Source organism: Quercus suber, unplaced genomic scaffold (assembly GCF_002906115.3).
Source record: "Quercus suber isolate HL8 unplaced genomic scaffold, Cork oak 2.0 scaffold_8, whole genome shotgun sequence".
NCBI lineage: Eukaryota > Viridiplantae > Streptophyta > Magnoliopsida > Fagales > Fagaceae > Quercus > Quercus suber.
In genome coordinates, this window is record NW_027069474.1 from 548603 (window position 1) to 620691 (window position 72089).

The window sequence follows — 72089 nt, forward strand, 5'->3', positions numbered from 1 at the left end:
GGATAATTTTAAATTGCAAAAACTCGAAATTTAAACATTTGATTAATGATATAAAAGAAAAAAAAATGCAATTTAATGGTGTGGGGCCCGTGGGCTTGATAACCACAGCCCATCGCATAGTAGGCCCAAGGCCAACGCCGAGGAGGACTGACCAGCCAAGGCTAAGTCAGACAAAGCCTCTTTTGTAACCCACGCTGAGAACCTGTTCGTCCTCGGCATTCTGAGGATAACTTTTGGGAGGGGACAAGCCCAGAGCAAGCTGTCACATTCGTACTTAATGCATTCACCTAACCCCTCTGGCCGCATTAATGGGGATATAACCCCTTGGCAGGGCAACGTTGATTAGAGTGAACCACTTGAGTACTGATAAGGCCTCTGATGGGACGGACGGCCAGAAGAAAGGCAAATGGATGATCAACAGATGGAATAAGGAGATAGGCAGATGAAAACTATATAAGAAAAGCAAGTAAAGTAAAAGAGGGAGGGGGAAAAAAGAAAGAAGAAAAGGGTCTCCTCGGCCACGGGCCGAGGAGCATCCCCCCATTTGTAAAGAAACTCTTAGTATTTTTTATAAAAGAAAGTTCATGCATGGTGATCGACGGCCAGCGCCTAAACCTTTAACCCACTCTCTATAAATTTATTGTTTGGGCTTGTTGGGCTGAAAACCCATCCAAACTCAGGGTCAATCCAAACTGAGTCCCTACAATTGGCGCCGTCTGTAGGAAGGATTAGGGTGCTGGCCGGCGCACCAGGCGAGTGTTCTAAGTATTCGTTTTACAGTAGGTTGAAAAAAAAAATATAGAAGATTTGACAGTAGAAAAAAAAAAAAAAAAAAGATCTTGATATTATTATTTCATGAATAGAAAAAGTACAAGTTACAATCAAAGGCTTAGGCAGGTGTGCTTTACATACAAATTTACAAGCTAATACTACCAGCTATTTCTACAATCAGAGGCCTAGGTAGAGCCGCCCTAAGAAAAAACTAGCCGGTGGGAAGTGTCAAGCCGTCCCTTTATTGGTATAAAGAGAATGGGAGAGCTTGACAAAAGGCGGAGAAGGGGAAGGGCAATCATGTTTCCAGGCCACCAATAACTCCCTTCTCGGCCAGGCGGAGCTAGAACAAAGAGAGGAGCAGATGCAGGGGCTCCGGGATACCTTCCCCCATGATGTTCCCTCGATTCTCTCCGATCCTCATGAGTGTTGGCCATTGGAGACGGCAACACTCGAGCACCGCCCATGAGGTGAATTCGCACATCTTCCTCGTCGGGGGTGTGCTCCGAGGAAAGACGTTAGGTTCTCTAACAACGCCCCTCTGGGACACCTCGAAGGGCGCCATCGGGGTTACGCTTAGACTCTGCCACACTGAAAGCCCAGTGGGGGCTGCGACTATACCGGTTTTTATCAATCCCGGTAACAGTTCCGGCGGGGTTGTTAAAAGGGTTTGGGAAGTTGGAAGAATGTGTTTTGTTCTGTTTGTGTTTAGAGGTCCATGGGTTGTGGAGAAACTATCTCGCCACCTTTTATAGGGGGTGGGGGTTGGTGAGAATTAATTCATGCAGAGTTCGAAAAGAGAATTATCAGCTTGGCTAATAATGAAGCTACCAATTTCCAAGGAGGCCATAGACCGTTGGACTCGTGTTAATTTACGAGGACATTAATGAAGGCGCGTTTCGCGCACCGAAGCGTCAAGCGCGGAACACGAACGGACAAAGGGCGCTTCATAAATGAAAAAGATGGGGCCTTGAGCTGGAGGCGAGATCAACGCCACGTGTAAAGATCATAATCTGACCCAAGGAGGAATCATCTCCANTAAATAGCAATGAGTGATGACAATGTCCTCACTGGTTGCGGCAGGCACTTTTCTCAGTTAAATATTTTGCACTAGTTTGTGAGACTAATGCATGGTTTTTTTTTTTTTTTGGAGCCTTTGGTTATATATTTGCTGAAATATTAAAATAACTACATTGATATGAGTGCTTAAAGGTCTATTTCATGATAATTGGTGTCTAAAATATCAATCTAATTGTTTCTTCTAAAAAAAAATAAATTAATTGGTTTTTGCTATAAACAAGAGTATTAATTTTAGTGAGTTTTAGTTGGTTCAATTGATAAAGTTTCTGATTGTTGAATAAAAAATTTAAGATTCAATTACCGTCTAACAAAAAATTAATCAGTATTTTGATCCGATAATAAAGGGATATCATAAAAAAAATGGAAACATAAATTGAAGCTCTTAAAAAAAAAAAAAAAAAAAATTACTACCCTTGCATCTTTTGTTTTGTTTTGTTTTTTTTGGGGTTCGGATGGATTTGATCCACATCTTTTATTTGAGTACGAACAACTGAGTAAAGGAGTTAGACCGGATTGTACACTTTTTAGCAGTTGAGCTCACCAGATCCAAAAACTGTAACGATTAACGTTATATTTATATCTCTCCATTTCCCTTCCCTGCTCCCGCATCTTCGCTCTTACCGAATTTCACTCACTTCTCACACTCTCTCTCTCACACACACACACACACACACACACACACAATGGACTACCATTCAAACCACCGCGCTACTCGCTCTCCCTCCTCCTCCGCCTCCTCCACCTCCTCTTACACTCCAAACCCTCCCACCACAACCACCACCACTACCACAACTACCACTACCACTGCCACGGCCGCCTCTGACCCGATGCACTCCTGGTGGGAATCCGTATCCAAAGCCCGTTCTCGAATCCACGCTCTCTCTTCTCTCCTCTCCAATTCCTCCCCTTCCTCCTCTTCCTTCTCCTTCTCTTCCCTCGCCGACTCCGACCGCCCTGCCCTCTCCCTCCTCTCCTCCCCCACCGCCTACTCCCTCATCTCCTCCGCCCTCTCCTCCCCTCTCTCCGGATCCGGATCCGACCCGCTCTGCCAATGGCTCTACGACACCTACCTCTCCTCCGACCCTCACTTGCAACTCGTCGTCCTTTCCTTCCTCCCTCTCATCTCCGCCCTCTACCTCTCTCGCATCCACTCCGACGACTCTCTTTCCCTCCCTTCCCTCGCCGGATTCGAAGCCGTACTCCTCGCTCTCTACGCTTCCGAAACCAAATCCCGCAACGGAAAGCCGATTCTCATCCAAATCCCTGACCTCTCTCAGCCCTCGCTCTACCACACTCCTCGCCGCACCACCCCCGCCGCCGCTAACAATCGGCCTTCCGTTGGAATTTTGTCGCTGCCTTTAGAGCCGCAGATCGCCGTTAAATCTACGAAACGAGCTTGCATCGTCGGCGTCGCTCTCGATTGCTATTACAAGCAGATCTCGCAGATGCCGAGTTGGTCTAAGCTCGAATTTTGCCGATCCGTCGCTGCCTGGGCCGGCCAGGACTGTCCTTGTAAAAGAGAGTTCGACGACGAATTCGAAAACTGCACGTCGTTTTCGGATTCTAGAGCAGTCGAGAATGGATGTGAGATTGAGATTGAAGGTGTGGTTGAAGAGATGAACAAATTAGGGATCCAGAAATACAAGGCTGATGGTAACGATGATGAAAATTCTGAAAAACCTAAGGGGATTAGAATTCCGTTACCTTGGGAGCTATTGCAACCGGCATTGAGGATTTTAGGGCATTGCTTGTTGGCTCCGTTGAATCCACAAGAAGTAAAGGATGAAGCCGCGGTGGCCGTGAGGTGTTTATACGCCAGAGCTTCTCATGATCTGCTTCCGCAGGCGATCTTAGCCACGAGGAGCCTTATTCAGCTTGATAAGAGGGCGCGCGCGGCTGCTAAGGTGGAGGCAGAAGCAGCAGCAGCTGCAGCAAATGCATCTTCGAATTCCAACACTCCAAGCAAGGCTAAGAAACCGGAAATCCTATTGGTTTCCAAGTGATTGGGAAGGTCGCAGTTTTGCAGGTAACGGTTGTTGTTGTTGTTTTTGTTGTTGTACAGTTAAAAGTTGAAGCAGTCGAAAATTTAATTTATGTAGGTTATTGCTGTATGCCAATATATATTAGTGTTTGTAGTTCTCAGTGATTGTTTCTTTGTAAGTTTTAAAAAGTTTATTTATGGATTGACAGTTATAAAGGATTCAGGTCTTGTTGTGTACTTTTGTATTTTTTTATTTGAGGAATTTTGGAGAAATGGTTTGTAACACGGACGCTTGTATGGCGTGTGATTTCTCTTTTGAATTGGTTGTTGTATAGTTAAGAATGCTTGTTGTAATGTGAACGATGCATTATGTGTCTCTTCGTGATCTTCATTTGTTCGGTAGGTTACAGTTTATACAAAAAACTGCTAGTATAAATGCCTTTTCTTGTAATGATTAGCGAGATGAGATAAGAGTGCATTCATTCTTGAGCACTGTATATCTTATTTCTTCAGCTTCTAGTGGAATTTTATTTCATTTCTTGTTCAGTTAAATTATGCCTTGTATGTACTTTGGGTAGCTAAAGTTTAAGTTTGACAATGAATAACTTTATATTGTGAACCAAAACAATACCATTTGAAATAAATCTTTTTACAATCTGAACAGGACAGTTTTGTAAGAAATAGATTGATGATTGGTTTGGCAGCTTTTTCAAAGATAATGCATTTTCAATTGCATACACCCTAGTCTAATACTGACGTTGGTGATACTGGTATTTGCAACATAATATGTTCATCTTGAAGCGTCAGTTCACAATATTTTAGCTATATTGATTGATGGTAAGATTTTGTTGTGATTGAAATTTGCTTATGTCATGGAATTGTGGAAGAATAATATTCTTCACTCTAAAGAATCGGCCTTGTCTATTGACGAAAATCAACTTATGTAAAAGTCTTAACCCGTAGATGGTTCTGTGTTTTAACATTGTTCATTAGCCTCCAGCCCCTCCATTGATTGAATTGGGAACCTTAGAATTTTTGGTGTTAGAGTGCATGGAATCTTATGTGCCTACATGTACCTTAGGCTAACACTTTGTTACTTGAGGTTTCTAGGTTGTAGTGAGTTATAACTTTTAATTGCATGTTTATCACTTATATTTGGTTTACAAATTGATAATATGTTTCTTATCTAGATCTCTTTTGTTTGTTAGAACACTATGGTTTCAAAAGTTGTAATCACTGTGGTAGTTATGGTTCCCTAATTAGTAGTTTTTGTAGGGTAGGCTATTGGTACTTGACTAGTAGCTTTTCCCATCCACATTATGAGTGCATGGAAATAATGAATATGTGAATCGTGGATTATAAGAGGTTGATGTGCTAATAGGGCTATTCTTTTATATTGTAATTTTGAAATGGTTTCAAATGTCTAGATATGCATTATGAGTTCATGTAGGTGGGAGAAGCGGTAGAGCTATCTCTCAATCTCTCCCACTTATTTATCTGCATTCTGCTCTAACTTTACTGTTCAGTTAATTTTGAGAATTATATTCATGATTTTGAGAATTATAGAAAGAATTCCATCTTGAATAGAATTATCAACAGCTCATAGTAATAAGGCAATCAACCAAGCAAAAGCAAACATCTAATCCCAAAATCCTCAAACCTTAGAAATCAAATTGTCCACATGGTTTTTGAAGTCCTCAACCAACATTTTTCCATCAAGTCCTTACTACCTCATCCTAGTACACCAAATAATATACATTCAATTAGAAAAGAACATGTATACTGTAACCAACCACTTTAATAGCAGAAAGAATTACATAACTTCTAAAACTTCAAATGAAGATCACTAAGAGACATAATGCGTTATTCACATTATTTAAATGTTTTTTGATAAATCAATGGTTTGGAGTGGGGGGATTAGAACCATAGATATCTCCGTTGATAATTCAAATGTTTAGATATGCATTATGGGTTCCAATAGGTGGGAGAAGCGGCAGAGCTATCTCTCATTGTCTCCCCCCTATTTATCAGCACTAACTTTATTTTTCAGTTAATTTTGATTCAGGTATAACTTGAGCACCTAAGATCTAATTTTTCTTGCTGTTTGGTTCATTAATTTTTTTGGTTTTAATTGATGACAATATTAAATCCTTCTCCTATAAAACCTAGCATTTACTGCCAAACCCTTTTCCATTACACAGTTGATATTTAAAGTATAGTAGCTTTCTTTGGACTGAAAACATTTTTCAACTTCTCACAATATGATGACTACTGGAGCTGGGTATCTCAGGATAACATGGGGTATAATGATTGCGAGATTGTGGGTGATTAGAACCTGTTGTTTAGTGGATGTTGACAAGTAATTTTCTTAGTTATTGTGGGTTGTTTAGGTGTACATGGAAATGTAGGAAACTTCAACTTTAGCTTATAGGAGCTAAAAGTAGAAGCTGCCTCTTGTAGAGAAATATGGCAATGATGTCACTGTGTGGGTTAATAAGCAGAACCACAGTAGGGTGGTGGTGGAGGTTTACTCACATGATTCTAGCTCTATAGGTCGTTGGGGTGGATTCCCCTATCAGTTACTGAGTAGGCTGATTATTTGGCTATTATAGGTGCTCAATCAACTTCTCATTTTTATAAATTTTTAGGAATAAGGCTTGCCTAAGTTTTCCCCTCTTGTTGATATGTTCTAAGTTTTGATTTTGGTCATCTAGTTGTTTTTTTGTTTGTTTGTTCATTGTGTTTTTTCTTTTATGGGTTGTCTTTTATCTACCTTTTCTCTTTTGGAGATCTCTACCCGATCCCTTGTATCTTTCTCTCAATATTTATTTTTATTTTCCTTTGAAAAAGGAAAAAGTTCTATAGCCTTCCCTAGATATTGGAGCAATTGGACAAAAGTTACAAGAGTAGGGTACCCCCTTCAATTGATAAGAGTGGGCATACTAGGCATTGGGAGCTACCTATGGTTTGAAATGGTGGTTTTCTAGTAAGCTGTTGGGAGAGGAGAGGAAGAGCCTAGCTTTGTTTGGATATGGCCTTGTGGCACGAGTAGTTTTTGGGTAAGTAATATTTTTAAGATTAAAGGCAGATGCTTGTGGTGGCATGAGTGTTTTACTGCTTAGATGTGGCATGAAGTGGTGCTGGTGCTAGGTTAACCATAGTGGTATCAAAACAGTAGAAGTTAGGGGTTATTATGCCACAATTTGTTTTTTGGTTTGATGGCGGCCATCTTAAAATTTTGTCCAGAAGAACATGCTCCCTGTTAGAGTTTGTAACTTTTGAAATGTCCCCATAACTCCACTGGCTAGTCATAAGAGTTAGCCCAATTTCATACCTTTTTATGTAATCAGTTTTTTCACAACCTTTATATTGAGTTGTATTTTAAAGTAAGTTCGTTTTTGGCATCCTTTGTTTTCTCAATAACCATGTTTTCTACAGAAAGTTATATTAGTTGCAAACATTCAGCTTGAGGTGGTTTTGTTTGGTTGGCCAAATTTTAAACAATTCATTTTTAGAAACTTCTATTTATTATTCAATTACCCCATGTTGCTTTGTGTGAAAGGTGGCAAAATACAATTAAGAGGTGGAATATATCTGCATTATAGCTGTAGTATGGAACAACTGTCCCTGTGATGTTACCCTGAATATCGGCCTTTGGCATGCATTGGTTTGCAGTGATTCCGATGGTTGGCAAATTAAGATCATTTTATTTGGTCTTTGGGATTTCTCATCGGGGGATATGCAGAATACTATAGATATCTTGATGCTGGCCATCAAAGGTGGCTATAAAGACTTGGTGTTATTGCTCATAAGTTAGATCAAGTTTTATTTTTTATGAATTTTACTTATTGTCGAAATATAAAGTGGGAGGAGGAAAAAGAGAGCGGTACTTATTTCACACCTGTGCTTAAAAACACAGTATACTGTGTTTTTATAAACTGAAAACGTGACTTTAAACCACGTTTTCAGTTATAAAATTAAAAACTCAAGTGTGTGTAACACACTGTGTACAAGAGTGTTTTTCCAATTACGGAATATTTTTATACGTGTGCTTTGTTATAACTGATCAGTCAGTTGTAATCTCTTTTATGGTAGAAAGGCAGTGATGGTAAGGTTAAGTCAAAGTTTAAATCTGAGGCTAAATTACAACTTAAACTCTTACAGTCATTAAGTTTGGTTTGTTTTCATTTTCTTCTTTTAGTTTCAATTGTTTTCATTACAATCTTTTAACTTACATCTGTTTTCCACTTGGTGTTTCCATTTTCGTGGCTACCGTAACACTTTTCCATTTGATACTTCCATTCCATCCATTTTCAATTAAGTGGGCTACCCCAAAAAGCTCCTTCGGCAAAGGAAAAAACAAAACAATGTAAATTAGAGAATGAAAGATGAAACAAAATAAAAAGGTGGGAGGATTGGATTGAGCCATTGACACAATCACCTAGTATATGATCAATTTAGGATACGATGAATGTCAATTACTGCTATTTTAAACCTGATTCATTATATTATTACGAGAAATCTTGATTACAAGTGTTCAAATCTGGATCATAAGAATTGTATTGCAAGAGGATGACTTGATTATCATCTTTTTGTTTTTGTTTTTTTGGCATGCCCCTATCTTTTCTAGTGGCATACAAGATTCTTGAATAGTGATTTGTTTTGCGGAGGACGGAAATGACAAGCACTGTTATTAAATTTTGTTTTAGATTATGAAGCACTGTAATTAAATAGAAACAGAAGAGGAACACTACCTTCATCTTCCCTCATTAGAGCAGTGAAACAAAACTAGGAATAGAGATTGGAATCCTTCCCAGTTCCACAACATAAGAGGCCCAAGCCCAATTAAGAATTGAGTGAGCCGAAACGTTACTTCTCTCTCTCTCTCTTTCTTTTTTAGAGAGTTTTATCTTATAATATCTGCTTCTAATGGTTGTTTTTTATCATCATACCAAAACATTAATTGATTTTAGACCTCTCTAATCACATGAAAAGCTTGCTAGCAAGAATAAAAGGATATTATATGTTTAGTGTCTAAAATCATAAGGAACCCTTTTACTCGCATATATATAGTACTACCTAGATCATGAAATAAAAAACATTATATATATATATATATATAAAATTCAATAATTGAGGAATGAGAATTTAAGCATTGAATATCTTCATTAGAAAAACTAGAGCTACATAGCTCTTGGCTAAACCACAATATTTTAAGTCTCAGAGAGGACTAAAACTTGGGGACGTTCTTATGACATTACATCCAATTTCATCATTTGCTTGATAATGGGATGGTGGATTAGGAAGAACTGCAAAAAACAAGGGCTATAGTCGCATTTGTAAAACGTGGCTATAGACCTTAAAAACGCAGCTATAGGCTCGCTTGGTCTATAGTTGCATTTTCTATAGCTGCGCTTACACACGCGGCCCAAACCTCGCGACTATAGCTCCTGCAAGGGGCTATTGTGTCGTTTTTTTTAAATGCAACTAGGTTGAGACCTATAGTTGCATTTTCCTAATGGGGCTAAAGCCTCCTATACGGGTTTTATCTATAGCCGCGTTTTTATAAACACGGCTATAGAATTTTTTTTTCCTTGCTAAATCACAAAGATAGTGTAAAACCAGTGTTGGATGAGAGAGAGATACAGAGAGAGATTGTGAGATAAACCATGGTTTAATAGAACTTTCAACTTATTACAAGGAAGCAAGCCTACAAACTACAATGTTGGAGAAAATATTACAAGGAAGCAATCCAACAGGCTACAACAGTGAATGACGTATTACAATGCCTAAAAAGAGATTAGGCATACCCCCCTCACTCAATTTCCTCTTGTCAAGAAACATTGCGCCCCACTAGGAAAAGTAGAACATAGAGACTACTCTTCAAAGCACCAATGAACTTCACACATTAATAGCCTTCTACAATGCTCTCAGCTTCAGCAGCATAGCACAGAAAAGTGATACCTAAAATCTAATGCTAACCCAAATCTAATGTACAGGCCTTTGTTGCTGGCCCTAGCTCTCAGCTCATAATATGGCACACAATGTGCTCCTGGGAAAATCCTAATGAAAGCCAACAATTAATGTGGCACTTACCAAGTTGCCTGCTCCCTCCTTTCGTAGAAATGATCTATGTTTAGTGACAGTCACCTCCCATACCCTTACACCATGGACTTGAGCCTTAACTTGCCATAGAAGAGCCATACACAACAAACAGGACGTCATAAAGATATAATGATTTGCATTAAAAAGAAAAAGTTTCAAAAAACATGCCTTATCACTAGCTTTTTCATAAATTCTGACCTAGCTCTAACTTCAGAAGTTATAACACCCCGAGTGCCCAAATGGTCCTGCGCCACAATGCAATGCGAAAGTTTAAGTGGTGCAGGAGCATTGTGGACCCCATTTTTTTATTCATTAAAAAAAAAGTAAAATGCAAAGTTCTCAAGCCCCATAAGCTAAAGTTAAAGAAATATATGGAAAAAAAAAATGATAACAAATAATTAAAACAAAAGTTTAAGAAGAAGAAAGCATACCATAAGCATAAGAAAATCTCAAATTGTTTCTTATGACAAATGCATAGGAAAAAATTATAAGAACCACAACCTAAATTTATGAACACAAGGAGACATAAAATTAGAATGATCAGAAACCATATCTCAAAATCTTCAAATCTACTATTTCTATCCCACAAACATACAAAATCTACATAACCCATAAATGCCTAGTCTTACATCACAAAGAGGACCATATATACAGAAATTTTGTATCTGCTCTATTGTCACATGAACTGATGAACATACAAAATCCATAAGATTAATAAACTACTTACTAAATGCTAGAACAAACTGAATATAGAGACTACCTGAATGAATAAAACAAAAGAGACAAACTTATTGCCTAAATTTTCAGTAGATCACACATACTGTGAAGGGGAAAGCCTCTGAATCATACAGATCCTTTAAGTACACTTTATTATGCAACAAACATACAAATCATCAAAACATACTCCAAAAGCTCAAACTAAGAAAAACACAACAAATCACCCAAAACACAAACATCACAGTCTGTGTGCAAGCTCAAATAATGAACACATACGAAAATCCACAAGCACAAACCCAACAACCCATTAAAAAAACTCTGAAAATAAAAACTGAATATATAAAGAAGAATTAACACTATAACAAAGTTAATTTTTTTCAAGGGTCAAATTAAGTAGCATAGTTCAGTTCATAAATTATTACCTTGACCATAGGTGTCTAACACACAAGTACACACACTTACCCACTCTGCTTTGACCTTAATCAACTTGATTTACACCATAAAGCTTTCAGTTTTTTGATAAATGTGTGAAAGGTAAATCAGAGAAATGCAGAGAAACCAAAAGTTTTCTTAAGTTAGATTTTGATTCAATAAATCCTAGAAAAAAAAAAAATTCTAATTCAATAAGGGAGAAGGAGCATGGAGAATTGACACATACTATAGGAAAATTGGGCAATGCTGCCATGAGCAACACACTTGACATCTGCACTGAAATTAAAGGAAGACATAAATTTGAAAATGATGGACAAATTATCTATAATCGTGAGGTAGTGCTCTTTGCATCAGAGTTTATCTATAATTTGGTAGCAATTCCAACCACCACTCGGTGGTGAAGCCTTGGGTCTCATGATCAGTTCCCTATTTTTCCTGTTATTTCTATTTGCTACACTACCAGTTTAGCATCACCAAAAAAGCAACATGCTAATAGATGATGAGTTGATGACACCAATATATAGCCAAAGAAAAGACGAATAACCTTGGGTAAATATTACGTGACAATCATCAATGGATTGCTTTGGGTTCCAGCACCCAAAAATTAGACAACATTTGGATGGCGTATTTTCTGAAGTAGTGCTGGCTCATCCCTAAATGCCTTCCTGAGATGCCATAAAGATTAAAGATATTGAATATCCAATCATTATAAAATATCTTTGTGAAGTTCAACTCTTCTATCTAAATTGGAATAAATATTAAAAGAAACAACAAAGGAGAAATAAAATCCACTTGTATAAGCCAACTCACACTTTATCATCATCACTAAAGACTTCCTCTTCAAGAGTTTTAACAGCAACTTGAATTCCATGCCATGATGCAATGCGAAAGGTTTCTGTCATTTGTTAAAAATAGAAAATATGCAATAGTTTTAGAAATAAAGAAAGCAGAATTCCTCAAGTCAAAAAGTAGGTAATTTAGATCACTATTGTTGAGAGATTGATACATGTACTTGCTAATTTGATGCCGCATATACAGTTGAGTCATCTTCAAAATTTAAGGACAACATCAATATCATTAAAATTAGAAATAATATATACAGCCAAATTATTAATTCCACAATAGTGACTTGATTATTAAAATCATCTATTTAAATTTGTATGAATAACATATTTTATCAGCCAAATCACATGATAATAACATCTTTGAACTAACAAATCCGACATGTTTAACAGTTCTAAAATTTTACTCACTCAAGATATTCTACAACTACTACAAAATGTCACAAAAGACATAGATTGCTAAGAGTTTAAACAATTAAAGGAACTATTATCCAAACCCAACATGTTCTACTATTTCAACAATTCCAACAATTCCAAGCATATTATCAAGTAAATCAATGAAGATAAGAATATCTTGCAAGGTTTTTGTGTACACGCATTGTGTACACTAATTTCTCATATCTTTTTTTATAGGTAGATAGTAAGGGAGGGGGAGGTGGCGTTCAAACCACAGTCATGAGGCACCACAAAGAATACTATTACCACTAGACTATTACTTTAAACCCTCCTCTTGCCGCACCACCACAACAAACCCAACATTGCCAACAACCACCTAAACTGAAACTTAGCCACCACCGAAACACCAAAATCAACCAACAAAACTAACCACTGATCCACACCACTGAAACACAAAACCAACCAAAAACCCAACCACACCATCAAAATCCAAGCCAAAATACCCAATCTATACACCGATTCAACCCAAGCCAAAATACCCATTGCATGCAACCAGTTCAACCCAGCCCTAACCGATTCAAGCCACGGATCCACCTTTCTCCACACTGACCACCATCGAAACTAAGACCCAAACGACTAAAAAGGGAGAGGCAACTGAAACCTAAACTCAATCTCAAACTTGATCTCCACCGTGACCTATAACCAAACTTGATCTCCACTGTGAAACCCAGCCAACACCCAAACGACCACTACCAAAGCCCACCACCAATCCGAACCCAGTAACCATTGAAATAACCCACTGCTTTAAACCTAATAACAACCGATTCAAACCAACCAAAAACAATTGAGAAAGAAATAGAGAAGAGAGGAAAAAAAAAAATCAAATATAGAGTTAAGAGGAGAGAGATTGAGAAAGAGAGATAGATAGAGAAAAGTGGAGATAGAAAAGAGGAAGAGTCAAAGAAGAGAGAAGAGAGGGAAAGAGAATACTCTGAGAATAACATAGGGACTGAAAGAGGGAGAGAGAGAGGTGTTGGTGGGTTTGGTAATAGAAAATAGAAAATGAGAGTTTGGGAGTCAAATGGATCGGAGAGGCCGCGTTTAAAACAATGCAGCTGTAGTCAGGCTATAGTTGCGTTTTTACAATGCAGCTATTGGCCTTTTTTTTTTTAAAGCCGCAAAATTTTGTTGTTCAACCTATAGGACACCTTAAAAAAAAAAAAAATGGTTGGGCCTATAGCTGCGTTTTTATTTTTTATTGCGGCCATAGGCCTTAACCAATAAAACGCCACTGCAAACATGATAAACGCGGCTATAGAGATGCCCTATAGTTGTGTTTCTTAAAACGCGGCTATAGGTGTATTATTTTAGATAGAGCCTCTATAGCCGCGTTTTTATAAACATGGCTAAAAAAGAGAGGCTAGAACTCACGTTTTTTGTAGCAAAGAGGAAGCATACGTATGTAAGTTGATAATGATTTGACATAGAAACATGACATATAATACAATTTCACTAAGCAATAATATGCGAAACTTTTTTTTTTTTTTTTTGGTTGAGAAAGTAAATGAATAATTAAGTATTTTTCATAAAAATGCAAATTTTAAAATGATGTGTTGATGCTTGAAATCTTTGCGAGTGTTCAATAGCTGTTGAGAGCCTTGTTGGATGGTGAGAGAGGGTCATCAAGAGAGCACGGGGTCTTGGGTTTGAAGAGAGCAAAGAGCAAATGGGAAAGAGAGAAGGAAGAGAGAGAGAAGAAGAGAAATAATGACAGAGAAAAAGAGGGAGAACAAGTATTAAAAACTATTATTTTGTTTTAGAATTGAGCTATAGTGCAATTCTAAAGGAAGAATTGCACTGTAGCACTATTGCAAAATTTTTTGCAATAGTTGATTTTTAGAAGTTTGGATGAAACTTGATTTTTGTGTGAAAATGTTAAAATTTTCCTACATATGCCATTTAGTATGCCCAGTGTGAATGCTCTAATAAATTCCAAGTTCCAACTTCAACCCCTTTATTGTTAATTTATTTGAATAAAATAATTATATATATTTTTTATTGTTTTGCGTGTCTAACATGCAGTGACGTGAGGATGAATTCTAACTTAACTTCCTTTTATTAAGTATTTTATTTATTTTTAATTTATGTCTTTTATTTTTAACTTCAAATATGGTACACCAAATATATTAATATCTAATGAATTTATTATAATAATAATAAATAAATAAGAAAACCTACTACCATGTGTCATCTAAAAAAAACATTTTATTATTAATAATAATATCAATGTATAATAGATTTTAAAAGATAGCATTTTAACTCAAACTTAAACAAATATATTAATATCTAATGAATTTATTATAATAATAATAAATAAATAAGAAAACCTACTACCATGTGTCATCTAAAAAAAAAAAATTTATTATTAATAATAATATCAATGTATAATAGATTTTAAAAGATAGCATTTTAACTCAAACTTAAGGATCAAAGATATTTAAATGAGTTTTTTGTTTAAAAAAAGAAAAGAAATTTAAATGAGATGTTTTATAATTTATAAATACTTTTAATAAATTGTGTGCACTTTGACTTTTACTAACATGAGTTTTTCACTCTATCGTTACTAAATTTAAACTCTTTATAAAATAATGGTAATCCCGAAACGGTATACTAGTACCGAAAAATTTCGTTCCAGTAGCTAAATTGGTTCAGACTCCGGTATGAAATTGACTTCCTTGTAATAATGGGCTTAGATGAAAACCAATAAGAAGTTGGTCATATCAACAGTTTGTGAAAATGTTGTAAAATATATAGTTTGTGACAGTGGTATTACTCATAATTTTTTTTCCTATAAAAAAAAAAAATGTATCGATCACTAGGAACTCTGATTATATCTAGTCAAAGGAACATGGAGTGGTTGTTTGCCACTCCCAAATTTTGTGAGTGTGATGATTTTTCTGTTATAGAAGAATTTTACAATAATGTCAAAGTCAATGATGCTTTATTAAACTGTTGATAAAATTAATAATGCTATATTATTAAAGTACACACAAATAAGATGTGATTCTCAATCCATCGTATTAACCTCAATAATAATCAGCTAATAAGTAAATTTTGCTTTCAAACCTTGTGGAGGTGGAGAACAGAACAAAACAATTTGGCAAGTCAGCATAATCAGTACTTTAGAAAGCAAATATTGACAAGAAAGCCTCGTATATTAAGTGTTTGACACATTATATTCAGATTTCAAATCGCCTTTCATATTTATTGAACCATAAAAAATAAAAAGAAAAAGAAACAAATATTACCTTTATGGAAAAAAAAAAATTCCTTTAAACCAGTTTAGAAGAATTTTAATCCAATCCACTACATGACTATTAAAAGGACCACATTTATGTGTAGTTTTAGTCACATGACAATTAAATAAGTTATATAACCTGATTAAATAATTCATATGGTCCATGGATAATCTTACCTTTATATTGTGCAGGCCTAGGAAGTAAAAATTAAAAACAAAAACTAATTTTTGTCAAGTTCAATACTATTACAAATACTCTGGCATCCAAAATTTCACATCCTATAAGAAATTAAGAATGTCTTTCAATTAGCCTAGACCAAAAAGGAGACTTATTGCTATTGGGCAACAAACAGTTAAACCCTACTTGTGAATAATACAGTACCATTCTGGAGTTCTAATTTCTAACCGCCTTTAAGCAAAATTCATTTGAACACAGTAATTACAAGGAGACTAACAAATGTGTGCTTAGAAAATGGGATGCCATCAAGAAGATTGGTTTTCATTTTGTTGCCCCAACAGTCAATAGATATATTGTTCTTTGCTTCCATTAAATTTCTAGAATAAGTGTATATGGGTCCAGTTAACGGGTGCTCTTAAAGTATTTGTTAATGAACAATTTTAGAAAAATTTTAATACCACATTTATGAGAAATATAAAAAAAGTTGTCAAAATTTTAATTACTTTTTTATTTTTCCATAAAAAGTTTGAAAAAAATATTTTCTAACTTAATGCCCTTAAGACATTCGTTAACTTTTCCTCCCTTTTTTTTTTTTTTTGGTGCTATCTAGAATATGTATTATTTAATGTACTAATCGAATTTTCCTTTAATAAAACAACCGCTCTCCGATAACTAGCTCACTTGGTGAAGGGAATGAACTTAGCTGAATCCCCCCCAAAAAAAAAACCTGCTATTGAATGCAACGCGGACATAGATGACTATATTAAACAGGGGAAGAGTCGGTCATATTTTTATTTAATTAGGAGGTTGAATTATGATATTGATAAACTGAGTAAAGAAAAATTCAAAACACATAATTATATAATTAACATGTGTACGCATTAATAAAAGTAAATAAATAAATAATAGATTAAGTCATAAGTTATTAGTGGAACCTCTATTTGGAACCCATTGAAAGCTATCCTCAATAAGTGGATTGATCATGTTTTCTGTGAAACTAACCAATTTGCTAATGCATTGGCAAAACTTGGATCAAGAATTATCTCATTTATTTTCTTGTCTACCTTTTAAAATTGTATAAGTTTCCAAAACTACCCTTAAATAAATTTATCAAAAAATTGAATTATTAATAAAATAGAGGTATAATAGGAACATTAGTAAATTAATGACTTTCATTTTTAAAAACAGAACAATATTTTGGGACATCCCAAAATGGAATAGAGGACAAACAAAGTGGGATAAAGATAATAATATTTTTGGAACCACTACTTGTGGTGGAAAAACTTGTAACTTTTGACAAAGCTGGTATGTTATGTAACAAACTTATTAATTTCTAATATATGCATATCCTCTATTTATCCTCCAAAAATAAATAAATAAATAAATTTTAAAGAGAACTTATTTTGATAAATTATTCATAATGACACAAAAAGCAAAAAAAAAAAAAAAAATACAACTTATTTGTCACACTTATAAACCAACTAACTCTCAAGAATTAACCACATTACACTTCTTTCTAATCTTTCCCGAACTTCCTGTAAGCACCTCAATGGCTCCCATCCTCTTCATCGATTGACCAAACTTCGAGAAAAAATCTTGATAGTCAAGCAGCTCATCGACAGTATTGGTAGCTTCATTGTTGGTTAAAAGTGCAGAATCAGATTGGAAAAGACCATGATTCAGCTTCAAGTTTTTGAAGTAGTTGTTGTCAAAGGATAGGGGGCTTCCAGGATCCATTGGTACGATAGTTATTTTGTTTGAGAGGCTTTTGCATTGGGTTTTCAAGAAAGCAGCATAAGTCGAGTTTAGAGAAGGATCTGCATCATGTTTTCCTGCTGTGAAATTGTATAGCCTTTGGCTGAAGAGATTGCAATGCCCAACATCAATTGTATGTCCACCTAACCAAAACTAATTTTTTAATCACTTGGACACAACTTAAGATATCATTTTGAAAGAAATAGACTGTTACTGCTTAAGACTAGTAATAGGGCACAGATTTTTATATAAAAACTTCATAGATCTCGATAGATCGAGATGTGTCGAGAATTAAAAAGGCGCTTTTTAGCTATCGAAGAGCTATCCAAGATCTATCAAGAGGTGTCCACAGCAAAGGAAGCTCGATGGATCGAGGAAACTGTCGAGAAGCTATCGAGCAAACAGAAGGTATCTCGATGGATCAAGCAGCTATTGAAAAGCTATCAAGAATGTGATAAAAAGCAACTAAAGGGTCTCAATAGATAGCCTAGTTGTCGAGAGGTGTCCAGCAGCTGTCGAGATTGCTTAAAAACAGTGTTTCAAGAAGAGAAAAACACATATATGAATGCAATCAAGCAAGATATACAACCAATTATCCAAACAACATTTTAAGCTCTCAAAATCATCTCTCAATAAGAAAAATGTTAAGCACATAGATCCAAAATACACACACACACTTAACACGTCTAACCAATTTTATATTTCAAAAACAAGTTAAAATAGTTTAGTCAGCATACATTTATGTAAGGTTGAATTTATTCAATTATTTTGTTAGCTTTATTCTGTGCCAAATTTGCATCTAATTCAGCATTTAGAAACCTTGTATTTAGGTGGGAACTATGTAAGGGTAGTATGTGAGAGAATGTGAAGAAAAGCTCAAGAGTGTGCACTCAAGAAGAGCCTTATGACTGGATCTCGCAACTGGTAAGTCGCCAAAAAAGACACACGTGTGAAGCATGTAGAGAAGCTGAAGAGTCATGCCAGCTAAAGCACTACAGGACAAAACTTCCAGTCTACCATTTTATTAGCACGCAACTCAGACTTGCGACTCGTTCCAGTCGTGAGGTCAAGTCGCCAGACAATATTTTTTTGTAACAAACTTGACCTTTCGCATTCCAAACACACACCAGTATAAATACTCTTATACCCACATATTGTAGAGAGCTTCCAGAGAGAATTTTGAGAGAGAAACTCTAGAGAAAAACAAGATTGACTCATCCACAATCTTCATCATTTGATTCTCCTAATTCCTCTATTCTTACCTTCTCCATTGATACATCCTTGAGAGGTACATTAGCCAAATCCTTATCTCACCATATCTGTATCTGTAAGAAGATTATTTGGATCTTGGGAAGCAGTTAGAAAGGGACCAATTGATATTGGTTGATGCAATGGGCGATTGCGGGATCCGGTAAGCTAGAGAAGACAAGGTTCGGCGTAACCCTGTTGGAACAAGAAGCTTGGAGGGCTTAAGTGCACTAGGTAGATTAGGCTTAGAGGGTCTTTTGCTATTCATGTATCCCAACTTTATTCTCTAGTGGATTATTGACCGCTTGGAGGGTAGCAGAGAGGTTTTACGTTGAAGACTTCGGTTTCCTCTTCGATAACACATCGCTGTGTTGTCTTTGTGTTTGCATCTCTCTTCCCTTAATTTTTGTCATTTAATTACTGTTGTAGTTGTGATTAATTTTGGTTTAGATTATTTTACCAATACTGTTTTAGCTTATTTTCATATTTCGCACATACATTGTTTGATAATAAGCTTGTGTTGGTAATTTGTATTTTGGGGGTCTAAACGTTCATAGGTGTTTTACACACATATTGAGCATTCAATTTACACAAGTATTCCTTATGATGGCCAAATCACATTGTACCTGCACATGTATCAAAAGTAGCAAAGAATTTTGCATGTTGTGTGTGAAAAACATTGCAAGATTAAATAAGTGTCTAAATGTTATGACAATTTGAGATATGAGAAAATTACTTTAACTCACACATAATCATAATTGTTTGATGGGGACTATCACCTTCGAGGTACATCCTATAACTCCTACATCTCCTAGAATACACGCTTACAATCATATATAAAGTATTTTGATCTTTTTGTTTTTATTTTTCTTTGCATATTTTTCTTTTAAGTAAATCATACATAGTCATATAAGAGATAGAAAAGAAATACCCAATGATGTTAAGCATTTGACATTTTATTTTTGTTATACCGAAGCATACAAATGTCATATCATAATTGGTTGACAACAGTGGCGAGATGGTTATTTATGCCTTTCTCTTAAAATTTTTTAGTCCTTCCCGTCAAAGAGAGTAATACAAGTGTTAAGTGCAAGAAATTACTTAACCTTACTCATCACAAACATAAGCCACAAAACTCACTTGCTTAGTTGTGCATAGAGATATTCATCCAAGTTACAAAAGATACAAAGTTTAGAAAACTTTGTGTCAATGGCCATCCAAGGTACACAAGTACCAATGTACATAAACACACACTGTTTTTGTATTTTTTTTTTCTAATTTTTCAATTTTCTTTTATTTTTATATGAAAAACAAAATAAAGCAAAACTGAAAAAATAAACAAACAAAAACATGTTAAACAAAGCAATGCATAAAACTAGATGCAAATGCATGAGGAAGGAGGAAAAGAGAAGATCAATCCATGGAGATAACACCAATGTTTTGGTGAAGGAATTCAAATCGTTTGCTATCAAGAGATTTGGTGAACAAGTCATCCTTCTGATCATCAGTGTGAATAAATTCAAGAGTGAGCGTACCATCGTCGACAAAGCTCTCGAATGAAGTGATGTTGAATCTTTAAGAATGTTGAACTAGGTTCTTAGAGATGTTGATGACACTGATATTGTCACAGCAAATAGTAAGAGTTCTTGACAAATACAGTAATCATGGAGAAGTTTTTGCATCCTTAAAAGGTGGGTGCAACAGCTACCAGAAGCGATGTACTCAACCTTTGTAGTGGATAATGAGATAGAATTCTACTTTTTGCTTATCCAAGAGACAAGATTATTACCCACATAGAGACAACCCCCGATGTACTCTTTTTATCATCAGCATTCCTAGCCCAGTTAGCGTCAGAATATCCAGCTAAGACATCATTTGCGTCCTTGCTGTATCATACACCAAAGTCGATAGTGGTTTTGACATACTTTATGATTCTTTTCAAAGAAATCATATGAGACTTTTTGGGATTAGCCTGATATCTAGCACACACTCCCACACTATAACTAATGTCAGGTCTACTAGTAGTAAGGTAAAGAAGACTACCTATCATGCTTCTATAAAGAGATTAATCTACACTTTTACCTAACAAGTCAACAGTGAGTTTAACATTTGGGCTCATAGGGGTTCTAACAGAACTAATAGATTCCAAACCAAACTTTTTCACAAGATTTCTTGTATATTTAGATTGAGATAGAAATATACCTAAATCTTGTTGACGAATCTGCAAGCCAAGGAAGTGAGTCAACTCTCTAATCATGCTCATCTTGAACTCTTCTTGCATAAGTTTTGAGAAACTATGAGCAAGTTCATCCTTAGTCGACCCAAAGATGATATCATCAACATAGACTTGAGCAAATATCAACTCGCCGTCTTCCTTTTTAATGAAGAGAGTTTGATTAACCTTTCCTCTTATGAAACCATGTGACACCAAATATTATGTAAGCCGACTATACCAAGCTCTAAGGGCTTGCCTTAAACCATAAAGAGCCTTCTTGAGGTACAACACATGATCCAGAAAGTGTGGATCGATGAATCCTTTTTGTTGAGCCACATAGTCATCTTCTTTAAGGAACCCATTTAAGAAAGAAATCTTTACGGCCATTTGATATAGCTTGAACTTCAAGTGATATGCTAGGGCTAGGAGAATTCTAATGGACTCCACGCAATCTACTGGGGCAAATGTCTCATCATAGTCTACTCCTTCCATCTGAGAATATCCTTGAGCAATAAGACGAATCTTGTTGCGAATCACATTACCCTCATCATCAGTCTTATTGCGGAATATCCACTTTGTGCCGATGATGTGCTCACCCTCTAGTCTAGGTACTAAAGTCCAGACATCATTCCTTTGAAACTAAAGTAGTTCATCATGCATAGCTTCAACCTAGCTTTCATCCTAAAGAGCTTCCTTAACTTTAGTGGGTTCAACCTGCGACAAGTAATAAGAATAAGACATAAAGTTAGCAACGCATTTATCAACTGTACGCTTCCTTAGTGTAAGTTCATTCATGTTTCCCACAATAACTTTAGGAGGATGATTCAATTTGATCCTAGAGGAAGGTCCTTTCTCTTCATGGGTTTTAAAATCGGGTGAAGTAGATATGTTTGCTGAATCTTCTATAACACTTGGAGTATCAGGAGTACTAGAGGATGTGGGCTCTTGTTCAATGATTTCTTGAACTTCCCTAGGCTCGAGAGGAAGAATCTCTTTAGGGATTTCCTCACTAAATTTCTCAAAACCAGAATACGAAGATTCATCAATAACAACATTTATTGTTTCCACTACCTTCATGGTTCTTTTGTTGTACACCCGATAAGCCTTGCTTGTAGAGAAGTATCCTAGAAATATTCCTTCATCGCTTTGGGAATAAAATTTCCCCACATTCTTTCTATCCTTAGGAATGAAACAAGTACTTCCAAAAATTCTGAAATATTTCACATTTGGCTTTCTTCCTTTCCATAACTCATATGGAGTCTTCTTGGTGTTGAGTCTAAAATACATCTTATTTACCGTATGACATGCAGTGTTAATGGCTTCTCCCACAAGTTTCTAGCCATATCCTTGTTGTGCAATATGGCTCTAGTCATCTCTTGAATAACCATGTTCTTCCTTTCTACTACACCATTCTTTGAGGAGTAATAAGAGCAAAGAATTCTTGAGATATACATGATCTCGTGCAAAAAGACCCATATATGAGTTCTTGAATTCCTTACCATGATCACTTCAAATTAAATCAATTTTCAGGCTCTTCTCATTTTGCAATCTTGTGCACAAGACTTCCATGTGCTCAGCAGCATCAGACTTGGATCATAGGAGGATGATTTAAGTGTACCTAGTGAAGTCATCTACCACAACCATGATGTATATCTTTCCACCAAGAGACTCAATTTTAGTTGGACCTATAAGATCTAGATGTAGTAGCTCCAATGGTTTAGATGTAGCAATGTCTAAGTGCCTAGATGTTTAGCTTTGTCTGTTTCCCAAGTTGACATAGTCCACACACCACATTGTTCACTCTACTGACTTTGGTATCCCAAAATTGAATCATGCTTAGATACAATTTAAAGATATTTGTAACTAGCATGTCCCATCCTTTGGTGCCATAGATCTTCATTAGGTAAACAAATATATTCTAAAATATCAGCATCAGGAACTAAGCCATAACAACTATCTAAGTGTGAACACTACTTATGAGTTTCTTTCTAGACTCATCCATGACAAGGCATTTTCCTATTGAGAATAGTACCATGAAGAGTTGATCGATATCTGACTTATGCTCAACAGGTTCACTCTTAGACCTTCTACATATAGAACATTTGCAATGTCTGGCAGTCTAGGTAGAAAGATGATTCTTTCTTCTTCAATCTTGATTTGCTTCCATCACCAAAAGTGACATTACCACCTTTCTTAGACTCAAAAACCTTGAAGAGAGACGGTCTCTAGTGATGTGTCTTAAGTAACCGCTATCAAGTTACCACAAACACGTGTCCATAACCTTAAATGCAGACTTCATCATGAAGCACACTTTGTGCTTAAATGACAAATCAATGGGAATGGTGTTTTCTCTCATTGCCTTTCATGAACTAGACCTATAACATTCACTCTTCTTAGACGAACTCCTTTGCACATTTTTTTTTTGAGACAGTCTAGTTTCTTCTTTGTCAAGTTGAGATCTTTTCCAATAGTATCATAATAGAATTCAAATAACTTTTAGACTTGCATTTTCTGATACATTCAAACAAGTAGAGATTAGAAAAACAAGATGTATTTGAAAGTGAAGATCTCTTCAAGCCGGTAGTAGCCATGACAACAGGGGTAAGGGATCACACAGCAAAGATTAAAACCTAATCAGAGTGTGCCTGCTCTGATACATTTGATAGGCCAAGAATGTATTGGCCCCTTGTGATAAATTAACCAATTAATTTAGCCAAGTGAATTAATTAAGTTAACTAATATGCAAGGCGCATGGTAGCACAAACTAAAGTGCGGTGGAAATTAAATTGACACGGTGATTTGTTTACGAATGGGGAAAATCAATACGGCAAAAATCCCACTGGGTAATTTTAAGGTCACTACTCCCGAAAATCCATTATTATCAAAACAAACGGTTAAAAGTAAAAGAATTTCAGTACCTTATACCAACCTACAATTGAAACCTTACACAATAGCCAATTGGACTTATTCTGTAGTGAAATCTCTCCTTTTTGATGCACGGCTCCCAATACGTGACTAACCAATAGATGCGCGGATCCTAGTATGGACTTAATCACCAACTTGAGAAAGATATTGACTGCAAAATCCTTTAGTTCATCACACGATGAAGATCATGAAGCTCCTTGGTCACAAAATCCTAAGGTGTAAAAATACAACAGCTTCTTTAAGAGAAAGATGAAGTAGGGCAAATTTTGTCTCCGGTCACAATTTGCATGAACACAACTTTGCTTCACACTTGCGTAACCTTTTAGGCCCTTAAAATAATCTTTATATTTGTTTAGGGTTGTAAGAAAAAAAAAAACCTAAAACATACTCACGGATTGGAGTGAAAGCAACTCTGAAAAATGAAATTTCATAAACCTTGACAGATAGGGTATCTATCAAGCTAGTTGTTGAGCTTTGGGTTTCACAGCTTTTTAAACCTTGATAGATGCTAGTTGTCGAGCTAGCTGTTGAGCTTTAAAATCCAGCACTTCTTCACTTGTTTCTTGAACAGACTTGCATGGCTTTAATATTTGAACTTGAAACCTTATTCCTTGAAACATTAAACACATCCTAGATCTATCCAATTACAAATAAAGTGCATTTTGTTAAAGGATTAGCAATTACATAAAATATTGACATACGTTTCTAACATCAAATCACATATGTACTAACACTCCTTGAGATTTATTTGTTGTATATCCAATTTATTGTGGACTCAAGTTTAGCATAAACTTGATATTGTAATCTCTATTTCATAGTGGATATTTTTTGGAGCTGCCCTGTGTTTTTCCTCTACACAGAGAGTTTTCCATATAAGACTTGGTGTTCTTGTTGGTTGTATTTATCTGGTGTTTGTTGGAATTTTTTTTTTTTTTTTTCCATAATATTGCTATTGCTTGGTAGTTATATATTTTAATTCACGCATAGACATTGAGGGATTAGGATTTTTTTTCCCAACAAGTGGTATCAGAGCTTTTGGTTGCTTGGGTTTGATTGTCTTGTGTTGGATTAAATGGAGAATATGACTATGAATACTATGGTTAAACTCTCGGAATCAAATTATTTGATATGGAAGCCAATGAATGAGGATGTCCTTTATTGCAAGGATTTACATGACCTTATTGAGGGTGATAGTGCCAAGCCTAGTGATATGTCAGATAAAGACTGGGAGAAATTAAATAGAAAAACTATCGGGTGTATTAGACAATGCATCGATGTTAGTGTTTTTCACCATGTGTCTCAGGAAACAAATGTAGAGGCTCTTTAGAAAAAATTAAGGAGTCTTTATGAAAGAAAGACAGCTCAAAATAAAACTTTTATTGCTAGAAAGCTTGTAAATTTGAAGCTTAAAGAGTATAAGTCCATTGCCGAGCACCTTAGTGAGTTCAAAGACTTTGTTAATCAGATGGTTACAATGAAGCTAGTAATAATGATGAGTTGCAAGCTTCATTGCTTTTGAGTTCCTTACCTGATAGTTGGGAGGCTTTGGTAGTGTCACTTAGTAATTCTGCTCCGAATGATGTCTTACAACTTGCCATGGTTAAAGATAGTTTGCTTAATGAAGAAACTAGAAGAAAGGATATAGGAAAGGATATTGCATAGGTAATTCTAGAAGTCGGTCAGAATCAAAAGGAAAATTCAAGTGTTTTTACTGTGATAAAGAAGCTCACATAAAAAGGAACTGCAAGGCTTGGAAGAACAAACATATAGAGGATAAAAATCAGAAAAGGGTAGATGATAAGAATAATGCTATTGTTATAGTGTTGGAAGATGAGGTCCTAGCCATAGGACAAGATGATTGTTGTATAGTTTCAGATCCTTATGCTGAATGAGTGATTGATTTAGCTGCTTCCTGCCATGTTACTCCAAGAAAGGAGTTACTCACTTCATACAAAGCAGGAAACTTTGGGAGAGTGAAGATGCGTAATGATAGTTATACGGACATTGTGGGAATTGGTGATATTTGTGTTAGGGCTAACACTAGATACACCCTGATTTTGAAGGATGTGAGACATGTTCTGGATATTCACCTAAATTTGATTTCCACTCATGTTCTTGATAAAGAAGGTTATGGCAATTATTTCCGTGATGGAAAATTGGGGCTTAGCAAAGGATCATTGGTGTTTGCTAGAGGGAAAATTTGTTATACACTTTACAAGACACAAGTAAAGTTGTGCAAGGATGTTGTTAGTGCAACTCAAGAGGATTCTTTGCCTAACTTGTGGCATATGCGGTTGGCTTACATGAGTGAAAAAAGGGTTGAAATTTTGGCAAAGAAGTCTCTCATTTCCTTTGCCTAAGGTACATTGCTAAATCCTTGTGACTTTTGTTTATTTGGTAAACAACATAGAGTTTGATTTAATATACCATCTACTAGAAAACCCAATGTATTAGATCTTGTTTATTATGATGTATGTGGTCCTATTGATGTTGAGACTTTAGGTGGAAATAAATATTTTGTTATATTTATTGATGATGCTTCACGAAAGGTGTAGGTTTATGTTTTGAAAAATAAAGACCAAGTTTTTGAGCACTTTAAGAAATTTTATGCCATGGTAGAAAGAGAGAAAGGAAAGTCTTTGAAGTGTCTTCATAGAATTAACAGAGGTGAATACACATCTAATGAATTCAAGAGTTACTACTTTGAGAAAGGCATTAGACATGAGAAGATAGTTTCTGGTACCCTACAGCAAAATGATGTGGCAGAAAGGATGAACTGCACTATTGTTGAGAAGATCAAATGTATGTTGAGAATGGCTAATTTGCCTAAGTCATTCTGGGGTGAAGCTATTGTGAATGCATGCTACCTAATTAATAGATCTCCATCAGTTCCTTTGGGCTTTGATATTCCAGAAAGAGTATGAATAGGAAAAGATGTTTCTTACTCTCACTTGAAAGTATTTGGGTGCAAGGCAATTATACATGTGCCTAAGGAACAAAGATCGAAGCTTGATAGCAAATCCACTCCTCGTATATTTGTTGGATATGAAGATGCATAATTTGGCTACAAGTTATCAAATCCTAAGGAAAAGAAAATTATCAAAAGTCGAGATGTAGTTTTTCATAAGAATGAAAACTTGGCAAACTTTGAGAAAACTGAGAAGCCTAAAGCTACAGCTGTAGGTGTTACTGATCTTACACCCACCTCTTCTTCCTCAGATAATGCCATAAATAGGGAAGATGTATAAGATGAGAATTATGGTGATGAACCAATTGAATTTGATGTTGATGAGCCAACAAGTGTTGATGGTGATGATGTGATAGATACAGATGGTGTTGAGCAGGGAGAGCAGCCTCCTCCACTAGAGATGGTAGAACCTCTGGTGAGAATGTCCACTAAAGAGAGTCATCCATCAACTAGATATCCCACTTCTGAGTATAGTATGATTACTAAAGAGAGGAAGCCAAAAAGTTTCTAGGAAGTACAGTCTCATAAGGATAAGTAGAGTTGGTTGAAGGTTATGCATGAAGAGATGAATTCTTTGAATAAGAATAAGACTTATGACTTGGTGGAACTTCCTAAAGGTAAAAAGGTATTGAAAAGCAAATGGGTGTTCAAGCTGAAGAAAGATAGTGATAAGTTAGTGAATTATGAAGCTCAATTGGTGGTCAAAGGTTTCAGTCAGAAACAAGGGATTGACTTTGATGAGATATTTTCTCCAGTAGTCAAGATGAGTTCCATTTGGGTAGTTTTAGGATTAGTATCTAGCATGGATCTTGAGCTTGAGCAACTTGATGTGAAGACTGCTTTTCTTCATGGTGATTTGAAAGAAGAAATCTACATGGATTAGCTAGAGGGATTCAAAGTAAAAGGGAAAGAACACATGGTTTGCAAGTTAAAAAAGAGTTTGTATGACTTGAAGCAAGTTTCAAGATAGTGGTACAATAAGTTTGATTCATTCATGGTGGGTCATGGGTACACAAGGACAAATGCAGATCATTGTGTGTATGTTAGAAATTTTCTCAATGGTAAATTTGTTATTCTTCTACTATATGTAGACGATATGTTGATAGTAAGACAAGATGTAGGTGTGATTGGAAATTTGAAGAATGACTGGTTCAAGTCATTTGATATAAAAGACTTGGGTGCAACAAGACAAATTTTGGGTATGCAGATTCTATGTGACAGGAAAGCTAAGAAGCTATGGTTATCATAGGAGAAATATATTGAGCGAGTTCTTGAAAGGTTCAATATGAAGCATGCCAAGACAGTCAGCACATCTCTTAGTTCTCATTTCAAGTTAAGAAAGAGATCTTGTTCTTCATCAAAGAAAGAGAAGGGAGACATAGCATTAACTATTTATTGCTCAACAGGTGGGAGTTTGATGTATGCTATGGTTTGCACAAGACTAGACATTGCTCATGCAATTGGTGTAGTTAGCAGGTTCATGGTTAATCCTGGTAAAGATCACTAGGAAGCAGTGAAGTGGATCTTCAGGTACTTGAGAGGTAGCTCTAAATTGTGCTTGACTTTTGGTGATTCTAAACCAATTTTGGAGGGTTATTTAGATGCAGATTGGGTAGGTGACCTTGATGGTAGAAAATCTACATCGGGGTATTTATTTACTTTTGTAGGGGGGCTGTATCATGGCAGTCAAGATTGCAGAAGTGTGTTGCCTTATCTACAACTGAGGCTGAGTATATTACAACTAATGAAGCAGGTAAAGAGATGCATGGTTGAAACGGTTTCTCCAAGAATTAGGTTTGAAGCAAGATGGGTATGTAGTTAATTGTGATAGTTAGAGTGCTATAGACTTGAGCAAGAATTCTATTTACCATTCACACTCGAAGCACACTAAGGTGAGATACCATTGGTTAAGACTAGTTGTTAAACAACAGTCATTTGAATTAGAGAAGATTCACGCAGATGAAAATCCAGCTAACATGTTGACCAAGGTTGTGTCAAGAGAGAAGCTAAAACTTTGTGCCAAGTTGGCTAGCATGAATACTGATTGAAGACTTGGGTTGAAGATCTCCTCCATAGTGGGCTAGAGGGGGAGATTGTTGGGTGCAAAGCACCATGTAGGTCCATCCCACATGCCTTGTCAAAGCTCATTTATGAGCTTGCTTCCAAAAGTCTTCAAGTCAACCATGCCTCTTAATGAGACTTGAGTCAGGCATGTCTAACATGCTAAAGGAAGAAAGAAAATTGGGTGAAGCAAAAAGCAAAGGTCATTTGGCCTTGAGTTGAGAGCTGAAACAGAGGGCCATTTTTGGTCATTTTGTGAGAGTTTTAAAGAGAGCAAGACACAGAGAAAGGGAGAGTTTCAGCTTGAGAGGTGCAATCCGAATGAAGAGATAGAGAGAAATACAATGAGAGTGTGAGAGAGTGAAAAAGAAAAATGAGACATTTTTCTTTGTTCAAGTTACATACAAGGAAGATAAATTGATGGAGTTCTCATGGAGTTTTTGAGTGCTACAACCATGAAGAGTTAGAGTATTCAGAAGAAGATTTTGCTATTGGCTTTGTGGTGAGATTGTATTTACTCCTTAAAATTTATTTGTTGTATATCCAATTTATTGTGGACTCAAGTTTAGCATAAACTTGATGGTTGTAATCTTTATTTCATAGTAGATATTTTTCGAAACTACCCCGTAGTTTTTCCCTCTACACCAGAGGGTTTTCCACATAAGACTCGGTGTTCTTGTGTGATTGTGTTTATGTGGTGCTTGCTAGAAATTTTTTTTTTTCCCCATAATATTGTTATTGCTTGGTAGTTATATATTTTAATTCACACATAGCCATTGAGAGGATTAGGATTTTTTCCCCCAATAATACACTGCCACAAAACAATCATACTCTTTAAGTGCATGGCATACATTTTCGGCACGTAGAGAGCCAAGAAGTTGTACCAAGCTTCAACTCTTCCTTAGAAAGATCTATAATTGGAATCTTGGGGAAGTGTTCGGGACGCCATGGATTTCTCTTACACTTTTACTTTGAGAAATGAGACCTTGTAATATAGTGAGCTCAAAGCACTACAAAAGATCTAGCCTTGATTTAAATAAAGAGTAGGGTCAGAGATACCATACTTTTTACACAATTAATGATACGATTTGTTACTGCCATAAAATAAAATGATATCCTTTGTATTTTTTTTTTTTAAGGGAAAGATAAAACGTATTATTATAATAATATTAGTACACGAACTATAATGGTTACAGTTAGTTGCAGATCAATGAAGAGTTTTATTGTTTAATTTATTGACATCTCTTAATATTTTCAAAGGAGATATTCGGAATCTCCCATCTCCTGTTATAAATATTGAAAAAAAAAGTCAAGGTTTATAGATGAGTCTCCCCTCTTCATGACCTCTCGAGAAGTGCTATGTTTACAACATCTTCACAACATACTATAAATGACATGTTATTTCATGTTTTTAATTTAAATATACGACAAAAATTACTTTTTGTCCACTGATAATATCAAATAACAACTTGCCACCTAGGATTTATTATGAAAGTGTTATAAAAATGTTGTCAACATAGCATAAATATATACTTGAAAGTGGAGAGATCTACACGTCCTTTCTTCCAATAGATGCTCGTAAGGAGATAAGCATGGACTGCTGGACAAGAATTCCTTAAAAGAATATGTTCTTGGTCTTCATACTTCTAGCTGCAGAGTAAATTCTAGCTGAAATGATATGATTTGTTATGAAGAATAGTATAATTAGTAATACAAATTTTACTATATTGAGCTTATAAACTAATTTCTCACCAATTACAAATAGACAATCTAAATATTCGAATATAAGGTAGTTAAAATACACCAATAACATTCATTGACACGTAAGTTTGTAAGTACCTGTAATACATTTAGTATTTTCTTATCACATTTCAAATATTCATTTTCTAAATAGTTGAAACTTACCAATCACATTCATTGCCATATTAATATATAAATTTTGTGGATTAAAATTTATAATACCCCTAGGCCTAGCATTTTTCTTTGGAAAATGTTGTGACTTGTGGGAATTGGGATTAAGATGCAATGCAATACATCATTTGATTCATTTCACAAAATATATTTACTTCTTCACTTTCTATCTTTCAAATTTTATTTTTTATTGATTGATTGAGGTTGAAAGTTGATAGGCCAAAAACGTATTGACCCATTGTGATTAAATTAATTGATTAATTCCAAGTTATTAATTAATCAAATTAACATGCAAAGCGCGTGGTAGCACAAACAAATCACCAATTAATCTAAGTGCAATGGAAAATAAATTTGACACGTTGATTTGTTTACGAATAGGAAAAAACTATACAGCAAAAACCTACATGGCAAAAACCTCACCGGGTGATTTTCAGGTCATCATTCCCGAAATTCCATTATTATCACAACAAGCGGTTACAAGTAAAGAAATCCCAGTACCTTATACGAACCTACAGTTGAACCCTTACCCCAATACCCAATTGGACTTGTTCTGTAGTGACAATTTTTCCTTTTGATGCACGGCTCCCAAATACGTGACTAACTAATTGCGCAGATCCAGTACGCGACTTTAATCACCAACTAAAGAAGGTTGTTGGCTGCAAAGTTCTTCAATTCATCGCAACAATGAAAATCAAGAAGATGCTTAGTTACAAAACCCTATGGTGCATATACACAACAACTTCTTCAAGAATGATGAACTAGGGCAAAATTTTGTCTCCGGTCACAATTTGCTTGAACAAACTTTGCTCAATGCTTGTGCAACTTGTGAACTCTTTAACGGCCCTTAAAACAATCATTTTATATGTCTAGGGTTAGGAGAAAAGAAGGCCCAAACACAAAAACACATATCTTAAGAAAATCAGGTCTGAATTCTGAAATTCTTAAACCTCGATAGATAGGAGCTGTCGAGCACACAAGGTTGGAACAGCTTTCTTAAGCTCGATAGATGCAGCTGTCAAGCCAGCTGTCAAACTTTAATGAATTTGCACTTCTTAGCTTGTTTCTTGGACAAACTTGATGACTTCAATACTTGATCTTGAAACACAGTTTCTTGAAGCATTAAATACATCATAGATCTATCCAATTTACAAGTAAAGTGCGTTTTGTCAAATGATTAGCCAATTACATAAAATAATGACATATGTTCTTAACAAGTGCAACACATATGTCCTAACAATCTCCCCCTTTGGCAATCCGTGACAAAACCACAACAAACAAATGAACATATGAGAGAAGTCATAAATCACTCAACTCATATTCACTTGTTGAATACAATAAAATCTATCATAACACAAACTCTTGAAAATTTTTGCAAGAAGAGAGTTTATGACAAGTAGACTTTGACAACCTGTATTTCTGAAACACTTTAAACAAAACTCATCAAGGCATCTTTGTGTGAAATAGAAATAATAGATTGCATACAATTATAAGAAGCATGTGTATAAAGAGAGAAAAGAAACAACACATGCAAGGGTAAGTGAAAGAAAAACATACATCCACATATAGAAAAGAATAAGTACAATGTATGTCAATAAATGGTCACAAGACCCAATGTACAAGAACAATGTATCTATAAAAGAGAGAAAAGAAAAGATACATAATGTCCTCACTACATCTCTCATATCAACAACACTCCCCCTAAAAAAATGGTCCTATACTAACTCTCTCCCTAAGAATGATTACTCTCATATCCCAAAACTACTTCCCCTTTTTTGTCACAAGTGACAAAGGATAAATTGTTAAGTAAACATCTCATCAATAGAGTTAGCATCTCCATCATCATCAGAAGCATCATCGTCATTGCCATCATCATCATCATCCTCAGCTGCAGAATCAGAAGCCACAGAAGGTGGTGGAGGAGAAGCCTCAGAAGCAAAACCACACATGGTCACCTATCGCCTAGCAATACGGCCAACGCGAACGTTCACCTGATACAACTCAGTGGAGAGTGTATCAAGACAAGCATCCATACGTTGAAACTGCACCATGATGTCTCCTAGAGTCACATTACCTATAGAAGTGGAAGGGGTAGATAAGGATGGAGCAGATCGAGATGAAGGAGCTGAACAGGAGGGAGGAGCTGCTAACTCCTATCACGACCGAAACTTTGTCTCACTACATTTTACATTAGTGGCATCTGTGGCAGACATGAAAGAGAAATGGTCAAACACCAAAAAAGGGACAGAAAAATGGCGTAGAATCCTCGTGATAGCAAAAGAAAAGATGAGCTTATCACAGGACACCGAATCTAGATAAACATCTATAATAGAAAGAATGATATGAGAAGGGAAGTTTAAAGTAAGATGCTCAAGGAGTGATAACAAAAACCAAGCATGAGGCTCTGTGATGGAGTTATAATGAGAAAGAGGATGGAGTACAAAGGTCATCACTATGTTCAAAAACCGAGGGCCTTTTGCAAAGCCCGAATAGTAAGTGAACTGGCGCTCGCCCCACTCGGAAGGACGCGCACAAAAAGCAGATTTGAGCTCATCCTTGGACACAGTCCTCAGACGCTCATAACTAGGATAGTTAGGAAACTCTACCCTAGGAACTCGAAGCACATTCGCAACAAGCTGCGGTGTGATAGGAATGCGCATACCTTGAACGTAAAGGAAGAAAAGAGGTACTGAACGATCAATCTCGTGCATGTTGGAGTAAAAATCCTAGATAAGCATGAGAGGACAGGTGATTGGGACGTCACACAGTGACTCCTATCTCCGACTGTGACTGACATCGGGAAGGTCAGTGTCGACAAAGTCCGCTAGAATGACTTGGCATTCTGAATGAATGCCTCGTCTAGAAAAGTTCTCCAAGAAAGCCTTTTGAGCATCCTTATCATGGAACCAAATATTAGGAGTAGGATCAGAAGACAAAGATGTCCCGGAATGAAGAGGGTTCCGAGACAAAGCAGATTTATGCTTAGGTGTCATAGACACGATTAACGTAAACAGAAAGAGAGGGAGGGAGAGAGAGACAATCAGAAAAGCTCCAACAACAATTCAAATATAACAAGTATATTGAAAAGAGAGTACGTATGCATGAGAAATGCATGAATATGTGACATGCAAAGTAAATTCATCATGGACTCAGCCCAATCCAATCTTACCAGCACACAATCAAATTGCACACATCTAAATGCATGATAATACTGTTATAATGCATATGTGATGCAATGCATGAAGTTTTAAGATCATTGAAATGAAAACCCATCCCAAAGTTGTAACAAACACTCATCAATTTTGAAAAAACCCCAAAATTTTTCAACACCCCAAAACCTAGGTTTCAAAACATGAAATGCATGAAGAATAAGAGAATAGAAGCTTACCAAGTGAAGAAAAACTTGATTCAAGATTGGAGTAAGATGAGAGTGTTTAGGATATAAAAGAGAGAGTTATCGAGAGAAATGAGAAACCGGATCGCACAAAAGAATATATAGAACCTCAGTAAAGCTCGACAGATAAAGGTATCGAGAGGTGTCGAGCCATCTGTCAAGATAGGTGTCAAGAAAAACAACATCGACAGATACAGGTGTCAAGAATGTGGCGAGGAACAAAACACCTGATACAGAATAGAAGCTCGATCGATCAACCCAGCTTTTGAGAATCTATTGAGGAGGCAGAAACTTTCTCAATCGATCCACCAGGTGTCGAGAAGCTGTCGAGATTGTGATAAGAAAAAACTTAAGAAGCTCAACAGATAGCTAGGTATCGAGGAAGTGTCGAGCTAGCTTTCAAAAACAGTTTTTCAAGAAGTGAAAAACACAGTCATGAATGCAATTCAACATGCAACTCAACCAATGATCCAATCAACATAATAAACTCTCAAAATCATCTCTCAACAATAATTTTAAGCACATGGGTCCCAAAAACACACACGCACAATAAACAAGTCTAACCAATTTTATATTTCAAAAACAAGTTAAGACAGTTTAGTGAGCATACATTAACACATGTAAAACCTTGTGATGACCAAATCACATCGTACCTGCACATGTATCAAAAGTAGTAAAGAATATTGCGTGTTATGTGTGAAAAACATCACAAGATTGCATAAGCGTCTACATGTTATGATGATTTGAGATATGAGAAAATCACTTTAACTCACACACAATCATAACTATTTGATAGGGACTATCACTTTTGAGGTACATCCTATAACTCCCACATCTCCTAGAATACACACTTGCAATCATATTTAAAAGAATTTTTGATCTTTTTGCTTTTTATTTTTCTTTGTATATTTCTTTTATTTAGCATATCATGCATGGGCATATAAGAAAAAGAAAAGAAATACCCAATGATAATTGACATTCCAATTTTGCTATGTCAAAGCACACAAATGTCATTGACATCACACTTTTACTATGCCAAAACATACAAATGTCTTTCATGATTGGCGGGTAACAGTGGTGAGATGGTTATTTATGCTTTTCTCATAGGATTTTCGAGTCCTTCTCGTAAAAAAGAGTGATATGAGTGTTAAGTGCAAGAGATGACTTAATCTTACTTATCACAAACAAGAGCCACAAAGGTCACTTACTTAGTTGTGCATAAAGATGCTCATCTAAGCTACAAAAGATACAAAGTTTAGAAAACTTTGTTTCAATGGCCATCTAAGGTACACAAGTACCAATGTACACAAAACATATACTGTTTTTGTATTTTTCTGATTTTTCAATTTTTTATTATTCTTATATGAAAAAAAAAACCAAAAATAAACAAACAAAAACATGTAAAGTAAAGCAAAGAAAAAAAACTAGACTGACTCAAAACAGTAAAGCAAAACACACAAGTAATGCAACAAACAAAAACAGGAAGATAGAAGAAAGTGATAGAATCACATGGAGCCCTTTTCCTTCCACACCTTGGAAGCTTTCTGTTGATTAAACCTGTGAACCGGTGGTGAGGGAGAAGAATTGAAACCATTCAAGTTCAAAAGGAACATGAGGGCTTTGAGAAGATCTCCAAGAGGAGCAAGAGAGGATTGAAGCTGATTCTGGCTTCCAGATGCTATCATGCCGTTGCTCTATTGAGTGGGTAACCACTTATAGCAATTTGGTCGAGTATGACTGGCAGCTCTACAATGATGACAGAGATACTGCTTCTTTTGTTAGGCTTTTGAGAATTAGCCTTTTTAGCCCTAGGGTTTTTAACATTTTTCTTATCCTGTTTAGGGGGTGCTCCTAGGATAGATTTACCCTTGTCTAAGTTCTCACTAGTTAATTCAGTTTTAACATCATTGTTCTCAATTTCAACATTATTAACAGGAGGAATAAAAACAGTATTACTAGTAGAAGCAATATTAGAGAAAGAAAGATCATACCCTAAACATGTTCGATCCGAAGCAGATTCCTGAATGCTGAGCATCTCATCAAACTTTGCACTTGAAGTCCTCTCCAATTGAACTTTAACTTGAAACAGCTCCATTTCAAGCTTCTTGGTCTTCTCAGCCAAGAAATTGTTCTCAAACCTTAGTGCTCTAATAGTCTGATTAGCCTCATCAAACTTTGTGGACAGCTCTTCACGATCAAGTTTCACATCACTAAGTTTCTTGGTGGCCAGCCTATATAGTTTCTCATGTTTCTCACAAAGCTTGTACAGTTTTTCATAGGCTGTATAGATATCATCTTGATCATCCATCTTTTCACACTTAGAATCCACCAATTCTTCTTCTTCGTCTACGTCTTCAACAATCACTTCAGTAGGATTAACTGTGGCAATGAAGGCATTCAAGATTCCGTTATCCTCATTATCAGAATCATCCTCAGGCTCAGTGTCACTCAAGGTTACAGCAAGTGCCTTGCTCTTCCCAATGCTCTTGAGATATGTAGGACACTCCTGTTTCATGTGTTCGAAACCATGACACCCAAAGTACTTAGGTCCTGTAGGAACAGTGTACTAACCGTCATCCTTTGCATCCTTCTTTCCTTTGTCTTGGCTCTTGAATTGAGAAGAAATAGATTGCTGATGGTCCTTGTCAAAGCCCTTTCCATTAGCATTTTTCATAAACTTCTTGAACTGCCTTGTAATGTAGGACTTCATCTTAGAATCCTCATCATCTTAAGACTCATCAGTGTCACTACTCTTAACCTTCAAAGCCGTGCTCTTGCCTTTACCTAACTTGCCGATCCTTGATAACCCTAGCTCGTAAGTCTGCAAATTACCAACCAGCTCTATCAAAGGAATCTTGTCAATATCCTTTGATTCCTCTATTACTGTGATCTTGGCATGAAATCCCTCGGGTAGAAATCTAAGCACTTTCCTCACAATCTTGGGTTCAGGAATGGTTTCCCCAAGATTGAAGGTTGAGTTCGCTATGTACTTTAGCTTGGCATAGAACTCATCGAACGACTCATCCTTCTCCATCTTTATCTCTTCAAAGTTTGTAGTGAGCCTCTGAAGTTTTGAATCATTGACAGCCTTTATACCCTCATAGGTTATCTAGAAGATGGTCCATGCTTCCTTAGCAATTTCAGTCGAAGATATCTTCTTGAACTCCTCATTGGTGACCACATTGAATAAAGCATTCAATGCCCTACTGTTGAAGTTTGCCGCCTTGATCTTTCCTTCATCCCAATCAACTATCGACTCCCTTGGCTTAGTCCAGCCAATCTATATAGCTTGCCACACTTTCTCATCTAAAGACTGTAAGAAAGCTCTCATGCGTACTTTCCAGTATGCATAGTTAATGACATCAAATGAAGGAGATATAATTAACAACTGTCCTTTATCAATGACAAATAGGGGTCAATGGATCAACACAACAAAGATTAAACCTAATCAGAGTATGCCTGCTTTGATACCACTTGATAGGCCAAAAACGTATTGATCTATTGTGATTAAATTAATTAATTAATTAGCCAAGTTATTAATTAATAAAATTAACATACAAAGTGCATGGTAGCACAAACAAATCACCAATTAATCTAAGTGTAGTGGATAATAAATTTGACATGGTGATTTGTTTACAAATAGGAAAAACCTACACGGCAAAAACCCCACCGGGTGATTTTCAGGTCACCACTCTCGAAATTTCACTATTATCACAACAAGCGGTTACAAGTAAAGGAATCTTAGTACCTTATACCAACCTATAGTTGAACCTTTACCCCAATACCCAATTGGACTTGTTCTGTAGTAACAATTTCTCATTTTGATGCACGGCTCCCAAGTATATGAGTAACCAATTGTGCGGATCCCAGTACGCGACTTCAATCACCAACTAAAGAAGGTTGTTGACTGCAAAGTTCTTCAGTTCATTCTAACAATAAAGATCAAGAAGATGCTTGGTCACAAAATCCTATGATGCACATACATAGCAACTTCTTCAAGAATGATGAATTAGGGCAAAACTTTGTCTCCAATCACAATTTGCTTGAACAGACTTTGCTCAATGCTTGTGCAACTCATGAACTCTTTGACGGCCCTTAAAACAATAATTTTATATATCTAGGGTTAGGAGAAAAGAAGGCCCAAACACATAAACATGGATCTCAAGAAAATTAGGTTTGAATTCTGAAATTCTTAAACTTTAACAAATAGGAGCTGTCGAGCAGGTACCGAGTACACGGGGCTAGAACAGCTTTCTTAAGCTCGATAGATGCAGGTGTCGAGTTTTAATGAATTTGCACTTCTCAGCTTGTTTCTTGGACAGACTTGATAACTTCAACACTTGATCTTGAAACACTGTTTCTTAAAGCATTAAATACATCCTAGATCTACCTAATTTACATAGTAAAGTGCATTTTGTCAAAAGATTAGCCAATTATATAAAATAATGACATATATTCTTAACAAGTGAAACACATATGTCCTAATAAAAGTTACCTTTTTTTTTTTTTTTTCCTTTTAAGAGTAATTATAATTAATTGTTTTTCACTTTAATATAAACCCATAATTTTTTCTTTCACACTCACAATCTATACTATGGACAAGTGACACCAATTATTTCATTTTACGGGTCTTACATTTTTTTTTTTATTTTTTATTCTCTCTCTCACTCTCAATTATTGAAGCAATTGCACATGGTGATCTCAAATTGACATGCTAGACATTTTTTTTTTTTTTTTGGGTTTTGCTAAACTTGACATGTGAGGATTTGTCGTGGAAAATGATGAGTTTGCACGGAGGAATTAAAGACCACACATGACACATCTACCCGTTAAAAGCTGAGCTCTGTCTGACTATGAATTAGACACCTAATTTTGTCGCTGTTTGATTGTCCTTTTCTTTTTTATTTATTTATTTTCCCTTGGGTATTCACTATTCAGATTTTTTTTTTTTTTTTTTTGGTTGGGGTAAAAATACAATTGGATTGCATTAACTCAAATTAGAAGAGTTGATAGCCTCTCATAATACATTCCAAGTGAACCATAAAACACAAGTAAAACAGCATCTGCGGTAGGAACATCCAGAATCACAAAATCCTTCTGCTATTTGCACGGAGGAATTAAAGACCACACATGACACATCTACCCGTTAAAAGCTGAGCTCTGTCTGACTATGAATTAGACACCTAATTTTGTCGCTGTTTGATTGTCCTTTTCTTTTTTATTTATTTATTTTCCCTTGGGTATTCACTATTCAGATTTTTTTTTTTTTTTTTTTGGTTGGGGTAAAAATACAATTGGATTGCATTAACTCAAATTAGAAGAGTTGATAGCCTCTCATAATACATTCCAAGTGAACCATAAAACACAAGTAAAACAGCATCTGCGGTAGGAACATCCAGAATCACAAAATCCTTCTGCTGCATGGCTCCATTCTTTGCGATCCTAATCATTTAATTATCATCGAATACCAATCTTAAGAAGTGAAACGAATAACAAAGTATGATTTTAACAAGGGTTAAATAGCAAAATAACAAGACCCATTTGAGATCTAAACCCAAACTAAACAAATTATCTAGATCAACATCCAATAACCAATAAACAAATAAACACACATTAATCAAACATAACATAATATAAATTCAAAAAAAAAAAAAGGCTCAAATTATACAGGTGGTGTCATCGGCCTTCTCAGCCTCAGTCTAGAGATCCACCTTCAAATCCTCAACAATGCTCTTACTCTCCAAATCCTAGATCTTAATGCTCTGTTCCGTGGTGGCGCAAAGCCAGTACCTATTAGGATTGAAGCAGAGGGCATGAATAATCGCACTCGCATCAAGCAAGTACAGCTTCTTCTCCTCAGCCAAATCCCACAACAAGATCACCCCATCTTTCCCACCATTGGCACAGAGCGACCTATTGTGTGAAACTGCGACGATGTTCACATACCAACGATGTTCGTGCAAATCTCGACGAGCGACAAGGACGAAGAGGCGTTGCGGAGTCCATTGGGGGAAAGCCTGTTGAGGCGGAAGAGGCTTAAGTGTATCAAGCTTCCCAAAGATGAAGTCGAGCCTAAAGAGGAACCACCACAACAAACTAAGAATAAGAACAACAAGAGTAACAAGAAGGAGAAGGAGAAGGAACCTTCGTAGAGCAGTAGCAAAGAAGAGCCACCGCAAGAGGATGCGAAGGCAATTGGCGATTCCATTAGTCTTTTTATTGCTTAAGAAATACTGTTGATTTGTGTTTTATTCTCAAAAGAAGTTCTTAAGCAATAAAAAGCCCTAATTTTTTTATCTTTGTTATGTTTGTTTTTCTCTAAAAATGTGTTTTTCTAACGGCAAAGGGAGAGGTGGGTAACAGATCTCTAACAGAAGGCACCTCAGGTGAGCAAAGTGACAAGTTTTGAACCACGGGTAGGCAAAGTGCAAACAGGCCAAACCTCAAGTAGGTTTGCTATAATTATCCCTTAAAACCTCAATAAAGAATTCATATTAAGATTTAATTACATTATAATTTATTCAGCAAAAAAAAAATTACATTATAATTTTATGCTACTTATCCTTCTAATTGCATTCTAGTTCTATCAAGTGTCTTAGAGCTTGTTTGGATGAAGAGAGTTTTGAGCGATATCACTCAGTTTTCTGCTTTCATCATCCAAAACGTATGGGTCCCACCTATTTCCAAAACTCATCACTTGTTTGGATTAATTTTGAGTTACCGTTTTCATCACTCTGTCACTCAGGAATACGGATGTGAGTGATCAAAACAAAAAACAGGTTTCACCTATTTTTAAAACTCAAAAACTGAGTTCAGTGGCAAGTCGGTAAATTTAATAAAGTTGTGGGCCCCTTTGCTAGTGCATTGTCACATCCGGAACAGCTTTGAGTTATTACCGTTGGAGCTCCTCTGTTTCATTTTCACTTCCCTCTTTATCCCCAGCGAGCTAGCTCCACCACCAAACCCAACAACCCTAAACCTAGCAACCCCAAATCAGCCAAACATAAACCCAGCAACCCTAAACCCAGCCAACTCCATCAGCACAACCAACCCAATCACAACCACCCACCACCCACTACCGCAACCACAACCAGGCCACCATGACTCAAATTAAAATAAAATAAAATAATTATCACCACCACAAACCCACCTCAACAATGGTCATCCACAACACCCATCACAGGCCATAACCAACACATCACAGGCCACAAGCCACAAGCCACAACTAGCCACAAACCGATTTGACCCATAAAACCCAGGAAACCGACAGTGAGTGGAGGAAGAGTGAAGCAAACCGATCTGACCCACACGAAACCAAGCAAACCGATCTGACGCATAAAACCCAGCAAACCGATCTATATCCACACACCAACACGCTGATCTATAAAACTAAATAAATAAATAATAATAATAATAATTGAAAGAAAATTAAAGGGAGAAGAGTACAGGGGAGATCGACGGCAAGTGGAGTTAGAGATGGGCGGAGCTGGACAGTCCTGATGAGGCGAGGGAGCTTCTCATTTCTTTGTTCCTTCTGATTTGAGGAATGTGGTAGAGAGAAGTGGTGGATTCAATGAGTGAAAGAGAGGAGAGGGGCGAAATTTTTAGGTCTCAGGGGAGAGTAAAGGTAGAGAAGTGAAGATAGGAAAAAAGAAAAAGAAGAGAAAAGAGAACTTACGCGGGTAGGCAAGTATATCCGTCTAACCCAGTACAGTAAATGTGTCCGACCATTATTGCAAAATTTTGAGTTACATAGAACAAGAAATGAATCCAAACATGTTTTATTTTGAGGGAGTGAAAAAATAAAGTTTAAGTGATGAGTGATGAGTGATGAAAACTGAGTGATGGGTGATGAGTGATAGGTGATGAAAACTGAGTGACCATTTTTTTTAACCCAAACAAGCCCTTAATATTTTATATATACTCTAATTTATGTCGAGTATCCTTCTAATTACACTTAAATTTTGTGTCAAGTATATTTACATATAAATTCATACATTTAAACGTTTATATATATATATATATAAGAAGATTCAATTAATATTTATTGTACTTCAATCTAATACTATGAATGAGCCAACATTAAAGAACAAGAAATTTAATTTTTCAAATCACACTTACAAACGATAAGCCTTTATTTTCTCGCAAATCCTATGGCTTCATTTTGTGCTCAAATAAACCACAAATTCTTCACAATTCAATAAAACTAAAAATAGAAATCTCCATATAAATAAAATACACATTCTGTAGTTATTAAATCAAATAACTCTTAAGAATTTAGTTTACCACGCTAAATTTTTTCTTATCTGTCCCTCAATTCCGGTAAGCACTTGAATTTCTCCCATCTTCTTCATAGAGTAAGCAAACTTCTCTAATAAATACTCGAAGGAAAGCAATTTTTTGACTTCTTCTAAAGATCCTTGGTCAGTTAGAAGTGCAGCATCTGACTGAAAAAGACCTTCATTTTCTAGCAAGATCTTGTAGTAATGAGTATCAAAAGATAGAGAGCTTGTAGGGTCCATTAATTGGTACTGTAGTTGTGTTGTCTGAGAGATTCTTGCATTTGGTTTTCAAGTAATCGGCATATGATGAATTTAGAGCAGGATCCTGACCGCCTTTTCCGGTAAAATTATATAATCTATTGTCGAAAGAATGGCAATGTGAATCTCCAATGATGTGTGCACCTGACCATAAAGATAATTTCTTAGTTTTTGGGCCAAATTAAGATGGAAAATGAAATTTAAAAAGAAAAGAAAAGAAAAGAAAAAAGATTATGGTAATAATGGTATTGTCTATCGCCCGAGCAACAAGACTAAATGAAATTAACTTTGAACTTCTATTTAGGGTCCGTTTGGATACAGTTGAAAACTGAAAATTGAAACTGAAAATTGAAAAATACTGTAGCAAAATAATTTTTAAATGTGTGAATAATATCGTGGGACCCATTTTTAATGAAAAAGTTGCTGAAAAATGAAATTTGTGGGTCTATAAACAGTAAAATTTGTGCTGAAAAGTCAAACTTTGCTGCTATTGTACATGAATAGTGCATAAATAGTAACCACTACGGTACTGCTATAGTAACATTTGCCTCTAAAAAGCTGGAAATGTTGGGGAAAAAAAAAAAGGCTGAAGCGCGTTTGCGTAAACGCGCAAGCCAAACGAGCACTTAATATTTGGACTTTTAAGTCAACCTTAACTTGACTCAAAGTATGATCCTCTCAATTTCAAATTAAAATAATATTTTTTTTTATCGGACTTTAGCTTATCCATTGAAATTCTTATAAATTTTTTCCAAACATCATGGCATTTAATTAGGCTACTATGTTACAATAAATAATAATAAAAAACCTATATGCAAATCTCATAATACTTATACAAAAATAGATGTTCCAATTCTATTCCTTCTTTTTGGGTTACATATTCAATTTTTAGCGTTGACTTTTGTTTCAAAATTTTCCTTATATATTATTATTGTTATTTGATGGATGGAAAATACTAACATAACAAACAGAATTCATGAAACCAAGGTCAATTTGATGACGTGGTAAGAATTTTGTTTTTCAAATCAGTATTCCATATATAAGAGGATAATAGAGAAGTATAGATTAAAGTAAAATATTTTAGAGTATAAGAATGATTTGGAACAAAGGTCAAAGGTTGTCTGAGGCTTTTGCTAGCGAAATTTTGTTTGAGTTGAGAAAAATTGAAAGTTGGCGCAGGGATGTTGGCAATGACTTCTGAAGCAAGTGATATGGTTCCGTCTCTTCTTCCAAGCGGCACTTCCCACAATAATCTCTTATACTGCAACCATATCCATAGCAATTAAGCTTAACAATTTTGTTGTACCATAATAGAAAAAAGAAAACCTGGAAAGAATAATGTTGAATAAAAAATAAACGAAAGTGAAACTCCATTTAAATATTGATCAAACAGAGATTTCATTGTTTGTGTATTTAAGATTATATTGAAATATTCTTCAAAAATTACTTGGAATGGAACTGAGTCTCTAGCAGCTAAGGCCACGATATCAGCACATGAGACAATTCTAGGGCATGTCTTCTCTACTTCAGATTTGATGTCGTCTATAATGTTGAATCCTCCCAGGGTTAGATCTGGAGGTGCATCCTTTTCAGCTGTATTATTTGGTGTAGAGTCGAGCAATACTGAAGCATCACAACCCTAACATATAATTCACCAAACTTGCTTTAGAAATACTGTCAAATTAAGTATCATGGTTTAAATGAATGTGATAAGGAGGATTCTACACATTTTTACTTTCTAATGTCAAATATACATCTAATTGTCCTTTTTTTTTTTTTGAATGGACATCTAATTGTCTTTTGTAAAATTAAGAAAAATTGAGGTACTTTATTTTATAAGTCATGTTTAAATTGTTGCAAGTATAATTTTTTTACCAAGTAATATTCACATGTGCATCATATGTGATGATTTCTTGATTTTTTTATGAGAAAAGAGGATTGAGGTAATAAAAGAGCAACAAATCTAGTGACATAAAACTTCAACAATCTTTTTTACTTAAGTTGAGATGGTAAATTATGATTGGTACATATTAAAAAAGTTGTTGATTGTGAGTCTATATATATGTGATATTGCACAGTTACAACTACACAACTTAACAACTTAACCAATTGTGAAATTTGGTTGTTAAAAAAGTACCCTAAACAATGCAACAAAAAAAAAAAAATTGAAAAGTTAAAAGTTAATGAAATATTTATACTATTTAAAAGAAGGTAATATTTTAGATGCATGTACCATCATAATATGTGAGTCCTATTAGGGGGAGGGCTCATATATTGTGAGTGTTATCATGAGTTAATATTAAAGCATGAATTATAAAAAGAAAAAGACATGAATTACCCAGGCCATAAAAAAAAAATAAAATAAAAGGAGGGATATGAATTACCCTAAAAAAACAATCATGAAAATGTAGCCTCAGTAATGGGGCCGCCAAAGTCAAATCTTGTGCAACATATTTCCAAGTGACATTTCTGACAATGTGCTCGACATTTGCACAACTATCCTTGTAATAATCTTGCGTCAATGGTCCTCCATGGCAAGCTTCTTGAATTGCAAACAGTTATATTAATCAAGAAGGAACTCAAGCTAATAATTTTCATCTCTCTCTCTCTCTCTCTGGGGGAATTTCTTTTTCCTTTCTTTCTACTGCACTGCAATGCTATCACTCATTGCATCCTTATATAGGGAGCTGGCGACCTTCTTCTTTGGCAAACAATTCATTCTTCAATCAATGATAGAAAACAGCTAAGCCTGCAAAAGTAAAAAAATTATAACACCACATGTAAGGGAGTTTCAGGTTGACTTGGCTTGTTACTTGATTTCTTTCTAGACTCTTTGGTTAGTACTTTTAATTAGCTGAACATATATATAATGAATTAAGTATGAAATTAAGAGAAGGTGATAACTGGTTAGGATTTTACTGTAATGTTTAGTACATGCATGCATGATACATATTTGGTCTTTATTGGGATGCCCATTTCAGTGCATGAAAAGATTTTAGAACACCTGGTGATGGCCTTTTCTGTCCTCGTTTTGTCTGGTTCAACACCAAATATGCAACATGCCAAAGTGAAACAAAAGTGCAAAATTTGAAGATGCCTTATTGGGAAGATTTTGGTCACAACTTTTGTAGAGTTGTTGTTTACAACTATTTTGTGTTGGCTTTTATTCCGTACCAAATTTGATTGTATTTTTGTTCAATTATATGTACTCTGTATTTTATGTGGGATTTTATTGTATGGGTTGTGTGTGAGAGAGAGTGTGAAGACTCAAGCGCCTATTGAAGACAGTAGATTTTGCAAGAAGTTTCGCAAGAAGCCTTCCTGCAAAGTGAGCCACGTGTAAAGCATATGACTGGAAGGCGAAGAGTCATAACAATTAGTTTTCGCGAGTATTTTGCCGGTAAGACCTTCTCGCAAAACATTCTTTTTTGCTATTTTGGCATATCTACTATGAAAGCTTGAAAATGTGTTAAAACATAAGAGCTGTTTAGACCCCTAAATTAAATTACGGCTCGATTGATTTTACTCTAACTTAATACTAAGTGCGGAATAGAGTAAATGCGAGCGGATAAACAAACAAACTACTCTAACCCATAATCATAATAACACAGCAGTAAAATGAAAGGTAAAAGAGTAGGGAAAAAGAAAGCAAACACAACATAATACGCCGATGTGTTATCGAAGAGAAACTAAAGAATTCGGCAAAAAACCTCTTCGCCGCCCTCCAAGCGGTAATCGATCCACTAGACAATCAGTTAGGATACATAGGTTAGCAAGAAACCCTCCAAGCCTAATTTACCCAATGCACCTAAACCCTTCAAGCTCCTACTCTAACAAGACTTCTCGGAACCGTGTTTTGTCTAACTCTCTGGATCCCGCAATACACCTGATTGCATCCACCAAAGCCTAACTTCTTCCAATACTTCCCAACAGCCCCAAAACCTCACTTGACACTCTGAAAGGGTGTGGTAAGTGTTTGGACTATCAACCTCTCAATGGTATGTGTAGGGACTCAATTTGGAGAAGCCCTTATAAATCAAAAGGAAATTCATCCCATAAGCCCAAACAATACATTTTTAGAGGCTAGGTTCAAGAACTAGGCCCTAACAAACGGACAATGCCCAAAACAGGACTTCCACCCGTTAAAGGCCGGCACACTAAGGTTACTCATCAAGGTTTCTCCTCGGCGTCGATCCGAGGATCCTCCTCCCGGCCCCCCTTCACTCTTCTGTTAGTTCCCCTTATATAGCCTTCTTTTTACCATCTCTTTCTTCCACCTGTTGATCATCCATGCGCTTCCCTTCTAACTGTCCATCCCATCAGCTGTGTTATCAGTAATCATATGATTCGTAGTGGCCAAGGTTACCCTGTTCAGGAGTCACATCTCCATTAGTGTGGTCAGAGGATTAGGTGAGTACATTTATTATGGAGGTGACAACCTGTCCTGAGTTTGTTCCCCCACTTGGTGTTGTCCTCAGTCCACCGAGGACAGGGTCATCCTCGGCGGGGTCCTAGTAGCTCAGGCCTCTATACAACGTCCTCAGGCGATTCTTCATCCTCGGCATGGGCCTTGGGCCGGGTGTAAAATAAGCCGAGGCTATCAGACTTTCAGGCCCCACAATAGCCTCTCAAAATCCTGTTGCCCATATCCTCGGACGGGGAGGAGGGTTTTGATATCCCTGGGCCTTTTTCATGATTCGCCCAACATCGGTCGACGTCAGTATTGGAGTCTTTTCGCCTGCCCAGTGGACGTTTCTGGTGCCTCGATATTTGGCGTGTGTTTACATTAAATTTTCTGTGGCTCCATGTTCCCCACGTCCAACGGTGTGATGGCAATCAATCGATGGGGATTTCCTGCCTTTATGGGCGGGAAGTTTTGCCTGGTTAATTTTAATTGGGAATATAAATACTCATTTGAACCGCTTGGTCTCCTTATTTGCACATTCAAGAACTTCAGCATGCATACTCTGAATCTGGTCCAATCTCCACACTGACCAGTACCCCTTTTTAGCATAAACAGTCTGTCCGAGGAGAATCTCCCCATTTCTGTAAGTCTCCTTTTCTCCATAGCACAAACTTCTCTCTAATTCCTTTTTCTCTTTTGTTCTCTCTCTTTCGAGTCTTTGAGTCGTTACTAGGGATGGGTAAATTTAAGAAGTTAGTTGGGTCTGAAGAGATGATAGAGAAATTCATTGCTGATTATGGGATACCCCATAATGTCGGCTTGAGGTATTACGAGGAAAGAGAGTGGTACACTAAAAGGAACGAGGGCGAAGTTGTGATTCCCATAGTAGCCTTCGTAGAGGGAGGCATGAGAATCACTATGGGGCCAGTGATGAGCGGTTACCTTAGGCATTTTTGGCTAGCTCCTACCTAGTGCGCCGTTAATATGTTTAGGATACTAGGGTGCGTAGATGTCCTGAATAAGAAGATGGGGTTGAGGTTAACCCACCATGATATGAACTGGTGCTACAATCTTCAGCACCTGAAGGGTAAGTCATACTATATGAAGACAAAGGACAATAGGGTTCGGCTTATCTAGTGCCTCCCCGATTCTAGTAAGGGGTTGACTCAAGATTTTCTCATTGTGTCAGGGGAGTGACACGACGGTCTCCACTGCCTAACAGTAGAGGGAGAGCCAGGTAGGATACTTGAAGTAGGAGATGGTCTAACTTCATTTCTTTTTTCTTTGTCATATATCTTCTTTGTTTGATTGATTATAGGAGTTTTGTTCCTCTTTTTGCAGATCCGCACGCTTTCGCGCGACATTTTCACTTGGTCAACAAGCAGGACCTGGAAGCCGCTCTTAGGGAGGAGCTCTTTCTGAACGAGATCGATAATCAGGTTAGAGCTGCCTATAAAATCCTCAGATGTAATCTGGCCCAGAAGTCGTTTTCGGTCCCAAAGCACGTTATCAGGGCTCGTGATCTTCGGCTTAGGCAAATCACCGTGGTAGAGGATGGGTTTTCATTTTCTGAAGGAACTTCTATTTCGGAGGGCATCCTGTTGGCAGGTTCTTCCTCATCCCATCAAGTAGCACAGGCTGAAGAAGGGAGCTCGAAGAAGAGGGAAGAAGTGGTCGAACTAAGCTCATCTGAAGAAGAATTTGGTATATTTGACTGAGCCAATCAGTTTGAGGATCCCTCTGGTGATTTGGGAGATCCCTATTTGTCCAAAGCCGATTTTTAGCCCCCAAGGGTTGGTATTCAGATGGAGATGGGTTCCAAGAGACAGCCCCAAACCAGCCTTCTTGACCTGCTTGAGGGCAAGTCTGGGAAAGGTGTGCCGAAGGAGTCACAGCCCAAACCCCCTCTACCTCTGCTTAAGCCTTCACCTGCGCAGACCAGGTTGTCCACCATCCCTCAAATCTCGGATTCTTGGCCTGAGTCCTCCAATCCAAAAAGAAAGAGGCCCTCCAAGGGCAAGGACCCAGTGGATGGGGGCCGATCCCATTCTTCTCCCGAGAAAGGTGAAGCCCACCGACCTTCTAAACAATTGAGGCTTAGTGGTCAGCGTAAAGGACAAGAAATCATTCAGCAGTTTGAGCCCCAGGCCTGGTTGCTCGCTGCCATGCTCCGTGGGCAACCTTTGATGGATGACGCTACTCTTCGGGATTTCCGAGGAGGTGAAGGGGCTCGTGTAGTCGATGCCCTTGAGAGGTCCCTTCTCTTTCCCGTCGACATGGCTGAGCTTGGGAACATGAGGGGCAAAAGGTTGCCTATGACCTTAAGAGATACCTGGGCATGGTAGGACCTTTGGTATTTGTCTATTTTGTTTGAATTTTATTGCCTAGCACCTCCCTTCCCCTTAATGGCATACTTGTTTTGGTTGGCAGGCTATCCAGGCTGTTTTCAGGTTGGACGAGGAGGCCGACGTCCAGAGTAACGTTCTGGAGAAGGAGCGCGACAAGTTCCTAAAGGCTGCGAGTACCCTTAAGAGATCTAAAGCAGATCTCAAGAAGGCGATTGAAAGTTTGGAAGAGATGACAAGGGCTAGAGATAGCGCGGTCTCTGACCTAGCTGCTGCTACAAAACAAGCCGAGGACCAGACAAAGCATTTGCAGGACGTTGAAGGCCAATTACGGGCTGCTCAAGAGGACATCGTCGACCTGAAGCAAAAGTTGGCCGAGGCGGTTAGCGCAAAAGGTATTGCCGAGTACGCCAGGGACGAGGCCGTGAGGGTCAAAGATGAAGCTATGTTTGCGAGAATAGACACCGAGCGTTTTGTAGAACAAGCAGAGGAAGAGGCCTTTACTGAGGGGGTGGCAAAAACTGAAGCTACCCTTAAGGCTCAAATTCCTGAAGTGTAGGCACTTCTGCTCCCAGACCTGGAATGAAGCCCTCAACCAAGCAGGGGTTGATGCCTCATCTAACCTCAGGGGAGCGGAGAGAGTGTATTACGCCCTTGCAATTTGAGAGGTCATCCCCGTTACTTCGGAGGCGGAGTCCGCTTTACCGACGGCAGGAGAAAGTTAGACTAAAACTGCTGAGGGCACACCTTCAGCTGACAAACCTGTCGAGGGAGCTGAGCTCTATAGAGCGTTGGATGGGGCGGGAATCGACGGTCAAGAAGTGCCCCAGGGTGTGGTGAAGCCTCCTGTTGATCCTTAAACCACACTCGTTGCCCCTCAGATCCCTCATGCCGGGGAAGGATCCTCTGAAGTAGCCCCGCGGAGGCAGGGTCCTAAGGTGTGAGTTAAAGTCGTCCGACAGGCTCTTCAAGGCACGCTGTCCGCCGATTTGGGGGAGTAAGCAATCTCGTTGGACTACCGTGTTCTGATGGCGTGGACACTCTTATTTGTTTTCTTTTTCATTTCATTCCGCTTTTTGCCTTGGCGACATTGTAACAGAATTACATACTTTCTATTTGAAATACATATTTAGTAGTTCACTTTTAGTTCTTTGATTGATACTCCCTTTTACTTGTTATACTTTAATGTTTCGCTTAATACCTTGGTTCTGTTCTGGACTTAGTCTCGTGAGGCAATTAGCTCTCCCTTAAGTTTGAATCTGAGGACCATACCACAACGTGGTTTTATCTGATGCTTTTGTTCTTCTACAAGTAGCTAGCTTTTCCCTAGGTTTGAGTCCTTGGACCATACCACAACTCGGTTTTATCTGATGCTTAAAATCTTTTTGAAGTAGTTAGTTTCCCCATAGGCTTGAGTCTGAGGACCATGCAAGGCCTTGATTCTGTCTAACACTTAGAATCTTTTTTTTTAAGTAGTTAGTTTCTCCAAAGGCTTGAGTTTGAGGACCATGCAAGGCCTTGGTTCTGTCTAACACTTAGAATCTTTTTTTTTGAAGTAGTTAGTTTCCCCATAGGCTTGAGTCCGAGGACCATGCAGGGCCTTGGTTCTGTCTAACACTTAGAATCTTTTTGAACTAGTTAGTTTTCCCATAGGCTTAAGTCCAAGGACCATGCAACGCCTTGGTTCTATCTAACACTTAGGATATTTTTAAACTAATTAGTTTCCCTACAAGCTTGAGTCCGAGGATCATGCAAGGCCTTGCTTCTGTCTAACACTTAGGATCCTTTTGAACTAGTCAGTTTCCCCATAGGCTTGAGTCCGAGGACCATGCAAGGCCTTGCTTCTGTCTAACACTTAGGATCCTTTTGAACTAGTCAGTTTCCCCATAGGCTTGAGTTCGAGGACCATGCAAGACTTTGGTTCTGTCTAACACTAAGAATCTTTTTGATGTAGTTAGTTTCCCCATAGGCATGAGTTCGAGGACCATGCAAGACCTTGGTTCTGTCTAACACTTATAATTTTTTTTTTGAAGTAGTTAGTTTCCCCATAGGCTTGAGTCCGAGGACCATGCAAAGTCTAGGTTCTGTCTAACACTTAGAATCTTTTAGAAGTAGTTAGTTTCCCCATTGGCTTGAGTCTGAGGACCATACAAAGCCTTGGTTCTATCTAAAACTCAGAATCTTTTTTTTTTTTTAAGTAGTTAGTTTCCCCATAGGCTTGAGTCCTTAGACCATGCAAAGCCTTAGTTTGGTCTAACACTTAGAATCTTTTAGAAGTAGTTAGTTTACCCATAGGCTTGAGTCTGAGGACCATGCAAAGTCTTGGCTCTGTTTAATACTTCTGTTCTTCTGTAAGTAGCTAGTTTCCCCATAGGTTTGAGTTCTTGGACCATGTAATACCTTGGTTCAGTCTAGTACCCAGGTATATTTGAGTGGTTAGTTTTCCCATAGGCTTGAGTCCGATGACCATGCAAGGCTTTGGTTCTGTCTAACACTTTTGTTCTTCTGTAAGTAGCTAGTTTCCCCATAGGTTTGAGCCCTTGGACCATGCAATACCTTGGTTCAGTCTAGTACCCAGGTATATTTGAGTGGTTAGTTTTCCCATAGGCTCGAGTCTGAGGACCATGCAAGGTCTTAGTTTTGTCTAACACTTTTGTTCTTCTGTAAGTAGCTAGTTTCCCTATAGGTTTGAGTCCTTAGACCATGCAATACCTTTGTTCAGTCTAGTACCCAGGTATATTTGAGTGATTAGTTTTCCTATAGGCTTAAGTCCGAGGATCATGCAAGACATTGGTTCTGTCTAACACTTTTGTCCTTTTGTAAATAGCTAGTTTTCCTATAGGTTTGAGTCCTTGGACCATGAAATACCTTGGTTTAGTCTAGTACCCAGATATATTTGAATGGTTAGTTTTCCCATAGGCTTGAGTCCGAGGACCATGCAAGGCCTTGGTTCTGTCTAACACTTCTGTTCTTCTGTAAGTAGCTAGTTTCCCCATAGGTTTAAGTCCTTGGACCATGCAATACCTTGGTTCAGTCTAGTACCCAGGTATATTTGAGTGGTTAGTTTTCCCATAGGCTCGAGTCCGAGGACCATGTAAGGCCTTGATTCTGTCTAACACTTCTGTTCTTCTGTAAGTAGCTAGTTTCCCCATAGGTTTGAGTCCTTGGACCATGCAATACCTTGGTTCAGTCTAGTACCCAGGTATATTTGAGTGGTTAGTTTTCCTATAGGCTTGAATCCAAGGACCATGCAAGGCCTTGGTTCTGTCTAACACTTCTGTTCTTCTATAAGTAGCTAGTTTCCCCATAGGTTTGAGTCCTTGGACCATGCAATACCTTGGTTCAGTCTAACACCCAGGTATATTTGAGTGGTTAGTTTTCCCATAGGCTTGAGTCCGAGGACCATGCAAGGCCTTGGTTCTGTCTAACACTTTTGTTCTTTTGTAAGTAGCTAGTTTTCCCATAGGTTTGAGTCCTTAGACCATGCAATACCTTGGTTCAGTCTAGTACCCAGGTATATTCGAGTGGTTAGTTTTTCCATAAGCTTGAGTCCGAGGACCATGCGAGGCCTTGGTTCTGTCTAACACTTCTGTTCTTCTGTAAGTAGCTAGTTTCCCCATAGGTTTGAGTCCTTGGACCATGCAATACTGATAGGCCACAAACTGAATGACCCCTTGTGATAAAACCAATTAATTAATTAGACAAGTTTTTAATTAATCAATTTATCATGCAATTGCGTGGAAGCACAAACAACTCACCAAAAACTAAATATGCAGCAGAAATTAAATAACACGGTGATTTGTTTACGAATGGGGAAAAACCTTGCGGCAAAAACCCCACCGGGTGATTTTCAAGTCACCACTCCCGAACCTCCACTATTATCAAATCAAGCGGTTACAAGTAAAGGAATCCTAAGTACCTTACCAACCTATAGTTGAACCCTTACCCCAATACCCAATTGGACTTGATCTGTAGTGACAGTTTTCACCTTTGATGCACGGCTCCCAAGTACGTGACTAACCAATGCGCGGATCCCAGTACGCGATTTCAGAACACCAACTTAGGAAGAAATGTTGGCTGCAAAGTTTTTCAGTTCATCCTTTATGATGAATAGCAGGAAGATGCTTGGTTACAAAACCCTACGGTGCAAATACACAGCAACTTCTTGAAGGAAGATGAACTAGGTCAAGAACTTCTTCTTTTGATCACAATTTTCTTGAACAGGGATTGCTCAATGATTTTGCAACTTGTGTCACACTTGACGGCTCTTAAAATAATCCTTTTATATGTTTAGGGTTAGAAGAAAAGAAGGCTCAAAAACATATTCATGGATCCCAAGAAAATCAGATTGGAAATCTGAGTTTTTAAATCTCGACAGATAGAAGGTGTTGAGGTAGTTGTCGAGCAGGTGTCGAGCTTTAATGAAATTGCACTTCAGCTTGCTTTTTCTTAGACAGATTTGATGACTTCAACACTTGACCTTGAAACCTTGTTTCTTGAAGTATTAAAAACACCTAGAACTACCTAATTACAAGTAGAGTGCGTTTTGTCAAAGGATTAGCTAATTTACATGAATAAGTGACATATGTTCTTAACAAGTGAAAACATATATGTCCTAACAAATACCTTGGTTCAGTCTAGTACCCAGGAATGGTTGAGTGGTTAGTTTTCCAATAGGCTTGAGTCCGAGGACCATGCAAGGCCTTGGTTCTGTCTAACACTTCTGTTCTTCTGTAAGTAGCTAGTTTCCCTATAGGTTTGAGTCCTTGGACCGTGCAATACCTTGGTTCAATCTACTACCCAGGTATATTTGAGAGGTTAGTTTTCCCATAGGCTCGAGTCTGAGGACCATGCAAGGCCTTGATTCTGTCTAACACTTCTGTTCTTCTGTAAGTAGCTAGTTTCCCCATAGGTTTGAGTCCTTGGACCATGCAATACCTTGGTTCAGTCTAGTACCTAGGTATATTTGAGTGGTTAGTTTTCCCATAGGCTTGAGTCCAAGGACCATGCAAGGTCTTGGTTCTGTCTAACAATTCTGTTCTTCTATAAGTAGCTAGTTTCCCCATAGGTTTGAGTCCTTGGACCATGCAATACCTTGGTTCAGTCTAGTACCCAGGTATATTTGAGTGGTTAGTTTTCCCATAGGCTTGAGTCCGAGGATCATGCAAGGCCTTGGTTCTGTCTAACACTTCTGTTCTTCTGTAAGTAGCTAGTTTCCCTATAGGTTTGAGTCCTTAGACCATGCAATACCTTGGTTCAGTCTAGTACCCAGGTATATTTGAGTGGTTAGTTTTCCCATAGGCTTGAGTCCTTGAACCATGCAATACCTTGGTTCAGTCTAGTACCCAAGAATATTTGAGTGGTTAGTTTTCCAATAGGCTTGAGTCCGAGGACCATGCAAGGCCTTGGTTCTGTCTAACACTTCTGTTCTTCTGTAAGTAGCTAGTTTCCCCATAGGTTTGAGTCATTGGACCATGCAATACCTTGGTTCAGTCTGGAACCCAAGTATATTTGAGTGGTTAGTTTTCCCATAGGCTTGAGTCCGAGGACCATGCAAGGCCTTGGTTCTGTCTAACACTTCTGTATGGGACGAAGGAGTTTGTCCGCAGTGCTTCACTGGAAGTGGGCCATCCTCGGGCCGGATCCTTGGCCCTACGATGTCCCGGGTATGGGTGGTTTGGACTTCTAACTTTACGTGTGGTAGTAACCCCGCCTTCTGTTCAAGCTTCCGCCTTCCTCAATTACGTGGCATCCCCTGACTGCTCGCATTTCACGCCTGACGTTTCGATGCGCAAGACGCGCCCTCATCAATATCCTCGTGGATTGATGCAGATCCAACGGTTTACGGCCTCCTTGGAATTTGGTTAAGATTAATGCCGCTGATAACCCTTTTTTCGAATTTTGTGTGGATCAATTCCCACTAACCTCCATATTCTATATAAGGCTCTTTAGGGGGGGGGTGGGGAAACGTCCTTCCACACTCCATGAATCCTCTAACAAAATAGGAAGCATGTCCCTCCAGCTCTCCGAGCCCCTTCAACAACCCTGCCAGGATTGTGACAAGAGTTTGAAGAAACGGGGCGGCCTTGGGTGGGAGTGAGGGCATACAGGCCAAAGGGCCTCCTTCCTCAGCCGAGAGCCGTTATGGCTGTAGCCTGCGCCAGACTTCTGGTGCGGCAGAGTTTGGGCGTCATCTCGATGGTGTCGTGCATGGTGGTCAGGGGGGAAGTCCCTGAAGTACATAACGCCCTTCTCCGAGGCGCGCCCATGCCTGCCCTTCAGACTGGCAGCAACTCGCGCCTGGCCTATCCATCGGTGGAGGCTCGCAAGATTACGTCATGTTCGGTGCCCGGGTGTTGCCGTCTCCAATGGCCAACCAACGTTAGGCTGGGAAAGAATCAAGGGAACGTCATGGAGAGGGGTCGTTAGGTGCCCATGCATCTGCTCATCTCTTCTCGCCGGCACCATCGCACCGGCCCGGGGGTTGTTGATAGCCTAAAAACAAGCCTGTCTCATCCCCCTTCCCTAAAGTTAGTTTTAAACCAAGCCCGTCTGGGCCTCTGTTTGTAGCATTAGCTTTAAAACACGCCTGTTCGAGCCTTTGTTTGTATCTTATATTTACTTTTCGATTAATAAAATGTTGTGATGTTTGTTTCCTTCTCCTATTCTCTGAATCTGTTACTTTCCTGCAACAATCATATCTTGTGCAAAAGCGTTATTGTTGGTTGTTACTTTTTTTTTTTTGAAGTCGGGGTACCTTGCGCAAGCCCCCAATGGTGGAAGTCGCTAGCCGTTGCGCCTACTAATGCCCTAGTCCTCCCCACAGACGGCGCCAATTGTAGGGACTTAATTTGGAGAAGCCCTTATAAATCAAAAGGAAATTCATCCCATGAGCCCAAACAATACATTTTTAGATGGTGGGTTCAAGAATTAGGCCCTAACAAACGGACAATGCCCAAAACAGGATTTCCACCTGTTGAAGGCCGGCACACTAAGGTTACTCATCAAGGTTTCTCCTCGGCGTCGATTCGAGGATCCTCCTCCCGGTCCCCCTTCACTGTTCTGTTGGTTCCCCTTATATAGCCCTCTTCTCACCATCTCTTTCTTCCACCTGTTGATCATCCATGTGCTTCCTTTCTGACTGTCCATCCCATCAGCTGTATTATCAGTAATCATGTGATTCGTAGTGGCCAAGGTTGCCCTATTCAGGAGTAACATCTCTATTAATGCGGTCAAAGGATTAGGTGAGCACGTTTATTGTAGAGGTGACAACCTGTCCTGGGTTTATTCCCCCACTTGGTGTTGTCCTCGGTCCACCGAGGGCAGGGTCATCCTCGGCAGGGTCCTACCAGCTCAGGCCTCTATACAACGTCCTTGGGCGATTCTTCATCCTCGGCATGGGCCTTGGGCTGGGTGTAAAATGGACGGAGGCTATCAGACTTTCAGGCCCCATGAAATGGAGAGGTATGAGTTAAGAAAAATCTACAAGTAATTGTGTAGAAAAATGTGGGTATAATAATCTTTAACTCTCAAGATTTGTGACTAGGGTTTTTTCTCAGAAGCACTCCTCAACAAATATGGGTAATGTGGGTATATGTAGTATAGGTACAGAAAGTGTGTATCAGATAGGACAATCTGGCAAAACAAAATGTTTCACGGATGTCTTGCGAGAATGCCTTACCCGTGAGATACTCATGAAAACCAACTGTCTCCATCCTGTCCTAACTCTTCGCATTCTAGTCATGTACAGGACACATGCTTCACTTCGCGGGAAGCTTAGTTGCAACCTACCTACGAAAATAGCTTTAGTCTTCATGCCTTGAGTTTTCACACACACACACACTCTCTCTCTCTCTCTCACAACCCTTATGTTAGGTTCTAAAGACTTAAGATTTGGTATATTTAGAACTCTAATGTGTATTATTGGCAAACCATGATCAAAACAATATGTTTAGTCTTGTTTAGACTTGCTCAAAGTTGTGTAATTCATGTAAAGTTGGAATCGAGAGGCTGCAGATGCATTGGTGCATTTCGGCCTGGTTTGATTGATTGAAAGTTAGACTCGATCAATCGAAAGTCAGCCAAAATGTTTTCTACAGAATTTCCAACTCAGCGCTATCTCATTAAACGTTTTGGGTTTTCTGTTTTTGCCCTAAGTATATAAGGCAAAACCCTAGCCATATTTTTAAGAGTTGCTCTGGGTGTATTGTTGCTCATATTTTTGTTGTTTGTGTGAATCTCTTGTGAGATCTTTGAGGAGCTTTTCTTCACATAAACTTAGGGTTTTCAAGATAGAGATTACTTTAACATCTTGATGATCAACTCAGTTGCTACCATTGAAACTTAAAGAAAAATAAGCATGGGTGCTTGTACTTGATTGGAGAATCCAAGAAAGAAGAAGTCCATGAATTCAGAGCTTGCACGTGGTCGTGTCAGTAAATTCTACTAGTGGGTAGCATTAGGAAGTCAAGCGAGGGAGCTTGTAAGTCCTTTCGTATGAACTTCGATTCTTTCATATAGTGGATTCAAGTTTACCTTGAGGATAGCTAGGTCAAATCCTTCTCAGGTTTTTACCGTGTAGTTTCTTGGGTCATCATATCATTGTGTTATTTAGTTTTCCACTTCTTTATATTCTTGATATGATTGTGTGTTTGTGATGACCTAGATTTGCATAATTTGACTAAGTTAATCACTTGACTAATTAACTAGGTTAATCTAGTTGAGCTAAGGGATCTAAAATCGATCAAGTGGTATCAGAGCAGGTTGCTCTCTTGTTGTAGATCTTTTGATCTTTGAGATGATCCTTGATCCCTGTTGTCATGGAACATGGACACTCTCTTGTTGTTCCTCCTCACTTTGATGGGAATAACTATGGTTATTGGAAAGCAAGGATGAAAGCATTCTTGAAATCTATTGATGAGAGGGTTTGGAATTGCATTGAGTATGGATGAGAGAAGCCCACTACTCTTGTGAGTGAATGGCAAACTTCTCAAAAAGAAGCAGCTGGGTTCAATAGTAAAGCTATAAATGCCATCTTTAACGCTGTTTCTATGGAGGAATTTAAGAGAATCTCCATTGTTGAGGTTGCTCATACTGCTTGAAAAATCCTCCAGATTGTGCATGAAGGCACAAAGGCAATTAAGATTAATAAATTGTAGCAATTAACTTCTAGATTTGAAAGCATTCGAATGTATAATGATGAATATTTTGATGAATTCTATGCTAAGTTGAATGATATTGTTAATTCTGCATTTAATCTGGGTGAAATCTATGATCAACCTATAATTGTTAGGAAGATTTTTAGATCCTTGACTGAGGACTTTAGACCTAAAGTGACTGTCATTACTGAGAGCAAGGATGTGGACTGCATCCCTGTTGATGAGCTTGTAGGATCTCTTCAGTCCTATGAGTTAGACCGACCCAAAACTAATAAATCCAAATCAATGGCTCTTAAGTCACTTAATGATGTTGAGGTTGGTGGATTTGATGATGAGCTCTCTGCTACAGAGATTACGTACCTTGCCAAGAACTTTAGAAACTTTCTTAGGAATAACAACAAAAAGGCAAGAGGTATAAACACTGCTGAACTTAGAAACTTTAGGAAGAATGGCCCCACTAAGGTTAATAACTTTGAAAAACCTAGAGAAAAAGTTGGTTAATCTTCAAACAATTCTTTGGGTCCTCAGTGTTTTGGATGTCAAGGGTATGGTCGTGTTAAATTTGAATGTCCTATCTTCTTGAGGTCTAAGGGTAAAGCTATGGCTGTAACCCTTAGTGATAATGAGGTTTCTGATGATGAGTCTGGATGTGACAAGGATGGAAACTTCATTGCTTTCACTGCTACTACTGTAGTTAATGAAAGCGTGTCTGTTGAAGAGAACCCTTCTGATGGGGAACTTTCTAAGGATGCAGATATTCAAGATGCCTATAATAAACTTTGCAAAGTTGTTGCAAAGGATGCTATGAATGTTGAACTTTGCCTGAAGAAAATTGAATCTCTTGAGCTTGATAAGAAGAATTTGCTTGTTAAATTATTTGATGCTAATGATCTTTTGAACCATGTGAAATCTGAGAACATACTCTTACTTGATAAAGTTAAAACTTTGGAACATGATTTATCTGTTGCTAGATTTGCTAGTTCTAAACTTGATCAAATGCTGAATGTTTAAAAGGCTCCTGACAAATCTGGATTAGATTTTGTTGAAAGCATCTTTGTGTCTGCACCTAATTCCATGAACCTTGTTCCTTCATCTTCTTTTGAACCTTCTGTGAGTGAGGTTGTGAGTGAAACTATCAAACCCCCTGTGAGTGAGGTTGTCAAACCTATAGAAGTTTCACCTCCTAGGCAGATTAGGGTTGATCTAGGAGAGTCTAAACCTAAAGAGTCTGCCCTTTCTAAGAACAAGATGCATAGTAAACTTGCTTGGGTTTGTCATTTTTGTGAAAATTCTGGACACATTCATCCTAACTGTTACAAGCTTCAAGCTGCTAAGAGAGCAAATAAGCCAAAAGTGTCTGTGCCTCAAGCACAAGATCCTATGGCACTTATTGGTGAATTGGTAAAAGCTTTAAACCTTTATTCCAATCCTGAAGTTGGAAATCACTCGAACGTGAATAGGAACTCCAATGCTCGTGGTGCATCTAAAAGGTTTTGGATGCAAAAGACTCGATCTAATTAAGTCTTTCTGACATGGTCCTTATGCTTCATTGCTCTACTCTTTTGTGACCATTTTTCTTGGTTTTTGTGCTCTTTTGTTTCTAGGATTTGCATTGCATAACATTCATGCATTTCATTCTAGATTTTTTTTTTGTTTCCTTTAAAAAAAAAAAAAAGAAGGAGGAAAGCAAATTGTGTTTGGCATTATTTTTCTTAGTTTTTGAAAACAAGGTTGGTCAATTTATTTACACATAACATATTTTGTGTACCTTGTTTAGCTTTGATGAGCTTATTTATTGCACTTTATTGGTTGAAGCTTTGTAGTGCATGTTGTGTGAAAAAGATGTTTATGGTTTCTATCTCTTTGTTTTAATCTTGAAGTCACATGTTATTTGACTCTCGAACTTAATCCTTTTGAGAAAGGTATAAATAACCATCTCACCACTATTCACTAGCTAATCATGAACACCTTAGTGCATATCGTAAGATTCTGTGCTCAAGAAAGTGTAGCACATGCACAAAAAGAACATAAGGTGTAGCCTCAGTTTAATTGCTTAATACTTAAAATTGGTGTGTACTATTAGGCTTGATACCAAATCACATAATTAAAATTGGTGTGTACTATTAAACTTGATGTCAAATCACATAACTAAAATCTGTGTGTACATTATGAGGCAAAATTCAAGAAATTTACATGATTGCAAGCTTATGTTCTAGGAGATGTGTGAGTTATATAATGTAACTCTTTAGGTGATAGTCTCTTTTGAATTCTATGTGATGGATTTTGTAGACTTTGTGGTTGATTGCTATTCACATATCACCTCACATGTATCTTAAGTTTTTGCTATTTGCACACACTACACAAGTTACTCTTTGCTAAACATTGTACATGTTATTGTATGTGTTATTGGTTTGGCCAACCAAGTTTGAAAAATACCTTGAGATTTATGCACAACTGATTTATTGCTTGAAAATTAAAAAGGGAGTTTGTTTGAAACCTTAATCGTTGGGAGAATTGGGTTTAAATTCTGGGATTTTAAGAAAGCATTTCATCTCATACTCATGTATTTTGTTCATCAACTTTCAATGCTTTGAGGAGTGTATGCCCAAAAAGTTTTTTTGTTCAAAACTGTATTTTTTCTAAAAAATTTTGTGAGCCTCTGCCTGTTTTGATTGATCCATTCTGTTTTTCAATCGATCGAAAATGTGCTAAAATCTTTTTAAGAGTCTTGGGTTGATTCGATCGATCGAATGTAATTTTCGATCAATCGAATATCGCGAATCAGGTTTTTAAAATATTAGACTTTACTTGTTCAAATCACTTTTCAAAAGTTTCAAACCTTTTTCTCTCTCTCTCCAACTTGACAAGGCTAAAGCTTCTATTTTTTGTCATTTTTCTCCAAATCTTTTGCAAGGTTTTTGTCTTCTAAGGCCAGTATGTCCATTATACCCCTCCTTTTTCTTTTATTTTCATGTCTCATGCATTTTTCATGCATTATTCATTCCAATTTTCGGACCTATTTCTTTTTGGGGTTTTTGTTGATTCAAGCCTTTTTAAGTGAAATTGATCATTGGGTTTTTGTTGGGACATGCTATAAACATGATTTTGAAGGTTTAATTTGGTCAATTTTGTGATCGATGAAAAATTGAAAAATCTATGGCTTGTATTTGATCCGAATTGGGGATTTGTTTAAATTGGGTTCAATTGATGCAATTGGCTTGTTGAATTAATGCAATTGGTCATTATATTTTGTATTCTAGCTTGTGTGATGATCAATTGGTCCAATGTTTTCAAAATCTTAACAAGTGGTTTTCAATTTTGGGGTTTTTTTCTTTTAGAAACTCTGTGCTCAAGCCAATTTTGTGAAATTGAATTTACTTTGAACTTAGTTTACTACATTAGAACATGCATCATGACATTGTAATTGTTCATGCATCATATAGATTTTTTTTCTATATATATATATATATATATATTTTTTTTTTTTGTATTTTTTTTTTTTTTTTTTTTTTTGTTCTTTTGGTTCTATCTTGATGTCTTTGTCCTAGGAAGACTAGAGCTCGTAGGTCTGTTCCCTCACCTTCTCCTTCCCCACTTTCTTTTAACCGTGAGAAGTTTCCTAGTGATAAAAACCAAGAGATTTTTGATAAACTGACCTTAAGAGAAAAATATGGGTTGAGCGTTCTATTGTGTTAGATGAGCTTGATCCTGCCATTAGGGCAAATTTTGAGCGTCAGGGCTGGTTACCTCTGTTGGATATTTCTGATCCCTCCTCCTCCAGCTACCCTGATTAGAGAGTTCTTTTCGAACATATCTATCCGCGTCTATGATTCCAATACTTTGGTAAAGAGTTGGATACGAGGTGTAGAGTACACCATTACTCCTACTGTAGTTACTGATGCTCTAGGGGTACTTGTGGTCCAGCACTCTATCTATCCTTATGATGAGTCTCCTCTTTTGAGTGATGTCATGTCATACATCACTGGATCTTCTATCTAGTGGGGTTTTGATCCTAGGATCACCACTGCTGAGCTATCTGAGTTGCACTATCTTTTCTTTAAGATAGCATGTCATTTTATCTAACCCATTTCTCATCTTTATACCATTCCTCTCGAGCGGTGTGTCTTTTTGTACGCTCTTATTACTGATGCTCCTATTAGTTTTCCTCACCTATTTCTTCATTCTTTGAACGAAGTTTATAGGAGTTCATCTCCCTCTCATGCTCTTGTACATCCTATCTTTATTCATAGGATTTTGTTATATCTTGGTCTAGATGGTTTCCCTTCTTCTGAGCCTGTTCATGTTATTGCTCCCATAGGTGCGTCTTTTCTTAGACAAAGGGTTGCTCATCTTCGAGTTAGCTCTAAAACACCCTAGGTCTGAGCCTTCTGGTACCGCACCTCCTCCATCTTCTTCTACAGGTCCTGCTGGTGAGGATGTTCCTGATCTTGTTGGTGATGCTGCTGCTGTTGATGTTCCTCCACCTCCTTCGGATGACTTTGATATATGTCGTACTTTAGAGACTATCATGACTGTTCAGGCGGCTCATGGTCAGATTTTGGTGGACTTGCTTGATGAGATACGTGCTTTGCAGCTCACTTAGCACATCTTCGTTCACCCTCACCACCTCGTTTTGATGATGGCTTGTGATTGTTCTTTGGCATTTCGTCACAAAAAAAGGAATAGAGTTTTGACACTGTAGAGGAGTTTTTGTAGTTAAGGGGAATATTTTTTTTTTTTTTTTGCGGAGCTAATGGAGATATTAGATTGTATCTAAGTGCTTCACTATGTATATCATGCTTTTGGGGCTATTCATGTTAGAGGGAGATACATTTATTTTGCTATACATGATTCTTGTTTCTTGTATTCACAGCTTATTGATTTATATTTATGAGTTATTCATTGATATATGTCTTTATTATGTGTTGTGTGAAACATACAAGAATGTTTTATTTTTGTTGTATCTAACTTAAGGGGAGAGTTAGTTTACATACCTGTTACTTTACTGTTCTCTGTCACACATGTGTTTATGCGTTTGTTAAGTGTTTCAGGAATATACAGGTTGATTCAATTGAGCTGCTGTCTACACTTGCAACTGATGGATAGTAGTTACGATTGAATTTGTGTTTATGAGCATTATTTTTGTAAAGGGCTTTTATTTGTAAACTTTGTACTTTTAATTTGTGTTTTGTCACGGATTGCCAAAGGGGGAGTTTGTTAGGTTTTAAAGACTTAGGATTTGGTGTATTTAGAACTCTAATGTGTAATATTGGCAAACCATGATCAAAACAATATGTTTAGTCTTGTTTAGGCTTGCTCAAAGTTGTGTAATTCATGTAAAGTTGGAATCGAGAGGCTGCAGATGCATTGGTGCATTTCGGTCTGGCTTGATCAATCGAAAGTTAGACTCGATCAATCGAAAGTTGGCCAGAATTTTTTTCTGCAGAATTTTCAACTCAGCCCTATCTCATTAAACATTTTGGGTTTTCTGTTTTTGACCTAGGTATATAAGGCAAAACCCTAGCCACATTTTTTAGAGTTGCTTTGAGTGTATTGTTGCTCATTTTTTTGCTATTTGTGTGAATCTCCTGTGAGATCCTTGAGGAGCTTTCCTTCACATAAACTTAGGGTTTTCAAGATAGAGATTACTTCAACATCTTGATGGTCAACTCAATTGCTGCCATTAAAGCTTAAAGAAAAACAAGCGTGGGTGCTTGTACTTGATTGGAGAATCCAAGAAAGAAGGAGTCTGTGGATTCGGAGCTTGCACATGGTCGTGTCAGTAAGTTCTACTGGTGGGTAGCATTAGGAAGTCAAGCGAGGGAGCTTGTAAGTCCTTTTGTATGAGTTTCGATTCTTTCATATAATGGATTCGAGTTTACCTTGAGGATAGCTAGGTCAAATCCTCCCCAGGTTTTTACTGTGTGGTTTCCTGGGTCATAATATCATTGTGTTATTTACTTTTCTGCTGCGTTATATTCTTGATATGATTATGTGTTTGTGATAACTTATATTTGCATAATTTGACTAAGTTAATTACTTAGCTAATTAACTAGGTTAATCTAATTAGGTTAAGGGGTCTAAAACCGTTCAGCTTACAATGAAATCCCACAAATAATACAAGGTACAAAAGATTAAACATAATTATGATCAAATTTGGCACGGAATAAAAACCAACAAAACACATAGTTGTAAATTACAACTTTACATGCTACACCATGTCTTCACCCACACTATGTATACTCACATTACCCACATATTGGAATGAGTACTTTCAAAGAGAAAAACCTAGACATAACCCTTAAGAGTTAGAAATTGTCATACCCACAATTCTCTACACAATCTTTTGTGATTTTCCTCAACTTCTACCTCTCCATATCAAAATCCTTAAGAGGTTGATAGCCCAAACACTTACTACACCCATTCTAAGTATAAAGTGAGGTTTTGGTGCTACTGGAAAGCATTGAAATAAGATATTTGTTTGGTGGATGCAATCGAGCTAAATTGCATGATCTGGAGAGCTAAAGAAGAAAAAGTTTCGTCAAGTCAGTTAGTAGCAAGAGCTTAGAGGGCTCAAATACATGGGGTAGACTAGGCTTGGAGTGTCTTTTGTTATTCATGTACTTCAACTTATTCTCTAGTGGATCGATTTACCACTTGGAAGGCAGCAGAGAGGTTTTTCGCCGAGTTCTTCGGTTTCCTCTTCGATAACATGTCTCGGTGTTATCTTATGTTTGCATCCTTCTTCCCTACTCTTTTAGCTTTCATTTTATTATTGATATTTGATGAATATAGTTTAGAGTAGTTTTATTGTTTGTTTGCTCGCATTTACTCTATTCCGCACTTAGTTTAAGTTTGAGTAAAATCAACCGGGCCATAATTTTTAATTTGGGGTTCTAAACAGCTCTTGTGTTTTCACACATATTCGAGCTTTCAATTGGTATCAGAGTGGGTGCACTTGTTGTGGTTTCATTACCTAAGTGTAATACTAGAACTTTTTTAAGATTGATCGATCTCAATCGCTTAATGCTCCTCCATACTTTGATGGGAGCAAATATGCTTTTTGGAAGTCTGTATAAGGGAATTCTTTTGTTCTATTGATGATAGTGTTTAGGACACTGTTAAGATAGGATGGACTAGGCCAAAGGCCACCAAATCCATATGGGATAAGGCAGCCCGTACGACAGCTAATGCTAATAGCAAGGCTTTAAATGCTATTTTTTGTGGTGTTTTTCCTGACAAATTTTACAGGATCTCTTATGTTACAATTGTCAAGGAAGTGTGGCAAATCTTGGAGATGACCTATGAATGCACCAAAAAGGTGAAGGACACCAAGTTGTAAATGCTTACCACACACTTCGAGGAGATGAAGATGAGTGAAGACGAGTCATTCAACTCATTTTATGGGAAGCTAAATGAAGTGGTGATTGGGAAATTCAACTTGGGAGAAAAGATGGAGGACTCCAAGATTGTGAGGAAGATTCTACGATCATTGCCAGAGAGCTTTCGTGCAAAAGTCACTGTCATCGAAGAGAGCAAAGACCTTGATGAGATTAAAATTCAAGAACTCATCGGTTCTCTTCAAACCTATGAGCTATGTCTACCATCTCAAAGGAAGAGCAAATCTCTTGCTCTCAAAACAACCAATGAGAGATTGGAAGCAAAAGACTCTTAGGATGAGGATGAGGTTGAAAAGAATGTGGCGTACCTTGCTAAGAACTTCCGTAAGTTCTTAAAGTTCAAGAGAGATGACAAGTCTTTTGAGAAAGGCAAATTCTCGAATTTCAAGAAGGACAAGAAAGACTTCAAGAAGAAGGATTCAAAAGATTCCTCTCCATCTCAAATGGTCACATGCTTTGAGTGCAAAGGGCATGGGCATGTGAAGAAAGAATGCTCCATGTATTTGAAAGCAAAGGGTAAAGTTTTTGCAACTACTCTTAGTGACTCGGATGGTTCCAATTCAGATTTGGAAGAAAGTTGTGATAAAGAAGGAAACTACTTCACATTTATGGCCATTACACTCATGGACTCATCGGAAGATTTGAGCTTTTTAGTGGAAGAACTCGTTGAGCACACCGAAGTAGAGTTTATGGGAATTGGGGAAGAATCCGATGATGAAGATAAAGGAGCAAAGGGATTGCAAGAATCCTATAATTCTCTTCTTGAGAAGACTAAAAAGTTTGCTAGAGTGGCTAAGGCAGACATCAAAAAAATGAAGAAAGCTAAACAAGACTACAAGAGTATATTTGTGAGGTACAAAGAAACGAAGTGTGAAGTTGAGGCATTGAATGAAGAACTAACTGAAGCCTACTCCAAGATCAAGTTTCTTGAACTTGAAGTAATTCAAGCTAATGCCAAAGTGGAGTGGGTTGCCTCCAAGAAACTTGACGAAGTGCTTACTCATCAAAAGCCTTTTTCTAACAAAAGTGGCTTAGGATATACTGGAGAGAGTAGTTCAAGTCCCAATGTATCCAAGGAGATGAAGTTTGTTAAAGTTAAGAAACCAATGGTAGCGACTCCAAGTGCTGAAAATGTGAAGGTGGAGAAGAAGCCAAATGGAATTGCTCAGAAGGTTTTGACAAAACCTTAAAACCCATTTGTGGCCAAACCCAAGGCTAAAGGGAAGTCTTTTCCGAAGTCTCAAAGAGGTCTCCAAGTTCAACATTTTTGCCATCATTGTGGAATCCAAGGACACATAAGACCTAACTGCTATAAACTTCACGCATTGAAGAAAGCAGATTCTCAAAGGCTAAGAGGACAAGGAAAGGGGAATTGGAATGTCTAGCAATCAAAAGGGGAGAATTTGATTCCAGTTTTGGTGATGTGATGAAGATAATAGATACCATCGCTTCTTGTTTGGCAAGCTAATATCACCCCAAACACATGTGCCATGTGGGTGAAGAAGGGTACACATGCATAAGCATTAGACCATGTTCATGCATCAATTCTTCCTATATGTTGTGACTTTGGTTGATTGTTCGCCTATGTTTTCATTTTAGCATGTTCCTTTTTCAAGCTTGTTCTGTACTTGTTTTTGTTGATCTTACTTTTCATGTTCTATTTTTTAGTGTGTTGAAAAATTCAAAAACCCATAAAAATTGAAAAATCTCTAAAAAGTTTGATCGCTTGTGTTGTGCATATCACATATGAGTTTGGCCTAGTACCTTCTTACTAATGGCGTAGTGCATTTACGAGTTTAGCTTGTCATGTATACACATCTATCTTTGGGGGGAAAATCTTGACATCTATGTGTGATTATTGTAAATCGATCTTCAAGCTTGTCATGAATGATTAGTCAATAGTTTTGATGGTTTTGATACATGCATAGACTTGTGCCTATGTATCTTCCCCCACCTTTATGTTTTTTGCTTTATATCTCAATAAATGTCAAGTTTCGAAAAGAGATAATGAGCTGCAAAAGCCGTTGCATATACTAGTATTTGACTAGGAAAAAGGGAAAGCAACTTGTATTGAAATGTATAGTGTCCAAAAAGCCAAAGGCTTACTCTCAAAATTGAAATATCGAAATTTCAGGCATCGATTTCAAAATGAGATGTATTGTTCATAAATCATCAAAAGTTATGAGTTGAAAGAACCCAAAAGTAAAGCTTCAAAGATATGCAATCATTTTCTTGTGGGAGGTCATATATATTCATTTCTATTATTATGATAAACTACTTGACTTAGTACTAGTTATGTATGATTTAATTGAATTGATCATTGAAATTTCACTCTAGACTAAGGACTTGTCCACATTTGATACACACACACAACACACAAGTCTATTATTCAATGAATGCTTATTTCATTTGTGTGATTGTACGTGTTCAAATGTGATTTGTATACTCAATTGCTTGTCGATTAAACCTAAAAATATTTTTGAGTATTTTATATGTTTTTGAAAGTGTTTTTATGCTTTCTTGTTTTGAGTTTTTGTTTATATTACACTTTTCATGTTTTTCATCAAAAACTCCTTTAGAGGCATTTTCACGAGAAGCTCGCGAGCAAGATCTTCTTGCGAAAATGAGATAGGCAAAAATGAAAACACTAAAATTTTCAAACAGAAACTTTTGCGATTGTCTCGTAAGTAATGCTTACCCACAAAAATTTTTGTGCTTTAGAAACATTTTTCGCGAGTAACTTCGCGAGAAGCTAACCTGCGAAAAATGCGTGTTTTCAGTTTTTAAGGGCTGATTAAAACAGTTTTTCAAACATAAACACTTTGCCTCCCTCGAGCCTTTTTCAACCCTAAACCTATTTTCTCTTAAAAACCTAACCAAAACTCAAGTGAAATCTTCTCAAAATCATCTCTAAGGTATGTTTGATCACTCTTTTCTCTTTATTTCCTTAAATTAAGCATTAAATTCAAGTTTTGCATGAGTTGGGTTTATTTTTTGAAAAAGGGTTGGAAAACTTTAAGTTTTGTGAAAAAATTTTCAATTTCTTGATTAGGCTTTGTTCCATTTGCTTTGTTTTTGTTTGTGTTTATATTGGCCCCTTGTGGCATTTTAACTTGTATTTAGGCAAGATTCACATATGTTCATGCATTGCTTACATGTTAGTTGTGTTTGTGCATACCAAGTGTTTGATAATATGCCCAAATGACATTTTGGTGTTGTTTTGGACTCCGATGAGTACCAAACACCATGATTATACATGTTTATCATGTTTTGATCATTGGTTGTGTATTTTACACACTTTGACCCAAATGTGTTTAGTCATGCCTTGATCATGCATCACACATGCACACCACATGCACACTTGATGCACACACTTGCTCATTTGTCATGTTTTGTGTATCACTCTTGCTAGATAAATGTTGTTACATGTTTAGCGCTTACAACATGATTTTATGACATTGTTTGTGTTCTTTTTAGGACTTTGTGTTTGTTTTATGAACTAACTTGGTACTAATCAAGTTTGTGTTCTTAGTTTTGTGTTTTTGCACTTGTTCCTTTGTGTTTTGTGATTGTTATTGCAAATGTTTCCTACTAAGCATTCAACCTCAAAGAAGTCATCCAAGCGTCCACGCTCTGACTCAAAAAACTTCTGAAGCATTGAGGCAAACTTAGCCTACAACGACTTCTACAAAAGGGCCCCGATCATCATGGAAAGGGTGGTAAAAATGGAGACCCTTGAAAACACTTTCATTCCAGAAGTGTTCAAGGAGAGAAGTTGGACAAAGTTGCTAAACCCAAGTGGAAATGTTTTTGGTGAAATCATAAGGGAATTCTTTGCTAATGCCCTTGTGGAAAGAGAGCGCATCAATTGTTGGGTGAGGCAAAAAGAATTCTTTATCACAAGGGACTCAATCCAAGAGGTATTGGAAGTTTGTCCATCGTCTTAACAAATTTCTATCCAATACGAAGAAAGATTGGATTCTTTTGAGCCAATGGCGGAACTCCTCAGTGGCACTCTCAAAAAGAAGTCACCAAACACAATTCCCTTCACTCTGTAGATGAGGACTTTGGCCTATATCATGCTCTTCAACCTCTACGTAGTGATGAATTTAACCACATTGTCCAGACTAAGAACTATTTTTCTATATGATCTCTACACACATAAGGAGATCGACATATGCAGTCACATATACTACCTATTGACCAAAAGCATCTCCAAGAGGAACTTGAGAACAATCTTGCCACTCCCAAGTCTCATCATGGCTCTTATAGCAAAAATAAGGCTAAAGAGTCCAAGCAGTCTTACCATCATGCAAAGGGACTATCCGATTAGTGCTCAAACGATGACCCGAATTAAAGCCCACATCACCAGACCAAAAACTAGAATTTCTCAAATCCCAAGGGACAATGTTGAGGAAGAAGGTGGGGACACAGAGGGAGAAATTGATAGGTACACATCAGCCCCAGAGGGCTTTGCACAACCATCCTCCCAAGCACAAGCACGAGGACCCGATCATCTTGATCGTCTCATTGCAAGAGTTGAGCAAATGTATGGAATGCTAGAAACACATGTGAAGAACACTTCGGATCAGTTTATCTATGTCGAAAGCTAAATCACTGCACTCTCATCCTAAATTAATGACATGATGATAAAGTAGCAACGATAGTAACAAGAGGGCTCTAAATCAGAATTTGAAGTGTTCTAACCTCTTTGGCCTTTCCGGGCAAAAAGGGGGAGTAGTTTGAGAGGGAGCTGCTTAGTTTGAGGGGGAGCATAGCACAATACTTCATAGACATTGGTTTATTTTGGTGGTGGTTTAGTAGCTTACTTTGGTTTTAGTAGTCTACTTTCATTTACCTTTATAGTTTTTATAACTCTTGGATATTTACATTACTTTCTTTTAAAACTTTAAAGTACTCTAGTTTAAAACTTTAGTTTATATTTAGTACTTTGTTTATGTATCCTTGCTTTGTAGCGTTTTTAAGTACTTTTAGATTATGTTGCATTATCTTTTGTACTACACACTACTTGTGCCCTTGTTGGATCTTGTATCCTTGATGCAAATACCTTAGTGTTTTGCATTGGTTGTTTGTTGGACATGCAATTGATTTTTGCATTGCTCTTAATTGCATTGCTTGTCCGAATGATCATTTACTAGCTAAATGTTCATTGTATTCATTCTTTAATGACTGTTCATGTTTGATCAAGATATGCTTCATAGTTTATTTCTTGTTAATTACCTTGATCGCATTTTACTTGCTCCTATACATACCTTGTATTAAACTTATCATAAGCTTAATGAAAGTTTTGTTTGTGTGCAAGTGTTTCAGGATACAGGTATATATGTGCAAGTGTTTCATAACTTCTAGATTAGGTGTGAGTGAGTTTTGCCATTGTTCATAAACTCACGTTTAAGTCTAGAATCTGTTTTAGGGATTTTGTCATGGAATAACCAAAGGGGAAGATTGTAAAGTTGTTATTTATAATTATTTTGTGTTGGCTTTAATTTTGTACCAAATTTGATTGTATTTTTGTTCAATCATATGTACCCTATATTTTATGTGGGATTTTATTGTATTGGATGTGTGTGTGAGAGAGCGTGAGGACTCAAGCACCTATTGAAGACAAAGTGGATTTTGCGAGAAGTTTCGCGAGAAGCCTTCTCGCAAGGTGAGCCACGTATAAAGCACATGACTGGAATGCGAAGAGTCATGATAGCTAGTTTTTGTAAGTATTTCACGGGAAAGGCCTTCTCGCAAAACATTCTTTTTTACTATTTTGGCATATCTACTACACCATGTCTTCACCCATACTATATATACTCACATTACCCACATATTGGAATGAGTGCTTTCAAAAAGAAAACCTTAGACATAACCCTTGAGAGTTAGAGATTGTCATACCCACAATCTTCTACACAATCTTTTGTGGTTTTCCTCAACTCCTACATTTCCATGTCAAAATCC

The 72089-nt window shown here is 37.3% G+C and overlaps 2 protein-coding genes and 1 long non-coding RNA gene across 4 annotated transcripts; 1 reads left to right on the forward strand and 2 right to left on the reverse strand.

The window, feature by feature from the left end:
* The first annotated feature begins 2344 nt into the window (after nt 1-2344).
* On the forward strand, nt 2345-4209 carry LOC112036575 (uncharacterized). Its single transcript, XM_024069418.2, has one exon. The coding sequence runs from the start codon at nt 2535-2537 to the stop codon at nt 3852-3854; it is 1320 nt and encodes a 439-aa protein (XP_023925186.1). The 5' UTR covers nt 2345-2534; the 3' UTR covers nt 3855-4209.
* A 5278-nt stretch (nt 4210-9487) lies between these two features.
* On the reverse strand, nt 9488-13394 carry LOC112036577 (uncharacterized). Of its 2 annotated transcripts, none has more exons than XR_002885693.2 (3): nt 11897-13394; nt 11631-11751; nt 9488-10182 (listed from the first exon to the last, which is right to left on the reverse strand). It is a non-coding gene; the product is annotated as an uncharacterized LOC112036577 (long non-coding RNA). The 2 variants fall into 2 exon arrangements; XR_010629707.1 differs by having other exon boundaries at nt 10369-11751.
* Nucleotides 13395-17092: 3698 nt separating this feature from the next.
* On the reverse strand, nt 17093-47858 carry LOC112036569 (peroxidase 1). Its single transcript, XM_065776004.1, has 7 exons — nt 47781-47858; nt 47076-47121; nt 45199-45356; nt 44262-44453; nt 43920-44075; nt 29958-29973; nt 17093-17698 (listed from the first exon to the last, which is right to left on the reverse strand). Exons 1-7 carry the CDS (start codon nt 47856-47858, stop codon nt 17289-17291), a joined length of 1056 nt encoding a protein of 351 aa, XP_065632076.1. The 3' UTR covers nt 17093-17288.
* Nucleotides 47859-72089: the final 24231 nt, after the last annotated feature.

Bases quoted from the DNA above. Each gene is read 5' to 3' on its own strand.
- LOC112036575 (XM_024069418.2), top strand. From the start codon at position 2,535: ATGGACTACCATTCAAACCACCGCGCTACTCGCTCTCCCTCCTCCTCC.
- LOC112036569 (XM_065776004.1), bottom strand. From the start codon at position 47,858: ATGGGGAGATTCTCCTCGGACAGACTGTTTATGCTAAAAAGGGGTACT. The intron at 47,122-47,780 runs GTATGCATGCTG...TGGGATGGACAG, and splicing joins GAGATTGGACCAGATTCAGA to TTAGAAGGGAAGCGCATGGA. The intron at 45,357-47,075 runs GTAAAAAGAAGG...TTGCAATTCAAG, and splicing joins ACAGGTGGAAGAAAGAGATG to AAGCTTGCCATGGAGGACCA.